At 35.3% G+C, this 72,089-nt stretch overlaps 2 protein-coding genes across 2 annotated transcripts; both read right to left on the reverse strand.

Moving 5' to 3' along the window:
• Positions 1-24,028: 24,028 nt before the first annotated feature.
• On the reverse strand, positions 24,029-24,952 carry LOC113693059 (uncharacterized). The gene is made up of 2 exons (XM_072072044.1): positions 24,716-24,952; positions 24,029-24,586 (listed from the first exon to the last, which is right to left on the reverse strand). The coding sequence occupies exons 1-2, from the start codon at positions 24,950-24,952 to the stop codon at positions 24,029-24,031; spliced, it is 795 nt and encodes a 264-aa protein (XP_071928145.1).
• Positions 24,953-48,381: 23,429 nt separating this feature from the next.
• LOC140021280 (uncharacterized) lies at positions 48,382-49,017 on the reverse strand. Its single transcript, XM_072072046.1, has one exon. The coding sequence runs from the start codon at positions 49,015-49,017 to the stop codon at positions 48,382-48,384; it is 636 nt and encodes a 211-aa protein (XP_071928147.1).
• Between the last annotated feature and the right edge of the window lie 23,072 nt (positions 49,018-72,089).

Raw genomic sequence — 72,089 nt, forward strand, 5'->3', positions numbered from 1 at the left:
AAGGTAACTTGAGTATGTGAAGTGTTGAGTAACCGGTGATCTTCATTTAAAAAATGTCGATCTTCGCGTCAAAAGGCACTTTCACAACTTGAATAATATTTATCTATGTTATATGAATAAATCCTTCTTTAAGTTGAATAAGGTGATAATCATAGGTTTAGAAAGCATTTTATTGACCACATGAGTTACTTGCTTGTGAAATTGGGTAGGGATGAGAAATTGACTTGAACTAGTTACAATTGTGGTATAATTAGTTCTCCTTTACTTGATATTATGAGTACTTGAACTAAATTGAGTGATTGCATAATAATTCTTTACCTTATTTTTGAGGAAATAAAGTTGAATTGTGCACATATGTTTATTTTCAAAATTTTGGATCATGTTGGATTGTATTTCTTATTGTTTGAGGACAAACAATGGTTCAAGTGTGGGGGGTTTTGATAAGTGCATATTTTACGTGTTTTAAGTGTGTTTTATTAGTTAGTTTTGGTATATTTTAACTACTTTTATAGCTAATTAACTAGGATTTTAGTGAAAATATGCATTTTATGGTTTTAAGTGGTAAAAATTGCATTTATATGGATTTTAATTACAAACTTAATGTTTTTATAGGTTTAAAGATTCAATCATCAAATGGAGTGATTTGAGAAGATAATTGGATGATTGATGATGGTTTGAAGTGATAAAAAGAGAATATGAAGTGCAAGAGATGAAATGCAATTAAAGGAAGTTTTCCAGCTTTGATACCTTGTGATATTTCGGTAATATCTTGAGATACAAGCGTTGGATTGAGGTGATTCTTGTAATTTTGAAGCTAAAAGATAGATCTACATTTGGTATGAAGACATTAAAGTCTAGTTCAGTCATTTTCCTTGTCAAAAAGTCGAAATACAGAAGTACATTTTCATGGTCGAAAGCTGAAAAAGAGTTCTGACCAGTCGAGGGAATTTTGGTCATTTCTCAGTCCACAGAGCTCCAAATTGGATGATTCTTGATGCATTGAAAATATAACTTGAAGAGCTACAACTTTTATGTTTACACAAGAGCTAGTTCAGCCCCTAACATTGAGAAAATATTAGTTGAAGTTGGACCAAAAACAGAGTAAGGATGAATTCTGCCCAGAAAACTGCAAACCTGCAAAAGAGTGGAACGGGGGGTCAAAACGCGGGCACAGGCCACATTTTCTACCCGCGTTTTAGTGGATTTTGGCTACAACTTGTGCTCTTTTCACACAACCTTTTTGACCACTTTTTCTGCAAATATTCCCGCTGAAAATGATCAGATGAGTATGGAAACTTTGAGAAGCAATCTTTGAGAGTTTCAAGAGTAAAAAAATGACAATTAGAAACAACTCTTTGGGCTCTTGAATTCCTCTATAAATATGGAGGACATTTTAACAACTTTGGAAGGTTAGGGAAACTCACCAAAAATGTAGTGTTCACTAGTTTTTCTTAGTTCAATAGTATAGTATAGTTAGACTAGTTTTCCATCTTGTATTTGTAGTTAGATTTGGATGAAGATTTGAAGAGCAAAGATGGAGGGTTGAAGCTCATGTGACAAGTGAGACTTCTCTCTTATCACTTTCTCTTTTGTAGTTGATTTCATGTTTAACTATAATACAAGTTTGGTGTTTGTATTTCAACTTTTGACCACAAAAACTCATGAACTGGATTTCAATGTCTTCATAAGAAATGTAGACTATGCTTAGCTTCAAAATGGCTCAAGAGTCACCTTAATCGAATGCTTATAGCTCAAAATATAGCAGAAATACCAAAAGGTGTCAAAGCTGTCAAACTTCTCTTCTTTTATACTTGATTGCAATTTACACTTTGAACATTTTGCACTTCATATTCACTTTAAATCTCTTCAAATCATTAACAATCATCTAAATATCTTTTCAATTTTCTTTATTTGATGATTGAATTATTAAACTTACAAAAACATGAAGTTTCAGTACTTTAATCCATATAAATGCAATTTTTCACACTATGAACCACAAAATGTACATTTTACTAGAAACCTAGTTATTTAGCTATAACAATGACTAAAACACACAAAAACTAGATAGTAAAATACACTTAAAACACTCAAAATACAAAATTATCATTGGTTACACGTAAACTCTTTAATAGATTAGGCCATCCTTAGGAATTTGACAAGAGCCTTTCAAGTTGCTTTCCCTACATTATGTAGTCATTTCTTCCTTTTGCTTTTGGCAGTTTTAGTTGAGTTCTCTTTTCAACATTCTGGCTTGCTGTAAGTAACTAGATTGCCATTGTACAAGCATTATGCTTATCAGTTTGCCCATCGGAAGAAATAAGAATTCATTTGTACTTGTTAAGAAAGCATCTTTGAAATTTCTTCAAAATGCATGTTGGCTATTTATTTAATGCAGCAACAAGTTGTAATTGTTTAGGAATGTAAACTCCTTCAAATCTACTTCTCTGATACCCTATTTTTCCTGTGAAGCCTTCCAAAACTTGTGGTAATAGGGTAAGAAGTTTCATAGAAACTATAAAAGTCATATATAATACTTGCAATGGAATTCAACAACTTTCCTTTTTTCTAAATTTTTCTTCACAAGCACTCTTTTATGCTACATATATCTCATTAGTTGAGATCTTGTCATATTTTTTTCCCTGTCCTTCAGTAGGCTACCCAAGTCACTTGAGTTGATAGTAAGAACTTGTAAGTTGAACTCCAACTTAATCTGAATCACCTTAAAATTGTTATTCAGCTTAGAATAAAAAAACAAATGTTAAATAGAAAAAACAACAATAATAAAATAATTAACAATAAGAATATAATAATCCATAAATGCGGTGGGTTGAGGCACAAATATCTTACTCTCTTTAAGGTGATTCAAGTTTCTGTGGAAGAATCAACTCCGGTGCAGTAGGATTTTCAACTTGTCAAACCTAGGATACAACAATCCAGCTACACTTGCTGTCACTCTCATTAGTCTGTACAACTTTAAAAAAAAGCATTTTGTTTTTTATTTTTTATCTCAATTTCTGTTAACTTTAAGGGTAATCAAATTTAGTTGCCTAAATTAAAGGGATGATTATTGCACTTCTAGGATCAACCAAATCTATGAAGCGAATGTTTAATTTTTTAACTAAGTTATTTTAAATATTAAAATTTTAATTCAAAACCGCTTCTCTTTTCTGATTTCAGTTTCTTGTAGGAATTTTAAAGTTAAATTTCCATTGGGTTCAACCTAGTTTCACCATCATATTACAAAATTTCTTTGTTTTAATAGTACAAATCAGTATTATTTTTTAACGTTTCAAAAATAGGCAAACTCCAAAATGTGATCGTGTATAGTGGTGGAGGTAGGATCTATGGCTTGTGAGAGCAATATTAAACACATAAACTAAAGTTATTATTATGAAAAGAAAATTTGATTAAAAATAAGATTTTTATTATGAATTTTTGTGTTCTGAAAGGATGTAAGTCATTTTTATTTCCTTATTCAAATATTAATCAGTTTTGTATTATAATAGTTTTAAAACATTTGTACGGTAGGAGAGATTTCTAAAAGAAATTGATTATTTAGGAAGATAATGTAAGAGGAATGAGAATTTCTCAATATATAAGGAGGCAATGCAAAGAGAAAAGAGTTTTTTTTTTTTAAATTTAGGGGATGCAATTATAATAAAAACATAAAAGTTTGTAAAAGTTTCAAGGTTATTCTTTCAATATTGCTAAGTTAGGCTTTCAATGAAAAGGTAAAAATTGAATGTCTTACTTCTACTACTAGACTTTTTAAAATACTGTTGACTATTCTAAGCAAATGTTTAAACTGCTCATTTCAAATAAAAGTTTGTCTTCTTGTACAATCATTTGGTTGATAGTATTTTTTGGAAGCACATCCGAGAATTTGATGCAAAAGCACATACAGCTCAAGGATGCTAATTTATTCATAAGGAATAAGGCAATGGTGACTTCTTTTTCATTATCATTGTTATCACTCTTATTTGGTGTCCAATCGTTTCTTCCGCAATTGGGACGGAACTATCAACTAAATATTTAATTTGTGGCATTTTTGTGAGAACTTGAAAATTTGCTTATATTTTCTTATAAGTCTCTTTTATTTTGAATAGGTTAATTTATAATTTATTTAAGACTAATTACTTCCCTTAATAGTTGTAATAAATAATAGAGTCAAGAGTTTTACTTTTACTTTTAAAGTTAGTGTAAGTTAGGGTTTTGGTGAATTGTGGTAGTGTGATCAATTGATGAGGTGTGCGTACTAAATTTGGTGGATAAGAGCGGGTATTAAGTAGGAGGAAGTATGTGATTAAAAGTGCTAAGAGTACATTAGTGAATCATAAGTTAAAACAAAAGTACAAGAGAGACAAAAAAAATAAGGCTTGAACCTACTCACGCCATTTGTACCGATCAAAGACACCACTTGACCGAGACTTTCTTTCCCTAATCTTCTTTTTTTTTTCCCTTCCCTAATTTTGCCCTAGGGTTGGCCGAAATTCTTGACCAAAAAAAGAGAGGAAAAGAAAAAAAAAAGAGGAATAATGATTGAATGCCAAGTGTTGGTAATCAAGGCCAACTTTGACCAAATCTTTCTTCCATTCTTATCTTTCTTGTCACTAAAAATTCCCTTCATTTCCTACCATTATGGCCAACCCTTAGAGAGAAAAAAAAAGAGGAGAAAGCTTCACAAATAATCTTGATCTTGCCTTGATTTAGTAAGAAATCAACAAGAACCACAAATCTAATCGGAACAAATGTGCAACAAGGTGACAAGGAAGCTTGAGGTGGAGTAATTTTGCATAGGCAGCCTTGGTTTTGTATTTTTCCTTAAGGTTTGAAGGTATTAAGTTGGAAAACTTTCGTTCTCTTCCTTATCTTGCAATTTATGGGGAAGAAATTGGAAGTTATAGGGAAGATAACCTAGATTTGTGAAGATTGGTGAAATTTCCCACCTAGGGTTTTAATTTTCAGCCTTGTTTCCTATTTTTCAGCTATGGTATGATGGTATCTAGCCTAGTTATGGATTTGTATGAAGATTTGTAGCTTTATTGTGACTTTTAAGCTTCCAAATAAGAATTTCCATCTTTAGTTCTAAAATTCTAGCTTTAGTAGAGAATTTTCCACCCTTGATATATGATGTTTATATGTTAGACATGAGCTTAAATTAGTTCGTTTGGTGGCCTAGTATAAGAACCCCTTTTTCCTTATAACTTGGACTTGATTTGGGTTGTTTTGCCATGGAGCTTATGCTTGGAAATTGAAGGGAAAATTAGGAAAAAACAGGGGAGATTCTGGCTGTTTTTTTTTTCTTGTAGTTCATGTGAGTGGAAGCGAGATTGAGGTGTGAATATAGGGCATTTTTGTCTTCCTCTTGCATATGATTTTCAAACTAATAGTTTGCTGGAAAATTTTCTCAAGAAGCTCTGCGCAGTTTTGGAAAATTAACTATAACTTCGTATAGGAAAGTTGAAATTGAGTTCCGTTTGTTGCGTTTGAAACTAGACTCATAGAGATTTCAACGGTGTAAAAATCAGGGGTTGGTTCGACTCCTATAAATACCAGTAAATCTGCAAAGTTTCTTGAAAAACCATGACTGTTCTGTCTTTGAACATGAGACAGCAGTGAGTTTGAACTGAAATTTGACTAACCTATGAGTTGAATTTCATGAAGATGTCTTCTAAAGTTTATTAGTACTTTGATTCTATTTTTTGAATGGTATAAGATTTATGATTTTTTGACTTACGGAACTCAAGTTATATTTTTTCAAAGAATGTCACCAAAGCTGGAAATTTTATCAAATGGATTGAGTGGGACTTGGAAAACTTTGGAAAAACATTTTCTGGGTTTTAAACCTTATTTTGGTGAGATTTTGGATGCTTAAATTGCTCTCCTCAATTTTAGAATACATTTAGATTTTTCTTTGATTTGTACCTTCAAATTTGCCCTTGAACCCTACGTGTTTGAGAGGCCATCTTGTATAGGCTTGTGGCTCATAGTTGAGCCTATTATGCGAACCTTGTTCACTTAAGCTTTGGATGGTTGGACTATAATATCTTTATCTTGGTTGTTCTTAGGATTTGTTGGTGAGCACGAGCATAACCCGGGGACGAACTTTTGACATTTACTCTACTAATATCGGTGAGTGTTCCTTGCATGTGTGTGCTTTAAATGACTATGTGAAATGTTGTGAATGTTGTCGGGATGTTAAATGTTTTCCAATGATTGCTAAATGGATTTTCAATGAGCGAGTGTATACTTTATCGCACTCGACCCAAGCAAAAGTGAATTTTCAATGATTGAATGATACTTGTGCACGAATGTAAGCCTTTTGGCTAAATTGGGCCCTTGCCCTTCGTTGCCAGTCGACTCGAACCAGAAGCAGACTCAGTCGGGCGGCTGATGACCCTGGGACAATGTTTGGTATACTCGAGTATTACCACGAAGTCTGGTGGAGAACTGGCCAGTGAATTCAATGCAATGAAATCAATGAATGAATGACAAGAACATTGAAGGGGTTTTCACTTGCAAATATTTTCTAATGTCGGAGGGAAAAGGAAAATGGTTGGCGAATGAATGAATGAATGACTTGAATGAATGGCTCCAAGTGAGCACGTATCCTTTCAATGAATGAATGATTGATTCTTGAATGACTGCTTATTACTGTGCCAAGTATGCAAAGTGCTAAATGTAAATGTTTCCATGTTTCGCCTGCTTGAATGCTTGTTTGGGAATCTCACTGGACTTTTAACTCATTCCATTAGTTTGTTTTCCTTACAGGAGTGGAGGCTGGAGCAAGTAAGCATGAACTAGTGTGTATAAGTTTCTTGTACTTGCACTTTTATGGATTGAATGTATTTGAGATATTTGGCAATGTAAAGCTACATTTCATTTTTGGCTTGTAAATGAAGTTGAATTATGGTTGATTTGAGAACCTTGTATGTCAACCTAGAGGCGTGAAAGACTATTTTCAGAATGTAAGTGAGTGAATCTTGACGAAAGTTGGGCAGGCGATCCGCCAAACCTTTGGGTACGCCTTAGGGAAAGGTGGGGTCGTCACAATTTTGGTGACTATTAACCATCAAATCCAAATCAAGATTTATAAAGCATGAATATTCCACCACCAAGACCACGAAATTGTTCCATAAAGGGCGTAATAGTGTTACGTATCCTACCACATAATTTTGTCATCCACTTTTTAGGCAAAAGTAACGTGGCCTTTGAATTAAAGGATAGGATGCAACCTTAAATCTTAATCCAGTCATCAGAACAAGATTTGAGACTGTAATATTGAAAACAGTGGAGAAGTATGATACATTCAACAAGATACGAGATTTCCCGAGATCTTTAAGTTTAGTGCTTCGATTGAAAGTTACCAGATAGAGGTAATTATCCATGTTAACCACATTCATTTATATTTGGATAAAATACAAACAAGCCCCTTGTGATTAAGCTAACCTATGGAAAAGCATCTTATGATTTTAAATTATACATTTCGACCTCTTATGGTTTGAACAAATTAGAAACAGCAACGGAAATCATCAAAATCAACAGAGGCGGATGAAATGACATAATTACTCTAATATATATACACAATAAAAGACCTTCTTACTACGATTCTATTAAGCAAACTTACGAAAAAAATCCTCTGTGGTGAAGTCAACTTGTAGAAATGCCCTTTATGAGTACATGTTGCTTTTACTTATTTATTTTGTGCATAGGAATAAGGTAAGTTGTATTTGAAAGTTACTTTATTATAGAAATAAGGTAACTTTTATTTGAAAATTTTTATTTATTTATTTTATGTATAGAAATAAGGTGAGTTGTATTTGGGAGTTTTGGGTTGTTTTTTAAAATTTTATGAGTTTTAAAGGGTTTTGTGAGGACTCGAGAGAAAATTTGTTCATTTTACACGTTCTATACGTTCTAATTGCATTTCACTTTACCCATTTAATTCTTAATTTGATTGTCTATTTATATATTTGTCTAAAGATTTGATCGTGATTAGTAGTCTTCATGATTTTTTTTTATCGATGCATGTTGGAGTTAGTGAGTGCAGTGATAGCAAATTTTAGTGAGGTGTGTGAAAAATATAGTAGAGAAAAAAGGGGTTTAGTACAATAAGAGACAAATGAATTATTTTAAGCAAGAAACTAAGAGAATTGGACATGTGTCACAATAGGAACCAAGTTTTATCTCTTTAAGACTTCATTGACCAAGCTTTCTTGCCATTTTCCATTTCTTGTCTTCCAAAATTAAACACTAAGAGAGAAAGAGAGAGGGAGGGCTGAAATTTGGGGAGGAAAAGGGGAAGAAAAACTTCATCCAATCTAGTTTCCATCTTGCTTAGTTTTGTGGGAAAAGGAAGGAGAAATATTGGATTGGCCATCAACCTTGGCATGAGCTTGGAAGGGAAGAAGAGTTGGTGGATTGTGGTTGAGCTTCATCTTGGTTTGGACAGCAAAAGAGGTTAAAATACTAGATCATCTTTCTTTCTTTGTCTTATGTGTGAGGACTCGCAAAATTTACTTATTTAATCTCCTATTTCTAGCTTATTTAATTATTTATTTGGCCTTTTACCCCGAATATTATTTTCTAAGTTCTTGAGACCTAATTACATGGAAATATAGTTTCATTATATTTTTAAAGTGACTTGTTTCAAAAATTAATTTTCGGAAGCTCGTTTAGTGAAAATAGTGAACACGTCTTTGGAAATCTTGACCGATTGAGAGTACAATAAGTTTGGAATATTGGAGACATGTACAATGGACCTAAATTAGGTATTTTAATATTTAAATACTCAAGTGATAGTTATTAGTACTATCGTTATAAGAATTTCTCGGAAGTTTCGCGTTATCGCGCTTAAATTGGAGATACGCGTTTTCACACGCGCGATTTAAATTGAGGAACGTTAGACCCTTATTTTGGGACAATTGAGAGTGAATAATATTTATATGAATATAAGTGCATTAGAGGTTTAGTGCACTAGTGAAACAAACGCGAGAGGAATCGAGCACGAAACGAGAGCGTGCACGCGGGAAAAAGAGTTGACCTTTGAATCAATGAGAGCCACACATTTTAGTTTCACATGGGTGCATCACACTAGATCAAAACCCTTCAATTCATCATCTAAAGTGCCGTGCAACTCCTTCTTTTCTGCTCCAAGAACAGCCGGCCAAGGAAACAAAAGAAACAACTCAAAGCTCTTCAAATTCCATCTTCATTTCTTCAACAAAACACCACCAAACTCCACCAAAATTTAACTACAACTTGCAAACAACTTAGAGATTCACTTAAGCTAGGAAGAAAGCTTCATTTCCACGGTTTTCTTGGGGCTCAAAGTGAACAAAAATTTCTGATCTTGATCATCTAAGGGGGTAATGACGATCAACCCCTTGAATCTTAGTTTATGGAAGTAGTATTGCACTTATAAGCTTGTATATTTACATGGGTAGCTTTATTTATGTTGGATTTTGGTGTGTGGGCTCTATGAACTCCCACAATGACTTGAGGACTGATTTCATGAGTTTTAATGTTATTAATGTTGGTTTAGTACTTAAATTAGTGGAAATAAGTTGTATTGATGAAAGGAAACTCAAAGGAGGTGAAGAGCAAAAATATTCCAATTCTGCCCTTATGAATTTCGTGCACTTTAGTGCAAATTTTTGAGGTTCTAATGACTTTTTTATGATGTATACATGTTATATGAGTTATGTATAAAGTTTCATTGAAAAATAACATGATTTGGTTGGTCAAATGAGTTGATTTCCAAAGTTAGCAAAACTGGAAAATGAATCCCGTATTGCCCAGGCAGTCATTTTGTATCGGCCATAACTCTTTGCTCTGATGTCGAAATCAAGTGCCGTTTGTGGCAATGGAAACTAGACATTCCCAGATTTCCATTGGTATAAAATACACGACCTAGTTCCACTCGAGTGAACCACACCATTCGTTTGAAAATCACTGCCCTGTTTCGTTGCTCTCCAGGAGACAGGACAGAAATTACTTCTTGATGCTCAAAAACGAGCTGTTTGTGGATGGAATTTGAAAATGGTTTCTTCTAAGAAAATTCATATTTATGAGATATCTTTCCAACTCCATCAACCACACCCAATTCCAAGTTGAATTGAGTGAGTTGTGGCCAAAGTTTGAAACTGCTACAGTGATAGAATTTTCCACTTGGACAGATTTGTAACTAACAATGATTTGGGACTTGTTTTCCGAAGCTTCTTGGTATAAATCACCTATCAAATGCACCTTGGACATATTTTAGACATTTCTTACTGGAATGGACCATGTTTGAAATGTGCCCTGGCCAAACGTTTGAAAAACGGCAAAACGGAAATTCAAAGGCAACTTAGCCTTGGAATTTCTTGTGGTTTCATTAACCGACTTCCCGTGCATATTTTTCTATGAAATTTGGTAGAGGAATAACCCTTATATGTTCATATATACATACCAAATTTTGTACTATTCCGAGGTCGTTTTGATGTTCAATCAAACTTCCAAAGTTCATGATTTAAGTTTGAAAACCCTTGTTTAACAAGGAAATTTTGGTAACTTTGGGTCACCATATCTTGGTGCTCGAAACTCCGTTTCTCATTCCGCTTGTTTTTTTTATACTCTTGGATTGCAACACTAATTGATTTCCAAATTTCAAAGGTTTGTTCAAAACAAGTGAATTTTGCCGAATTTCCAAAGTTGGCCAAAAACCAACTTAAATCTGTCTTGGTAGTTCAAGTTACCAATTTTGAGCCAAAATTTGAGTGCCTTTCACTTACATTCGTGGAAAAGTGTCTTCTAAGAACTTTTAGTACTTTCAAAGAGGTTTCCAATGGTACCAAGTTTTCCAATTTTTGAAATGTAGAATGTGAGATACGATTTTTCAAAGTATTGTATCAGACCTGAAAATTTTCCGAATTTCCAAGGGAATGGAGTTTTCAAATACTCCTTATTCCTTCGATATTACTCGAACATTTTATACTTGATTTCCAAAATGAAAACTCGATTGCTCATGTACTTTAAGAAACTCCACTTGAACCTCGATTTACGAGTAATTGAGGTTCATTTTCATAAGATTTCCTTAGATTGCACTAGAGTACAATCTTCCTCGATAATTAGAGATTCGTAGTGATATTGAGTGGTACTTGATTATTGTTTGCTCAGGCACTCGAGGGAATCTCCAAGAGGAACCCGGAGCGGACACCTAAAACGCTTGTTTGAGAACTACTCGCTTGTTTTGACTAGGTGAATGTTCCATATAGGAATACGTAATTGAATAAGTCTAGAACATGCTCATTTCATGATTATTAAGTGTTAAGTATTATGTGTTAAGTATTTACCATACTCATGCCTATTTAAGGAATGTATACTTGCATTGCATATCTACATGAATTGGTTAAATGATTAACCATATCAAATGACCATATGAACTCGATACATGCTTAACTTGCTAGATTGCTTGCTTAGCCTACTCGGTTTTGAAAAATGGAGTCGAGTGTGTACTTTATCGCACTCGTTCTCTTTTGAGATGAATAACTCATGCTTGGAAATGCTCAAATAACATGACTTGGTATGCTATGGTTGCATACGTCGTTGGAGTGAATCTCCTCGACTCTCACATGGTAAAAATGGGATAACGGCCAATGATGGCCTATTAATATGACAAATGCCTGTCAATTAACCGTCACTACTCAACCGTTACCCGTCAACCGTGAACCGTTTACCAACCCACATGACTACCTGATTACTTGACTATTTGCTCACATGATTTCCAATCCACATGATTATTTGATATCTGTGAATTACATGCTTCCCTGAAATCAACTTGTATTGCTTACGTGCTTACGTGCTAAGTATCCACTTGATTACTTGATTATCATGAATCACATGTTATATGAAGTTGTCCATCATTGTTAGGCGAGTGTGTACTTTACCTCACTCGACCTACACAAATGATGAATTTTACCTTTTGCCGAATTACTTGATTACTTGTGCATGTTGTAAGCTTTAAGCTGAACTGGGCCCTGCTCATGGTTACTAACCTACTCGAGTCAGGACTGGGCTCGGTCGGGTAGGTTGGAACCTTGGGACACCGTTTCGGTATACTCGAGTATTACCACTGGAGGGATAAGGTGATGGCCAGCCAAACCGAGGGGATCCAGAAGTCATAAGGTGCAGATGACCGACAGAGTTCCACTGGAACACCGTATCCTACAGTATATGTTTACCTTGTATCATGATAATTGTTTCATGCTAAAATGCCAACATGAAATCCTGAGCTATGCCTGTGATATGCTCCATACCTGTTACCTGTCCAATGTACTCATATCATGATACCTGTTTCATGTTAATGCTCCATACCTGTAACATGCTTAATTACTCGCACCTGTAATAAGCTCCAATCACTCGTGAACTATACATGCCAATGTCTTGAACCATGATGACTGTCTCATGATAAATGTCTCATACCATGATAAATGTCTCAAATTACCCGTACAATGATTATCACCTCATGATAACATGCCATTGAGTAACCTTGAACCATACATGTGGTATGCTCCCTTTACTTGATTTATTTGAACTGTTAGAGTGTCTTGGAACCTCGCTGGGCTGTGTAGCTCATCCCACGCTGTGATTTTCTTTTACAGGGTTCGAGACCAAGGGTGCTCGTGAGTAGTACTAGATTATTTTCTTTTGAAGACTTTAAGTTATATTATAACGGATGCCTATTGTACCCTTTTCCGTTGGGTTGTATTTAAGCTTGAAAGTTGCATAATTATAAGTGTGAGATATTTGAAGTACTTTAATTATGTATTGAAGTTACTTAAAGTATTTCGAGCTTTTGAATGATGGATTGTAGTGAGTCCTGGCGAGAGCTGGGCAGGCGTCCCGCGGATACCCTTTGGTTCGCCTTAGGGAGAAATGGGAGCGTCACATTATGTTTAAAATAAGTGAACTCTTGTGGTACTTGAACTTGATGATACTTGAACTTGATGCTTGAGTTCTTAGGGTTTGGATGGTGTATGCACTTATGGTGATTTTCTTGTTAAGATTTTGACTATAGATACCTATTTTTTTGTTGGTGATAAAACCTTATGGATATGTTAGCTAAGTTTGCTTGAAATTGTGGGAATTTAGTTGAAGGAATGATTGGAAAAACAATTGAGAAACCATGTGCTTGCTGGCTGAAAACAGGGGCTGGATTTTTAGCGATTTCCAAAATTTCATGATGATTTTAAGTTCAATTTTGCTCAAAATGCACTATGAGACTTTATACTGCAAGTGTATATTGAATTTCAGTCAAGGGAATGAGGTTTTGTTAGTGAAAGTTGCATTTTTTCACATTATTAGCAATCTGGAAATTTTCGCAGGAAGCTCTGCACAGCTTTGGAAAATTTACTATAACTTCATATAGAAAAATTGGAATTGAGTCCGTTTATTGCATTTGAAACAAGACTCAGAGAGCTTACAACGGTATAAAATTCACGATTTTATTCAATTTCTATAAAGAACAGAAAATTTACAAATTTTCTTGAAAATCATGACTGTTCTATTTCTGCACTTGTGATATTAGTGATTTATAACCTGAAATTTGACTAATATATGAACTGAATTTCATGGGGGTGTCTTCTAAAGCCTGTTAGTGCTTTAAGTCTGTTTTCCAACTGTGCAAATTTTGTGATTTTCCGACTTACAGAACTCAAGTTATACCTTTTCAAAGAATACCACCAAAGTTGGAAATTTGTTCAAAGCTGGTTGAGAGACAGAGCAATTGTGTTTGGCTTTTCTCTTGGTTTTGTATGGTGAAATTATCTTGTTATTGCCCTAAATACTTGATTATACCATAATCTTAGCATGAGAGCGAAAATTTTAAGTGTTGAATTTCCGGCCTAACTTCCAAACTATTTTGGACAGTTTTAAGCTCAAATCGTGGATGAAAAGAAAATATTTTTGCACTATCTTTTACTTGAATCATTGACCTAACATATAATTTTCCCCTTGAATTGAACTGGAAACTATATGATTTGGGGTGAGCTTACTTATTTGACTTGGAAGTAATTTCCTTTAAATATTGTGGCTTGGAATAGTGTGGCATCTTTAAAATTGTACTTGAGTATGGCTAGGTGAGAAGGTAGTTGTTAATATGATTACTTGAACTAGCTTTGAATCTCGAGATTCTTGTCTCGTTTTCTTCACAAGTTTTGGCTATCATTGACATGTTCCTGATTCATATGATACGTGACATATTAATCTATCATGCATGAAATTTTACCCTTAGATTTGAATAAGAAAACTTTGCATTTTTGACAGCTATATAGGGGTAAACCTACAAATTGCTTTATTGGCTAAGTGAAGTTTCAAAATTCTTAGTTTACATTTATATTGGCATGAATTGGCTAGACTCTTGATGTATTATCTGACCACAGGACTTGAGAGTGACCAAAAGAAAGAACCAGGGGTTTGAAGTAAAAAGATTGTGATCAATAGGTGAGTGTTCCAACTGCGTGTTCTATGCTACTTTTGCTAAAATTGCTAGGCACTTGATTTGTCATTTCTTAGGCGAGTGTGTACTTTATCGCAATTGACCTAATTCAACTAAACTTTTGATATCTTGTTCATGCATGTACAAGCAATTTGATTTACAAGTGACCTGTATCTTGACTTGAAATACTTGATCTTACGTGCGGACTTGGATGTACATGTGCATAATTGTAGACCGGCTGTATATCTTCTTGCAGCGGTTGAACTGGGCCCTTGGACCCTTATCCGAGACGTCGGATAAGTGGGAACTTGGGTTACTTATGCATATGGTGAATGTAGGTCAGTAACAGCTGAATTGAACCCTCGTTGGACCTCTTGCGTGAGATCAGCCTTAGAGCGGTCAGGTAAGTTGGGCAACCTTAGGTAAAGGACCAAGTTCCTAACCTATTTACTCGTGACTTGAATTCATGACTTGAACTCGTGACATGCTTGAATACGGAGCGTTAGGTGACAGCTAATGTCTCCAATCTTTACTTGCGTCAACCAACACTCCACACGTGAATACTTGAATACTTGAGACTTTAACCCCAGATCATGAATACTTGAATACTTGCGGCCTAGATCATGAATACTTGAATACTTGGAGCTATAAGCCCATCCCATTATTAGTTGATCGAATCAAGCCGGCAAAGGGATTAGTCGAGGAGATTGACGAACCATGGGTACTTGATTAGCGTTCGGGCCTGGTAGGGGGATGATCGATGGATGGAGATGAACGTTTAGTGGTGATCTACGGACATTATAATTCCATGGTTGACTGAGTGTCAACGGACACTGGACAAGCAACCGTGGTACATGCTCCTGAGAGCAGACTATATCCTTTGATAGGAATGTGATTTTTACTGTACATTATTGCATGATCTATCTGGTTACCTGCTTTGCTATACATTATATCATGCCTGCTAGTTTATTTGCATGTTTTCTTGGAACCTCACTGGGTTTCTAGTTCATTCCATAAATTTGTTTTCCTTACAGTGGTAAGAATGTGAGAGTGGGAATTGGAGAAGACATAGACTTTGTCTAAGTGTTGTTAGTTGCTTGTGTAGGCACTCCTTAGGTCTCTAGCGGATTTGTTTGGTTTTATTTTGTAAGTTTAACTCCTCGGCTGTATTTAGAGATTGTATGGGCATTTGATGTCCACGATTGTATATGTTTAGGGTTGTAATTGATATTGCTCTTATTGTTGAGATTGTTACTTTGTAAATTTTGTAACGGCGTGAGTGAGTTCTGGTGAGAGTTAGGCAGACGGTCTGCCAAACCCTTGCGTACGCCCTAGGGGGAGGTGGGGTCGTCACAGGTTTAACAGATATATTAGCTAAAAATTATTTTTCCATGTCAAGCAACCTCAAACTCGTTAATTTAAATGACTTTTTGTCAATGTTTCACATTAGTTCAAACCACGAGATACTAGTTTGTATGATTTGAAAGTATAAGGAACTTTTTTTGTAGATTTGCTTAACCATAGGGGGTTTTTTTGTATTATAACTCTAAATATATAATAGGTATATCAACTAAAAATTTGTTTGTTTCCAGTACAAATACTCTCAGAAGAAGCGCGTGTATTTTAAACTCGTTAATTCAAACGATTTCTGTCACTTTTTTAAATTAGTTCAAACTATGATGTATCGGAATATATGTTTTGAAACTATAGGAGGCTTTTTGTATGTTCGCTTAACCTTAAGAGACTTTTCTACATTTTACCCTTTATAATTTTACAAAAGTTAATCCTATAAATACTTACTACCAAGGGTATAGGTATCAAGAGAATGAGGTTTGTAATCTGCCAAGAGTAAAAACCAGATTTCCCATTGTTTTCGGGGAGGCTAATAAACCTGTGGATAAACTGGCCAATATTGGGGTGTCCGAAGCTACTGACAAGGTTTATGATCATTTTTCGGACAAGGGCCCGGAACGGTTTGTCAGAAAACCGTTTGAACTGATTTTGTGCAAAATGCACAAGATATAACTTTATATGTACATGGTATAACTTACTTTCAACAACGCATAACTATAGAATAAAATTTTGTGGGTCCCATACATGTTGTGAAATACGATGTACAAGATGCAATCTAGACCTTACTTTTTTCTTTTTTTTTCCAAATCTTAACCATAAACCTTTCTGTAACCGATCTTGCCCCTCCTCCTCATTTTTCAGTTTTGCCAAACACATGGTGTGAAAAACGATATACAAGATGTAATCTAGACCTTACATTTTTTTTTGCCAAATCTTAGCCATAAATCTTCCTGCAACCGTTCCTGCCCCTCCTCCTTATTTTTCAGCTTTGCCAAGGGTCGTTTCGAATATGTCAGAATGGAAATTTTAGCATTTCCTTCTTTTAGACGAAGATGGGCATAGGTATTTTGTAATTGTTTGTAAAAGGGTAATACTCTTAATTTCACAATTTTTTTTCAAAAATTTATGTAATTATGGTAAGATTTATGTCCCCCTCTCTTTTCTTCTTTGTTGGCTTATTAATAAAATTTTTGGAGTGATGCCCTCCTTCGCATACGAGGTTAGCCAATTATTAAAAAGGAACAAGGTTTGTAGAGGTTACAAGCTACTAGGACAATCCGTACTTTATAATTTCTTACGCAACACGTCACAAATTAACGGTACGTCCTCTCCACATACGAAGCAATCATATAGAAATGCCTCAAAACATGCATGTAACTAACGGATCCGGGGGTTCACAAACTAGAACTTGTGTAGCCTCTGATTCCTAACACACCGAATTGGATAGTTTAAGAAATTGGTACATATGACATCTGTCTACTCGAAGCAACTCGCATATCTAGTCATGAACAATGTATGAGGGCTAAGAGCAGGAATGGTTGCACAAACAATTGTTCTAGATATGTTTACGTTCTTTCAAACAAATTATAAAGTGTTATGAAATAATTAAATAATTATAGATTTTATCATATTTATTTCATCCCTTAGATGACAACAAATCTACCACTATTTTTAAGGTGATAAAACTATCACGATTTTCGAGGTGATAAACTCGACTTTCGAGAAGATCTTATCACTATCTTAATATGCATTACAGTTAATTGATATATTTTGAACTCTTCCCTACTCCCTTATAAATAGGTGTGACCCTCTCTTATATCATTGATAAATAGAACTCAAGATCATTTGAGAAATAAAAGAATAGTTATTCTTTCTTGTTTACTTTCACCCTCTTCCTAAGTTCATCAATTTTCTTAATTTTCTTAGCATAGTGCCCACCATATAAACAACAAATCTTTCGTACTGATGATGTGTACACTTGCGAGTTGCGACCCTTGATGCATGAGATATGTCCAAAATATGAATTTAAATTCTAAATTTTGTACATGAAACATGCATCCAACTCATATAACACTGCCAATGTAAGAAAGCTTTATCTTTATTATCTTGACACAGAAAATAACATGTGACTTGGTTGCTTTCATTATTGATTTTATCTTGTTTAGTCACTTCAATTGACTTTGTTTTACTCATATTCAGCTTGTTTTAATTCTAAAATATTCAATAGGTTCAAATTAGGGATAGGTAAATACTCAATTTTAACACTTAGGTTGTGTTTAATACAACTAAAGTTTGAAAACTAAAATTTGAAATATGAATCTATTAAATTATTGAATTGTTAAGTACTAAATTTGACATATTTAAGTTTATATCACATTAAGTAATAAGTGAATAGTTTATCACTTATTTTTTGAAGCAAATTTTGCCTAGAAAATTCAGTGGCATATAATTAATTCAAATGTTCGATTTTTTGTTATCAAATACGTCTGAACATGTTAAAATCTGAATCCATTAAATTTAAGTGCTAAATCAAATTATCAAATACGCCTTACACTATCAATCCGTACAAGAATGGGCCTTAGACTAATGGGTAGAACTCATCCTATATTACTTGTTCAACATTGTACTCTTGCTAGAATCGTGTCAATCTAAAACAAAGATAAATAAAGAAAAAGAAAACACGTAGGACATCGCGACTGCAAAGCATCGAAATATTTGAATCTGAAGCCAACTATAGATCGGTCATAATCCCCAGGGAATGACTCTATTCATCGACAACTGTAGCATTCCTCCTCCCTGTTAAAATAGGATAGTATGTGCTTTCGATCTAAGAAAATAATAACGATATGAACAATAAATATGTATTGCTCTTGACTAGTGCACAATGTAGATCAATTACTACCAGCAGAGTCTGCAAAAGCCTGTGAATTCATTCCAGAATTAGTATCATGCGTGGCAATCCTTTGGTGTAAATGTTACACGGTAAGAAAAATGGTACAGTAGAACTTGAGCCAAATATTCCTTCAAAATTCTCCAGCCATTCAAGGAGCCCGTTTTATGTAACATGGAGAAGCGGACATAATGAACTATGAAGTCAGGTTAAATTTGACTCTACATGTCATAATATTATTAACTTCGGCCCTTTATTGAATTACCCAAACCGGCCTAATTAAATTAAATACTTTAATTTTCAAATTTCTTTGTTTGCTTGCTTTTAGAAGATCTATATCTATATGTATTGCAGAAGAGATTTTTAGCAGAGACCCTCTTAATGGTTTCCAAACTTCTCATTCTTTTTTCTAAATTTCTGCATTTATTTTAATACATAAAAAGTAGTGGGTTATAAAAACATTTCCACTATCTACTTCATAAACCGTTTATAGTTTGTTATTTATACTTTAAATCCTTTTTACTCCTTAATTAAAGACAAATGCTCATTCGTATGCTATTTTAATACAATATTACATTTTTATAATTAAGAAATATTTATCACTACACTAACCCTATAACCACCCCTACAAATAAGCTTTGCAAATTATAATCACGTTTAAAAAAAATCACAAATGTGCAACTAAATGTAAAGTTGAGGGGGTAAAGTGCAGTTAAATATAAAGTTAAGGGGCTTACTATATTTAACCCTAAAAAAATCCCAAGAACGGAACAAGTAGTGGGTTATAGATTTTTGTATTTATTTTAATACATAAAAAGTAGTGGATTATAGCTAACCCTATCACCAGTCAATTTTAAAATTTAAAACTTTCCTATAATCTACTTCATAAACCGTTTATAATTTGTTATTTATACTTTAAATCCTTTTTACTCCTTAATTAAAGACAAATGCTCATTCGTATGCTATTTTAATACAATGTTACATTTTTATAATTAAGAAATATTTATCACCACACAAACCCTATAACCACCCCTACAAATGAGCTTTGCAAATTACAATCACGTTTCAAAAAAATCACAAATGTGCAACTAAATGTAAAGTTGATGGGGTAATGTGCAGTTAAATATAAAGTTAAGGGGCTTACTATATTTAACCCTAAAAAAAATCTCAAGAACGGAACAAGTAGTGGGTTATAGATTTTTGTCTAGATTTTGGTATTTATTTTAATACATAAAAAGTAGTGGATTATAACCAACCCTATCACCAGTCAATTTTAAAATTTAAAACTTTCCCATAATCTACTTCACAAACCATTTATAGTTTGTTATTTATACTTTAAATTCTTTTTATTCTTTAATTAAAGACAAATGCTCATTTCTTATAAAACTAATAAAATAAGGTACTATAATATCAAGTGAAATATTGGAGAAAGAAGTAGAGAAATAGAGAGTGATATTCTTATATTCCAATAAGATACAAAAGTCATCTCAAAGGGTGTCAATGTACCTCTATACATAGGTACTACAAGATTAAAGGTACATCAATTCTATTAAACACCCACTACTACAATAATATGAAAAAACCTATAAAACGGTTTCTCCACTACATGAATAGATTTATGGATTGTAACTTCTATACATAATATAACCATAAATCATGAATTAATCCTCTTGAGAATACAAAGGGACATCCACATTTTAGTTGTTTCATAACACTCCCCCTTGGATGACCATTACACAAAGAATATGCCTCGTTAAAACCTTATTAGAGAAAAATCCATCGGGATAAAAACCCTAGTGAAGGAAAAAGAGTACACTATTCTTGTGCATTAATTTCTCCCCCTGATGCAAACATCATTTGAGATCTTTTAATCGTCACATTCCAATACTCTTCACCAATTTCTCAAATGTTACAGTTGGCAATGCCTTGGTAAATAAATCCGTCAAATTATTATCTGATCGGATTTGTTGCACATCAATTTCACCATTCTTTTGCAAATCATGAGTAAAAAAGAATTTTGGTGAAATATGCTTTGTCCTATCTCTTTTCATATATCCTCCTTTCAATTGGGCTATACAAGCTGCATTATCTTCATATAATATAGTTGGAGGATTTTCTTTTTCGGAGGATAACCCACAACTCTTTCGAATATAGTGGGTCATTGATCTTAACCAAACACATTCTCGACTGGCTTCATGAATTGCTATTATTTCAGCATGATTCGATGAAGTGGCGGCTAATGATTGTTTTGTAGATCGCCAAGAAATGGTTGTACCTCCATATGTAAATAGATAGCCAGTCTGAGATCTTGCTTTATGCGGTCAGATAAATACCTAGCATCAGCATAACCAACCAATTCAGATTTGGATTTATTTGAATAAAATAAACCAAGATCAATTGTTCCTTGGAGATAGCGAAAAATATGTTTAATACCATTCCAATGTCGTCTTGTGGGTGAGGAACTAAATCTTGCTAATAAATTCACTGCAAATGATATATCAGGTCTTGTACAATTAGCAAGATACATTAGTGCACCAATTGCACTGAGATATGGTACTTCAAGACCAAGTATCTCTTCATTTTCCTCTCGTGGTCTAAAAGGATCTTTATTAGGATCTAATGATCTGACGATCATTGGGGTACTTAATGTATGTGCTTTATCCATATAAAATCGCTTTAATACCTTCTGGGTATAAGCAGTTTGGTGGACAAAAATTCCACCTTTCAAATGCTCAATTTGTAAACCAAGGCAGAATTTTGTCTTTCCAAAATCTTTGATCTCAAATTCTTTCTTCAAATATTCAACACTATTTTGAATCTCTTCAGGAGTTCCAATCAAATTTAGATCATCAACATATACAGCAATTATCACAAAATTTGATCCATTTTTCTTGATAAAAACACATGGACATTTGGATCATTTGTATAACCTTCTTTAGTTAAACATTCATTGAGGCGGTTATACCACATACGTCCAGATTGTTTAAGCCCATACAGAGACCTTTGTAATTTAATAGAATAAATATTTTTAGGATTTGATTTGCATGCTTCAGGCATTTTGAACCCTTCGGAGATTCTCATATAAATATCATTTTCAAGATTCCCATATAAATATGCAGTAACGACGTCCATTAGACGCATATCTAATTTTTCATGTACTTCAAAACACACGAGATATCTAAATGTGACAGCATCCACTACAGATGAATACGTTTCATCATAATCAAATCCAGGCCTTTGTGAAAATCCTTGGACTACAAGTCTTGCTTTATACCTCACAATTTCATTTTTCTCATTTCTTTTCCTCACAAATACCCATTTATATCCTACTGGCTTTACACCTTTAGGTGTTTGGACTACAGGTCCAAAAACTTTTCTTTTAACCAGTGAGTCCAATTCAGATTGGATCATATCTTTCCATTTTGGCCAATCATTTCTACCTCAACATTCATCAACCGATCTAGGCTCATGATCCTCGTCCTCTGCCATAATATCAAGTGCTACATTATATGTGAAAATACTATCAATAATTATTTCTTTTCGGTTCCAACTTTTTCTTGAAGTGACAAAATTTATTGAATTTTCTATAATTTCATTCTCTTCAAGAATTGGCTCTTTAGGAGCAACCTCTTCAGGAGGTTGAATTTTGTCACTAATTGTTGATTCATCTACTCCTCTTTTCTTTCGAGAATTTTTATCTTTGGAACCAAGAGGTCTCCCAAGCTTCAAGCGTGCTTTAGACTCATTAGCACTTGTAATTTGTCCTTCAGGGACATCAATTTTAATCGGAGCATTTTTAGCAGGAATATGTGATTTAGTAACTCTTCTGGAGTCATTCAATGCATCCGGTAATTGATTTACAATTTTTTACAAATGTATAATCCTTTGAACTTCTAGTTCACATTCTTTAGTGCGAGAATCAAGGAAATTCAACGATTTTTTCCAAGTAATTTCCTTTTTAGGTTGATTTTTATCTCCTCCTAATGTCGGAAAATGTGATTCATCAAAATGGCAATCTGTAAATTTCACAGTAAATAAATCACCTGTTAATGGTTCCATATACTTAATGATTGAAGGCGATTCATATCCGACATATATCCCCAATCTTCTTTGGGGGCCTAATTTACGACATTGGGGCGGTGCAATTGGGACATACACCACACAACCAAATATTCGTAAATGAGAAATATTGGGCGCATAACCAAAAGTTAATTGTAGGGGAGAATAAATATGATAACTTGTCGGCATAATTCTCACAAATATTGCTGCATGTAAAATAGCATGTCCCCAAGCAAATGAAGGAAGTTTAGACCTCATCAACAATGGTCTAGCAATTAATTGTAGCCGTTTAATAAGTGATTCGGCTAGACCATTTTGTGTGTGAACATAAGCTACAGGATGTTCAACAGTTATTCCAATAGACATACAATAATCGTCAAAAGCATGTGACGAATATTCACCAGCATTATCTAGACAAATTTTCTTTATTGGGTAATCTGAAAATTGTGCTCGCAATTTAAGGCCCACATATATCACCATGAATTCGTTCTAGAAATGCAGGGGATTCAGTCCCAACTTTAACTTGTGATGGTCTAATAATTAATTTTCCTTGAGAACAAGCAACACAAGAGAATTCATTGGCTGTTAATACTTTTTGATTTTTCAATGAGTGGCCATGTGAATTCTCAATTATTCGTCTCATCATTATAGATCCGGGATGTCCGAGACGATCATGTCAAACCATAAAATCATTAAGAAGAGTAGACTTCTGGTCTACTAGGTGATGAATTTCAATTGCACTAATTTGTGTATAATATAACCCAGAAGAAAAAGAAGGTAATTTTTCTACTACGCATTTTTTTCCAGAAATGATACTTGTGATTAATAAAAATTCACCATTTGTCTCAGTCATTGTCTCGATATGATATCTATTTTCGCGGATATCTTTAAAACTCAATAAGTTTCTTCGAGACTTGGGAGAGAATAGTGCATTATTTACAATAATTTTAGTCCCTTCATAGTGGCTCTTCCGGAGCCTTCAATCAATTTTGTACTACCACTAATGGTATTAACGTTTGTTTCTCCCATTTTCAAATAAGAAAAATATTTTTTATTTTCAATATGGTGTGCGTAGTAGCACTATCAATAAGACAAATATTATCATCACCATTATTTAATCCCAAATATTTGACATCCATTTATTCTTCAAGAAGAAAATTTCAAATAAAAATAAATATTAATAAAGATGCGAAAATAAATATTCAATGGAAAGGAAATTACATGAAAGATATAAAGCATCATAAAAATATCTAAATAATCATGGGATATTTGTTGACATCTTCAGGATGCTCAAAAAAATCAGCTACATCGATGAAATTTGTCTCAACATCATCACCATCATCATAATCATTCTTTTGATCAATGAAATTTGTCTCAACACCTTTGTCTTTCGTTTTCAATGATGCTTGATAGAGGTCAACAAGATGTTCAGCCGTACGACAGGTACGGGACCAATGACCTTCCATACCACATCGGTAGCATTTTTCTTCATAAACTTTCTTTTCTCCATTTTTCTGATCGTAGTTATTTTTCCTCTTTTGAGAAACATTTTGTTGTTTGCCACGGTTAAAATTTTCAGGAGGCACAAATTTACTACGATCACGTCCACGGCCACGGCCACCTCTACGGCCACGTCCACGACCTCGACCAGAATTTTGAAATTGGGTCGTATTCGCTTCAGGAAATGGACTTGCACCAGTTGGTCGGGACTCATGATTTTTCAGCAATAATTCATTGTTTTGTTCAGCCAAGAGAAGACATGCGATAAGTTCAGAATATTTTTTAAATCCCTTCTCTCGATATTGCTGCTACAGGAGCATGTTAGAGACATGTAAAGTAGAAAATGTTTTCTCTAACATATCTTCATCAGTGACTTTTTCGCCACATAATGATAATTGAGAAGTGATTCAGAACATGGCTGAATTATATTCGTTGACAGATTTAAAATCTTGCAGCCGTAAGTGAAGCCAATCATATCGGGCTTTTGGAAGAACGACCAACTTCAGGTGGTCGAATCTTTCTTTCAAATCTAGCCAAAGGACAAGAGGATCTTTAATAGTAAGATACTCTATTTTTAATCCTTCATCTAAATGATGACGAAGGAAAATCATAGCTTTGGCGCGGTCTTGGCTTGAGGATTCATTTTTTTCCACAATAGTATTACCAAAACCCATTACCTCAAGATGAATTTCAACATCTAATACCCATGATAAATAATTTTTTCCAGAAATATCAAGAGGTACGAACTCTTGTTTTGTAAGATTAGCCATAAGAAATTGAAATAAGTTTTTGAGTTAGAAATTTACCTTAGAATTTTCTTGAAGAAATATGGGCAGAATTTTGACAAAATCTTGTGCTTCACCTTTGTTCAAGGTAGAGCCTCCGTTTTCACCTTTTGCTCAAAAGTAGAGATTTCGTGCTGATAACGTCTTATAAAACTAATAAAATAAGCTACTATAATATCAAGTGAAATATTGGAGAAAGAAGTAGAGAAATAGAGAGTGATATTCTTATATTCCAATAAGATACAAAAGTCATCTCAAAGGGTGTCAATGTACCTCTATATATAGGTACTACAAGATTAAAGGTACATCAATTCTATTGAACACCCACTACTACAATAATATGAAGAAACCTATGAAACGGTTTCTCCACTACATGAATAGATTTATGGATTGTAACTTCTATACATAATATAGCCATAAATCATGAATTAATCCTCTTGGGAATACAAAGGGACATCCACATTTTAGTTGTTTCATAACATCATTTACATGCTATTTTAATACAATTTTAATTCGGAAGCATACAACATTATCAAAAAACAGCAGAACCAATTAGGACTAGATTTTGACAAAAAAAAAAAATTAGGCCTAGATGCCACTAGCACGTTGCCGTAACTTGCAATGCCAATTAGGACTATTTAGCGCTTTTTTTTTGCAAGGAGTTAGGACACTGTAAAACTTATTTAGGCAAACGTTGCCTCATCGGTGATTTGAGTATCAAGTTATTGAATATACTACAAATCCTATAATATCAGTCTGCTACAAAAAATAATATTTTACTAGCATGTGGTATTTGTGTACGAAATTTCAGAGGTAAATCAAATACTTTTACTTATACTCTATATAATTTGAATAGTTTTTTAGCGAATATAACCATACTATGCAGGACTATCACTTTGTACAATTGAAACTAGCAAATTCAATATCAATCACAATTTAGATTTTGCTTGATACTTGCGCAGTTGGTGAGTTCCATCAGTAACACTATATCAAACTTTTAATGTTGTTTCATACTTTTATCAACATGTATTTCAAAAAATTGTAGGTTTGAAAATAATACATGTGCTCGAAAGTTAGTTACGTGGTTGAGGTCAAACAATTTTACAACATCACAAGCATTGTTGATAGCAAATTCAAAGAGAATATGGATATCCGAATATACAATCATGCATATGGTAAACTTACTTTATTTAATTTAATTACTGCATAAATTTTTTAAATTTATAATTATTACATATACCTTCGTTCATTCTTACTAGATTAAATATTTTTGAATACTTGCTTACATTCAGAGCATTAACATAGAAAACATGTTCTATGAGTTATGCAAAAATTGTGGACAACTATGTGAAGGTCATTTTTCAAAAACAGTGTGTATGTAATGTAATGACGTGGTCGACACTGTTGTTAGGTAATTAATTTCATGTACCTTTAATTTCAACAAATATTTCTGTATTGTATATAACATTTTATTTGTCAAACAGGTACAATATAAACATACAAATCAAAGATTTCAATGGTAACATGCATCTTAATCTACATGACAAACATGCACGATTTGTATTTGGTTGTGATGTTTCTTATTTTGAGAATTACAAAGGAAGGTAGAATTTCTTGATATATGTTTATTTTTTATAATGCTATTTATAAACTATGTAAAAACAATACACTAATTTTGAATTTCGCACGTACTCAATTCTCAGGACAATGGTGATAGGTTGTTCAACCAACGAATCAATTCATGCAAAGATCGTGCATTTTCATTTGTAGTACGCATTCCACAAAATTTAACAGAATTAATTAAATTACCAATTTTAACTTTCGTACTAAAAGTTGATCGGTGTGAAGAGTGTTCGCACTTTCATACAAGATTATCAAATCGAATACATAATATTTGTAAGTATTTCATTTTAACAACATTTAATTACATTCATTTTTATTCATATATCATTCATTTTCTAATATAAATTTCTATTATTTTTTCAAGATCTATCTTTCAAAAAAAGGTAATTTTTGAATAATATACACATTCTATCATATTTCAAACTATTGTTAGACAGATATTATATTTTAATTGTGTTGTTACAATTTTTTAACCTTTTTTAATTCACCCTTTTATTTTCATTTTTTCAATAATGTTAGTACTGTGCATAGCACGGGTATTCACACTAGTTGATATTGTGTTCAAACTTCTCCTATTTATTTATTGAGTCAAATTTAAATGAGATTCTGTAGAGATTAACTTGATTCAAGCTCAACTAGCTTAAAATTTTAACATGTAAATTTTAAATTTTATGATGAATGAGCCAAACTCAATCCAAACTTGAAGATTTAGTGCACACAAAATTTTGTTCATATTTAACTTGATTAGTTGGTGAACCAAACTTGAACAAACTCTTATCGAGCTAAGTTTAATTCAAATATTAAATAGTTTGGTTTATATTTTAAACTACTGGAAATTTGAAACTTTACTAGAACTACTTAAAAGGGAAGCTAATGCTATTATCATGCAAAAAAATCCTGTGAAGATGTGCTCTTTTAATTTCAGAATGTTGTCAATATGCATTAGCGTACATCTGGTTGGAAAACTAACAATTTGGATTATGTAAAATTTCATGGTTTGTTTATTAATCGAAAGGTTGAGATCTCAAGGTGCAGAAGTCCTAGGTTCAAATTGCTTTTCTCCCTCTTCGTTTCTTAAATCACACCACCTCTCCTATTAAGAATTTTTTTTTAAAAATAGAGATCATGGGTTCTAATCCTTCTGTCCCTTCGCTATTTCTTAAATCTCATCTTTCCTAATACCATAGTGGAAGCATGTAAATAGGATTTATTTCATGAATAAAAGGGTTATTATCACTTTATCCCCTTAACGTTCGGTGCCCCTGTCAATTTCCCTCTTAACATTACCTTTTAGTAAATTTATCCTCAAGACTATGATCAAATTTAACGGAATTAAAGTGAAATGACATGTTTAGCTCCTAAAATTATTATCACTTTGCCCCCATAAACTATAATCTCATTATCAATTTACCCCATAAAGTTATTTTTTAAGCAATTCATTCCACCATTAAACTAACTTAGCAAGTTAAAGAACTTTAGAAGAAAGTACCCTCCTCTTTGTATAATAAAAATAATAAAAAATTTAGAGAGGCTCTTCTCTATTTTAGTATCAAGGAAAAAAGTCAAAGTGCTAATCTCTTTCTTTTTGACAATGTTGGCATTGGTCCTTAACTTTTGATGATTACAAAACAAATGGATGTTACTAACATCTCCTCAAAGGCCTTTTCAGAAATGAAACAAATCAGGTTCAAAGATTAAGCACATTTGAAAGGGACAAAGTATGCTGAAACTGTCGGACGCACAAAAAGACTGCATCAGCCGTCCGACAACCATTGAGTATCTTCGGACGCAGAAAATCAGCCTACCGGACGTCCTAACGAATTGAAGAAGAATTCCCAGTTTTACATCATACCTTCGGACACAGAAAATCAGCCTACCGGACGTCCGAAAGAATTGAAGAAAAACTCTTTATCTCACTGCCTGCTATCGGACGCAAAAAACAGGACCACGGACGTCCGATACTCCAACAACTAGTTGACTCTTCAGCTACTTTCTATCCGTTGGAAGCATTAATAAGGCACTTTCTTGGTCCTATATAAATAGTGGTTGGTCAGATACTTCAAACAACTTTTGCACACTGAAGATACAAAAGATCTAGAGTGATTTTAGTGAGAAAATACTTTTCAAAGAAGATTTGTAGTTTTAGTGGTGTGAGGTTCATTGTAAACTTTTCATTTGTGAGTGAATACTTCATGAGTATAGCTCTGTGAGGGTTGTCTTGAGGGATAGTAAAACTTCCTGGCTTAACCGAGTGGTGTTCGGGGCAAGGAGGAGGTGAACCTTCCTTTGTACGCAAGAGTGATTGTAATTCATCAACTTGAAGAAGTTTATTTGAATTAATCTACAAGCTCAAGAGGAGTTGGGTAGTTAATTGGTTTACAATTCTTTCCTTTCTATTTACTTATTGTTACGTTTGTGATCTGTACACTGTTTATCTCTTCCACTTGGTTGTCTTCGATCCTTACAATTGGTATCAGAGCTTGGTCTCCTAGAGATTAAGCTTAATCGGCTTTGGAGTAACAATGACAACCAATAATGTCATGTTTTTTGAAGGACATTCTGTCATTAGACCACCTATGCTTAATGGGTTAAATTATGTGAGTTGGAAAGAAATAATGATTATCTTTTTGCAATCTATTGATATTGAATTGTGGTTTATTATTAGTGAAGGTCCATATGATGCCTCTGTTATAGATGAAAATACTCATAGATCTAGACCAAAAATAAGAAGTGAACTGACTGCTGCAGATAGAATTCATCTCACCTTAAATGCAAAGGCCATGAATGTATTATATTGTACTTTAGACTCAAATGAATCTATTAGAGTCAAGGGATGTAAGTCAGCTAAAGAAATTTGGGACAAACTGCGAGAAATTCATGAAGGAAGTGAGAATGTTAGAGAACAAAAGAAATCTATTCTGGTTACCAAGTATGAATCGTTCAAGATGGAACCTCATAAAAATATTGATGAGATGTATTGTAGATTCAACGATCTTATTAAGGATTTAGATGTGTTGGAAAAGGAATACTCTCTAGGTGAGAAAAATAAAAAAATTCTAAATGCTTTATCCAAGAATTGGGAGAGCAAAGTTACTGCCATTGAAGAAGCTAAAGATCTAAATTCCTTATCTATTGAATCTCTTATTAATTCTCTAACCTCTTATGAGTTGAAACTTAAGTCCAAAATGCAAGAGAAAGAGGATGCGATAGTAAGAATGAACATTGCTCTAAAGACATCTCATGATGAAGATGATTCAGGCTCCTTAGATGAAGATGACATGGAAGGTGATGACAGTGATATTGCACTCATCACGAAAAATTTCAAGAGAATTCTCAACAAGAGAAGATTCAGAAAAGGAGGACCTAGCAATTCATTCCCAAATCAGTTTAACAACTCAAGAAACAAAATGAAGCAAGAGTTCAATAAGAAGCAAACAGACAAATGTTTCGAGTGCGGCCAACCTGGACACTGTGCGAGCGAGTGTCCAATGAAGAAAAAGAAAGAAGAAAAAATTGAACGAAAACCAAAGTTTAACAACTTCCATATCACTTGGAATGACTGCAACTCAGAAGGTGAAGTTGAAGAGGAAGAAGAATCTGCTCAATTGGCTTTTATGGCCATTGGAGATGATGAGGTAACATCTTCTAACTCTCAATTTGAAAGTGATGATGAAAGTGATGATGATCTTGAATCTTTTATTATAAAATTGCATGATAGTTTGAAAGAATCTTGTGTTAGAAATAAGGAATTGAAACACAAAATTAGTTTTCTTCTTCAGGACAATACACGCATTTTTCAAGAAAACAAGAAGCTGAAAACTGAAAATGATTTCTTGAAAAAGAATGAGATTGCTTTACAAAATAAACTTGATAGAAAAATAAGGTTTTGTGAAATGTTCAAAGAGGAACAAGGTGATCTGAAAAGAAGAATGGATAATTTAAATAAGTCACTCCAATATAAGAAACAAATCTGCTTTCAAGAAAATGGAGCAAAACCTCATTTTGACACTTATGAGAAGAAGATAAATTCTGTTACAAATGATTTTGCCATTTACAAAAAAAGGCAAGTTAGATTTGTTAAATTTGTTCATATAAATAATTCTTCGGTTATGTGTAATTTTTGTTGTCAAAAGGGTCACATGAAAAGTGATTGCTATGTAAGAAAAAACATGAGAAGAGACATGAAATGTATGTGGATAGTTAGACATGATACTAGCTCTAACAAGTAGGAGATATTGGTAAGATTGGTGAGAATTTTGCTCATAATGCTTTTTTTTAATTCTCTTTTGATGTTTCTGATGCTTTGAACTGAGTTTTCCTTGATGTTTTTAGATATTACTGAATTTGTATGATGTCAAAAAGGGGGGAGAGAAAAGAACAATTCTGATTTAATGATGATTTGCTTTGTCAAAACTCTCTGTCATATGTTGATACTTCTTTTGATATCAAATTCTCTGTGATATGTTGGTGATTGCTGTCATTTTTCTGTTTTTATACTCTGTTATTGTTACTGGATTATGATAGTTGATTTTTTACTCTCATCTTATGATGACAAAAAGGGGGAGAGATGGATGCTATGTGTAAGGGGGAGTTTTTCTGAAATTATAAGTTTGGATGCAATGAGTGAGGGGGGAGCTTATGCTCTTATGCTCAATCTTTTTCTTTCTTCCATCTATTGTTTTGTCATCATCAAAAAGGGGGAGAATGTTGGCCTTGGTCCCAAACTTTTGATGATTACAAAACAAATGGATGTTACTAACATCTCCTCAAAGGCCTTTTTATAAATGAAACAAATCAGGTTCAAAGATTAAGCACATTTGAAAGGGACAAAGTATGCTGAAACTGTCGGATGCACAAAAAGACTGCATCGGCCGTCCGACAACCATTGAGTATCTTCGGACGCAGAAAATCAGCCTACCGGACGTCCTAACGAATTGAAGAAGAATTCCCAGTTTTACATCATACCTTCGTGTGACGCCCCGAAAGAATGAGTTTGAGAACCCGAAAATTTTTATATATTTTCTAGACATTATTTTGTTTCCTTGTCTATAATTTTATGCCTTTCTTCAATATATTAATTTCCTATACATTTTTATAAGGGAATATAGTTTTCAAATCATTTTCTTGATACGAGTTAGTCCACGTTAAATTTGAAGTGTATTATGGGCGTGGGACCCGCTAGTACGGTAAATGCGATATATTTTTGACAACTCGTTAGAGTTTCGTATTAAGTGATATTATTTTACAAGGTGCTAAGAGATAATTAGAGGTTACTTAGATGGTTAATCTTGGAGAGACAAAGGGATAAGAATAAACTTAAGAAGGGCCAAGTGTCGCGATCCGATTGGAAGTTGACTTGCCTAACTTTTATTTAACTTTCCTAAACTCCAATTTTGACCAACATTTTCTCATTTCTTTACCCCTCTTGACTGAGACATGTAGAGAGAAAAGAGAGGAAAACCTTCATCTTGTTACTTCAATTCTTGTCCAAATCTTGAGTTTCAACCAACCAAATCACAAATTACACCATACAAGTGATCATTAGGGAAGGTTAAAGGTATTGGTGGAGTTGTTTTGGAGGAGGAAAGATTAAGCTCCTACCTTTCTTGTGGTTTTAAGGTATTTTGCCAAGAACATCCTCTTTACTTCAATTCATTGCTTATTAGTGGTTTTTAGTTGTTTTAGATGTTGTTTTGTGGAGGATTAGCACTTGAATACATGAATTCCAGCTTGGATGATAACCTGTCCTGCTTCTGTCCGGTTCTATTTCACCTTGTTAGAGGCCGAACTAGCCTTAGCACAAAACATGAAAGTTATATAGAATGATGTTTTATAGTTACCTACAAAATTTCAGCTTAATCAAAGTAACGTAGCCTGTGAAAAGACCGAAATACCCCTGATGCCCTATTTTTGTCCGAAAATGAAAATCAGCCTCTGTAAGTGGTTAGTTTGACCAGGAATACTACTGATTTGGTTAATGATGTTTTCTTAAGAATTATAGCCTTGTATCTTATCTTTCAAATGGCCTTGGAATTACCTGAATTGGAGTTGTGTGTGCTGAGATATGAGTGAATGAATCAGGACTGCTAGTTGAATTTCACAGTGAGTTTCGAACTGGAAAATCTGGAGTTGTTTTGGTAAATTTGACCTAGTTAGGGTGAGAACTGGACTGAGTGGTTTTCATGAAAGTTGTAGGTCCTTGTCTTAGCTTCGAAATGGTATAAATTTCATTCCAATCCGATAAGGGTAGCTTCACTTATGGATATTGTACCAAAAGGTGTTAAACGGAACTTTTATACGTTAACTGCGATCGTTGCGGAAAAGTTACGCTTGAGGGAATAAATTCCGGTTTCTAGGGTTTAATTGGGGGTTTTTCTAATGGTGGCTCTTAAGCTTCTAATTAGCTTTTATTGAGGGATATTGTGGTCTAATTGGATATATTTTATTGCTTATTAACCGTATGTGTGATTGGTAATATATTGTAGGTTGGAAATGAAGCATTTATGGGGAAATACTGTCCGAACTTTGAGCATGTATGATTGATTTGAATTTGTGATTTAGGGCTTGGACTCAGGCAAGGTAATGATATATGATGGATGGTTTCTGAGTCGTGAAGGTGAGTGACCTTAAACTATTTCCAAAGTACTTGTGAAATGTTTCTTGCATTATGTGCTCGATTGCATATCATGCGTGCTTGCATGTGGGTTCATGACATGATTTGGCTTCAATGAGTTCTTGGGGAATCTTGAGCTGAACACCAACGTCTCCACGCTGTTTATTGTTCATGACATGATCTGGAGCACCAACGTTGCTCCCCCTTATTGTTTAACGTAAAGTGATCTATTTGAGCGTTGGGTGTTTAAGTGCAATGATTTCACTGGCTCACGAGAGCAAAAATACGTACATTTGATCTTGGAATCATAACATCATCGAAATGCATTATTGTGAAATATATTTGATTACTAATTTTATTGGTTACTCACTGAGCTTCTAGCTCACCCCAAAAATATTTTATTCCCCTCCACAGGGCTCGTGGCGAAGGAAGGCTTGTAGTACTTATTCACGTGACTGGATGGCATATATCTTGTACAGTTTTGGATTTGGAATCATTTTATGTATAGTTGAGAATTGTTTCCGCTTCGCTTATGACATGTAATTCTTGGGAAATTTGATGTAATATTTGAGGTTTATATTGTAATTTATTTGAGGAATGTAGTGAACGACTGAGTCCCGGCGAGAGTTGGGCAGGCGGTCCGCCGAACCCTCTGGTTCGCCTTAGGGGGAGGTGGGGCTGTCACACTTCGGACGCAGAAAATCAGCCTACCGGACGTCCGAAAGAATTGAAGAAAAACTCTTTATCTCACTGCCTACTGTCAAACGCAAAAAACAGGACTACCGGACGTCCGATACTCCAACGACTAGTTGACTCTTCAGCTACTTTCTATCCGTTTGAAGCATTAATAAGGCACCTTCTTGGTCCTATATAAATAGTGGTTGGTCAGATACTTCAAACAACTTTTGCACACTGAAGATACAAAAGATCTAGAGTGATTTTAGTGAGAAAATACTCTTCAAAGAAGATTTGTAGTCTTAGTGATGTGAGGTTTATTGTAAGCTTTTCATTTGTGAGTGAATACTTCATGAGTGTAGCTCTGTGAGGATTGTCCTGAGGGATAGTAAAACTTCCTGGTTTAACCGAGTGGTGTTCGGGGCAAGGAGGAGGTGAACCTTCCTTTGTACGCAAGAGTGATTGTAATTCATCAATTTGAAGAAGCTTATTTGAATTAATCTACAAGCTCAAGAGGAGTTGGGTAGTTAATTGGTTTGCAATTCTTTCTTTTCTATTTACTTATTGTTACGTTTGTGATCTGTACATTGTTTATCTCTTCCACTTGGTTATTTTCGATCCTTACAGACAATCTTATTAATATTGAAAAAAAAAAAAAGAAAGGTGGGGAGGGGGAGGGAGAAGGGGAGAGAAAGAGAAATAGCTCAATTCTTTTTATAAAAAAAATAAGAAAGAATTAAATACTTTTATTATTTAAAAATTATTCGACTTTTTTGTTTACCGCCAAATTTCAATCCTATTAGCAACAACCTTAAAGTAATACGATAATGTTAGACTCTTCTTTATTTTCTTTTTTTGCAAAATCTAATTTTTTGTCTCCTTCTTTCCTATCTCATTTTCTTTTCCTAGTATTAATAAGTGTGAAAAAAGAAATTTGAGAAAATCTTTTTATTTTTATATTTTTTGATCTCTTAAGGTGAAAAAAAATAATAACCATTCTAACTTTTTTATTTTTAATTATATATAAAAAGGGGTAAATATATTTAAAAAAATTTTGACGATACCAATTAGATTAACGATGAGATAAATGCCTACAAAATAATGTTAGAAATTAAAGTGATTGTATCTCTATAATTTCAAGGAATAAAGTGATAACAATAATGAATAAAGGAGTGTTTTTGTCCAAAATTTCTTAATATGTTGGGTTGAATTACTTATAGGGGTGAAATGACTAAAAGATAATATTAGGAAGTAAACTAATCGTAGTGATATAGTTTAAAGAGGTAAAGTGATAATAACCCTGAATGAAATCTATAGTAGGAACAAAGAGAAAGAATCATGTTCTAACCCAAAACACGAATCAAAGATTCGAGGACAACTAGAAAAAACTCTCAAAATTGGAATAATCAATCAAAGTTTCATTACTAATTGATAAAGAATTAATAATTAAATAGACTCTAGATATTCCTATTTATAGGCTAGAAGTACTAGTCTAGCAAGTTAGATAGCTAAGAAACTTCTACACATCTAATTAGAATACAAAACGAAATAATAAAAAAATAGGAAAAAAACTCAAAATAGAAAACTGCTATTTGACGATGTTCAGTGCCGGCCATTAGGCAGGATGTCTTCTGATGTGAAGTCCGGCGCCGGTGATGAAGCCGTTTATAGTGCCAGACTTCTGAAGTCTTGTCGCGGTGCTTTCTTCTTCTTCCCCTTTTCATACTCTCTCGTCGCCAACAATAATCTATATCTATATAAATTTGAGAAGGGATTTTTAGCAACAAACCTTCACAAACCTTCCCACTCTCAACTCTATTTTTCTCGCATTCTACATTTAATTTATTTCGTAAAAAACATCATGGGCACATTACACCCCCACGTTTCCCTCAAACAAGAAGTTAACTCCAACTAACACTCCTTACACATCTTACTCCAATTAACACTCCTCACACATCTTCCCACTACAATTAAAACTCTTCCAATCCAGAATTTCACTTACATTAAAACTCTTCAAATTCCATCATAAGATTACGCAAGTTCTCTTTCCACTCCATGTTGTTATCCTTATTAGCCCTCAAATTAAATTTCACTCCACACACACCTTCCCACTACAATTAAAACCCTTCCAATCAAGAATTTGTGAATTTGCCAATGCCATATATTGCCGTTTCTACTCTTCTAATGCCATAACCAATTCCCACTACCAATTCCATTTTTCTAGCATTTCACATTTAATTTAATTTATAAAATATATTCCTCTCAACTTTTACATCTACTATTCACATTTGAAATTTTTGATTACTTTTTAAAATCATTTCATTTCAAATTGTTGGTTAATGTGCATGTTATCCTATTTGAACTTCAACCCATCACGTTTCTGATTGCCTTGCGTTATTTATGATTCTACAACAATTAAAACTTCTATAAGACCATAAGAAGAGATAACAAATATAACATCCTTTCATGCTTTCTTATTAATTTAAATAAGTAAGATTATTTACAATCCATTTTTGTTATTCATACTTCAATAATCATTTTGATCATATAATTTTCATTAATTAGACTATATGATAAAACAAATGGTGGAATTGCAAATAATAAAAAATTGAGTGCAAATAACATTTTCTTAAGTAAGAAGTGGCCCCCATACCTTTCTAATTTAAAAAAATAGTGGCTCCGCTTATATAGGAATTTGGTTTGAAGTTTATTAGTGGGAGGGTAAATAAAAAGAAAATATTGCCAAACTTAGTAAAAGTAAAAAAGTAACTGATAATATTTTATCTTTAAGCTTAGTAATCATAAATAAAAGGGCAAAATTAAATAGAAAACAAAAAGAAAATAATGTCATGGATTTAAAAAAATCAAGAATGGTACCATTCATGAAATCCAAATTATGAAATCACTAAATAAAAAACAAAGTACTACTAGCCTTTTAACGTGGAAATTTTTTTTTGAAATATTCATTTTTGATAAGAAAAATAATGATAATAACAACACCAATTCTACTACAAATTTTTAAAAAAGTAATATTATAGTTTAAGAGAAAGATATAGAACATTTAACCCTAAAATACTACTTAATTTGTATATATCTGGCCCAAATTTGACATTAGAATTGAATAAGAGTGCAAAACCCAAACACTAAGGATAACTTTTGGTATCATTAATTATTTTCTGTATTCTTATTGCTGTCTTCATATGTAAATATGTATTTGCTATGTTAAATATATATATATATTGATTGTAGTACTTGAGGATATTATAGATATTATCAGTTTTTCATTTCCACTTTTAGATACTAATAATTGCAACCATTGTAATTAATTTTCAATTTTATATTTTTATTATGATAGATAAAGTTAAATATATTGGGTCGCAGGGATATGAATTTAGAGGTTAGGTATAAAGGGAGGCGGGAGGGAAGAAAATGGTGAGGTGTTGAAAGTAGCAGGAAAGGTTGAAGAAGAAACATGAGTTACAAGGATGGGCGGAGAAGGTAGAGAAGAAGAAAGGGGCTTACAGGGATATGACAGAAATGACAAAAAAATAATAATAATAGAGAGGGTGGTACCATGATAGAAGATATGAAAGTCGTAGGAGGCATCTGATGACTAGCTGACATATAAGAGAAGAGGAAAATGATGGTGATTTTTAATAGTTTTGAAAACTCTAACAACACATATTATGGAGAATTTTTTTAAAAATATACGTTAAAATTTATGAAAAATGCTAGTCTAAATGCAATCAACAATTTTAGGGGCACAAGATAGGAGAAAGATTTTTTTTCTAAAAATGGAAGAAAATAAATTGGTTGTAATTTATTTTTTTATATTATAAGTTTTGATATATGGGTATAATATAATATGTTTTGTCGGATATTGATAAATTGACTTTTTTTTAGAAAACTCTTTTCACCTTACTACTCAACCTAACCCTCTCCTTAAATGCGTTAACAATTCTTTTATCATGTAAATCATTATAGATTAATTTTTTTTAAATATTAAGCATACACTTCTTTAAAATTTTTAGTCCATATATATATATATATTATTTTGTACGACAATATATAAATATATAAAATATTATTTTGATTTGAAATATAACCCCGTGCATAGCACGGATCAAAATACTAGTTATAATAATTCTACTAAAACTAAATGAAAATAACAATAAAACCATAAAATCTACCCTAATTTTGACTCTAAATAATTTGTTAAGATGGGGACGCTGCATCCGGAGCAACTCATTCCACATCATTCCCCTACTAGAAAAAAAATAAATAACTTGATTAAACCAGATGGGCTGCATTTTTGTGGTCTAAGTATTCGACAGTTTTGATTGGAGGACATCCTCTTCATGGGCTGTGTCACCATGATGTTGAATGACAAGAGTGGAAGACACTATCCCTTGGTCTGATGAGGCTAATAAATCCCCGATGGGTCCTAATTCCACATGCTTTGGCTGCCGCTCAACCAGCTCCGCAAGCCCAGTTGGAGGGCAACACCTCCTTTTTCGCACCACAATTAGCTCAAAATCTCCACTCCTTCCTATTCTCAGCACCTCCTCCACAGTGTTGCTCATCGCCTTCTCTTTGTAGTCCGCCATGCCTTTCCACCGACTTCGGAACACTGCCACAGCCTCCTCGTCCAAATCCTAAGCATTTCATAAGAAAAATCATTTACTATACCCAAAAACATAAAAGAAACTATGCGACTGTGTGTAATTAAATAGATAAGATTGAAAACTCAATCTTCCATTATTTTTCTCTCTATCTTTGGTTTAAGCATTCCTATGGCTCTGAATTATCGTTAATCAAGCTAGCAATATTTTCTCACGTTGTCTAACAACTGTTTCATAAATTAAAATCATGTCATTTAACTAGATTTTAATACTATTTGTGTTTTAGTTATAGTATTTTTTAGGTTTTGTGAGATTGAATTACATAGTAATCAATCTTTCGTACTGGTGATGTGTACAGTTGTGACTCTTGATGCACGAGACATGTCCAAAATATGAATTTAAATTCTAAATTTTGTACATGAAATGTACATCCAGGCCCGTATAACACTGTCAATGTGAGAAAGTTTTATCTTTATTATCTCACACAGAAAACAATTACTGGAGCTGCAACTAATAGTGTGATATGATGAGAGATATGTCTAAGTACCTTTTGTTAGATCCTTATTCCAACGTTGGATTTATATGTGAATAATTATGTAGTGCAAACTGTCAAATAAGGTTAAATCCAATTAAAATGATCAAATATGGTTTGGACTTAATGTATCTAATAGGATATGGGTCTTTAATGTGTAGAGACTTAAGGGCTCCTATTTCTATGATGGGCTGAAATTGGGTTCCAAAGGATAACAGGAATGTTACTTATAAATAGGGTTATGGTCCCCAGGTCACACATATCATTCTATTTGTCGTATTTTCTAATACCACAAAAATAACTCTTCCCTAATATCCCATCGTCAGGAAAGATACCAGAGAGAAACTAAAGGGATCTCTCAAGGATTGATAATTACGTGTTGACCTGGAAGGTCACCCCAATATCTTTGGATATTCAAAATATCAGTTTGTCGATATGAACCCAGGTTCGCTTCCGCTATTTTACTGTTAATTTGTTTCTTAATAATCGCCATATAGATTTTGGGTTTAATAGATGATAGTTTTCATCAAAGGTTTAATTTAGGCAACCACCCTATCAAGTGGTATCAGAGCTAAATATGATTGATTATTGAGAAATAATTTGGATTCAATAATTTATATATATATATTATTATGTCTCACGAATTGGGTTTTGGTTATATGGTTGTCGGCTAAACAAGAAAGCTCTTGGTTATATGTTTCGGTTTCATGTTTCGCCGTTCATGATTTACTATTCTTTTGTTACATATGAATCTGTGGATCCCACCATGATGGACAAGTCTTTATAAAGCTTTCATATCTATGATTGTTTGCATAAGGCATGTTACGGGTACCATTCTGTTATTGCACAAGTCATTGTAGGACCCATATGATTTATATGTTAAAGGCACTACTCTTATTTACCTGATGACCAGTGGATTGTCTCGCTTACCGTGGGTTCCTTTTTTAAGCAATTTGATTATACAGCTCTCGTGACTTGTGTTCTTGTTTGAGAAACAATATGTTATATTTATGTTAAGGATATTAGAGTTTCTTTAATTTAAGTGAACTCTAATAAAGTTAATAAGACATTTAAGTCCTATAAAGTTCATATATTAGGCCCACTAAATATAAATTTTTATAAAGTAATTATGGATTTCAAGAAAATTTGGGACTTAAATAATAAAATTGGTTCAATTATGGATATGGACTTTTAGTCCAATAAGTCTTGATCCAATTGACTGGTTTGACTAGATTTAAATGGTTTGATCATGTTTGACCACGTTTTGACCAGAGTTGACTTTGATCAAAATTTTTGTTTAATTTGTGTAATTTTAAATTTGAATATTGGTATGATTATATATTTTTTAGAATAAATTAATTGAAACAATATGCCACCAAAGTGATCTATATTGTGAAAATTAATTTATTTTAAAATATAACTAGTTGGGTACTTGTGATTTTATGAATATTGATCGGCCCAAAGGAAGGTCAATATTTAATAAGATTACATGTGCACTTGTGGTAATAAACATGTGATAATTATTCGACTTTTACATGTGAATTATAAATTGGCCCAAAAGAAAATTTATTTTTGACATGTTATTATTGTCAGTGTTTATTACTGTGCCAAGATATTACTTAGAAGTTAATATTTTGTCCAAAGATAAAATATTAATGGAATATTGGTATCTTGAAATGGGGCTACTATTATTTGAATTTATTATTATTTGGTTTATGTGAGCATAGTTTTAATTATTTTATGTTTTTTCTGTTCAGTTGCAAATGATCTTACAAATATTACTATCAAAATCAATAATATTCCTATCTTGAATGGTACAAACTTCAAGTTCTTGAAAGAAAATCTCTTGATAGTACTTGGAGTAATGGATCTCGACCTTACGTTAAGGGATGATTCTCCCCCACCTCTTATAGATCAGAGTACCTCTGATGAAAAGAGGGATAAGGAAATGTGGGAGAGATCAAATCGCTTGTGTCTAATGATCATTAAAAAGGCCATTCTAGAAGCATTCAGAAGAACAATGTCAGAAACAAAAGTAACCGCTAAAGAGTTCTTTCAGGAAATTGAAAAAAGATTTGTCAAGAACGAAAAAACTGAAATTAGTACGCTCTTGACACGCTTAGTTTCAATGAAATATAGTGGTAAAGGCAATATCAGAGAGTATATTATGGAAATGTCTCATCTTGTTTCAGAATTAAATGCACTTAAATTGACACTCTCTGAAGAGTTACTAGTGCATTTGATTTTAATATCTCTTCCTATACAATTTAACCAGTTTAAGGTGAGTTACAATTGTCAAAAGGAGACTTGGTTTCTAAATGAACTCATCTCACACTGTGTAGAGGAAGAGAAAAGGTTGAAGCAAGATCAGACAGAAAGTGCTCATCTGGTGTCAACCACTAATAATAAAAGCAAGGGACTTAAGAGAAAGAAAGAAAAAGGAGCTGCAGGTACAGCACCATAAAAGAAACAATAAAAGAAATCAGATGATCAGGGATAGAATAATTGTTTCTTCTGTGGAGTTGAAGGGCATAAAAAGAAACATTGCACCAACTATCACGCTTGGCGTGCTAAAAAAGGTATGCTTCTTAATTTGATTTATTCTGAGATTAATTTAACTTCGGTACCTAGACACAAATGGTGGTTAGATTCTGGTGCAACAACTCACATCAGTATGTCTATGCAGGGTTGCTTGAATTGCCGAAAGCCTAATGATAATTAAATATATATCTACGTGGGCAATGGCAAAACAGTTCAAGTTGAGGCAATAGGGATTTTTTAGATTATTGTTAAAAATCGGATTTTATTTGGATCTTAATGAAACATTTGTTGTACCGTCTTTTCGACAGAATTTAATTTCTATTTCTGCTTTGGACAAATTTGATTATTTTTATTCATTTGAAAATGAAAATTTTGAATTGTTTCATGATTCAAAATTGGTTGGTTCTGGTTCTTTAATGCACTACGATAATCTATATTTAATTGATACAATTGTCTCATTTAATGAATTTCAACATCTGAGTACTAGGGAAGTAAAGAGAAAATTAACCAATGAGAATTCAACTGCATTATGGCAAAAGAGATTGGAACATATCTCCAAATGGAGAATGGAAAGACTCGTGCCAAATGAAATTCTTGATCCTTTAAATTTTACAGATTTTGATGATTGTGTCAACTATATAAAGGGAAAACAAATCAATAGAAGGAGATTTGAAACCAATAGGTCCTCAGACGTTTTAGAATTTATACATACAGATATTTGTGGACCATTTCCTACATCTGCTTGGAATAGTCAACAATATTTTACAACGTTCATGGACGATTTTTCAAGATATGGCTACATATATTTTATTTCAGAAAAGTCACAGTCACTGGACGTGTTCAAAAATTTTAAGGCTGAAATTGAGAATCAATTCAACAAAAGAATTAAAAGTGTCAGATCTGACCATGGTGGTGAATATTATGGTAGATATGACGGTTCAGGTGAACAACGTCCAGGACCATTTGCTAAATATTTAGAGGAATGCGGTATCATCCCACAATATACTATGCCGGGTTCACCCACTATGAATGGTGTAACTGAAAGACGAAATAGTACGCTTGAAGATATGGCAAGGAGTATGATATGGCATTCTACTTTACTAGAGTCACTCTGGGGAGAAGCACTTAAGACTGCAGCATATATTCTTAACAGAGTTCCAACTAAAGCAACTATCAAAACCCCTTATGGGATTTGGACAGGAAAAAAGCCCAGTTTAAAGCATCTGCATGTTTGGGGATGTCCAGTTGAGGCGAGACCTTATAGGCCAAATGAAAAGAAATTGAATTAAAAAATAGTTAGTTGTTATTTTATTGGATACTCTGAAAGATCCAGAAGTTACAAGTTATATGATCCCACAACTAAATCGATTTTTGAGACAGGAAATGCCTGATTCTTTGAGGATGTAGAGTTTGGGGGGAAAATACAGTAAGAGACATTGTCTTTAAAGAGAAATATATTAATATTCTCACGTGTCATTGATCTTGCTCAAGATCCTATTCCTGAAATTGATCATGACATGACAAATCAAGACAATTTCGAAGAACAAACTGTTATAGAAGAACAAACTCTTTTTCTCCAAGAACTAGTGCCATTAAGAAGATCCACTAGAGAAAGGAGAAGTGTAATTCCAGTTGATTACATTATTTTTCTTCAAGAACATTAAGATGACTCTGGATTGATGGAAGATGATCCAATCAACTTCCGTCAAGCCATGGAAAGTTTAAATTCTCAAAAGTGGATCGATGCCATGAATGAGGAGATTAAATCCATGAAAAATAATGATATTTGGGATCTTGTCCCATTGCCAGAAGAAGTGAAATTCATTGGTTGTAAATGGATATTTAAAATCAAAAGAGATTCGAAAGGCAATGTGGAAAGATACAAACCTCGTCTTGTAGCCAAGGAATTTACACAAAAAGAAGGTATCGACTATAAAGAAACCTTCTCTCCAGTCTCTTCAAAGGACTCTTTTAGAATTATCATGACATTAGTGGCGCATTTCGATTTTAAGTTACATCATATGGATGTAAAGACAGCGTTTCTCAGTGGTAACATTGATGAAACGATTTATATGGTCAATGAAAAGATTTATATGGTGCAACCAGAAAACTTTGTATCAGAAGATCCAAAAAATATGGTTTGCAAACTTAAATAATCCATCTATGGGTTCAAACAAGCGTCTCGACAATGGTATTTCAAATTTCATCAAGCGATCATTTCATTTGGTTTTGAGATAAATTTAGTAGATGATTATATATACCATAAGTTTTGTGGGAGCAAGTATATTTTTCTGGTATTGTACGTTGATGACATTTTGCTTGTCAGTAACGATATGCGTCTATTGCATGAAACCAAGACATTTCTAACTAAAAATTTTGAGATGAAAGATCTTGGTGATGCATCTATTGTGTTAGGCATACAGATACACCGGAATCGCTCTCGGGATATTTTAGAACTATCACAAAAGGGTTATATCGAAAAGATTCTTAAAAGGTATGGCATGCAAAATTGTAAATTAGGTGACACCCCGGTGATTAAAGGAGACAAATTTAGTCTTGAGCAATGTCCTAAGAATGCTTTTGAGAAAAAAGAGATGCAAAAGATTCCTTATGCATCAACAGTAGGGAGTCTAATATATGCTCAAGTATGTACGCGTCCGGATATTGCGTACATTACTGGAATGTTCGGTAAATATTTAAGTAATCCTAGATTAGATCATTGGAAAGCAACCAAACGGGTCTTACGGTATTTACAGAAAATAAAAAACTGCATGCTCACGTATCGGAAGTCAGATGAGTTAGAGATCCTTGAGTATACTAATTTCGATTATGCTGGATGTCAAAATACTATGAAGTCAACGTCAGTCTATATCTACTTGTTGGCTGGAGGTGCCATATCCTGGAAGAGTGCTAAACAGTCCCTCATAACATCTTCTACTATGGTTGTAGAGTTTATAATTTGTTATGAGGCGTCCAATCAAGAAATTTGACTGCGAAATTTCGTCACAAGATTACGTGTAGTGGATAGTATTGAAAGACCAATTAAATTATTTTGTGACAATAAGTCAGCAGTCCTATATTCCAATAATAACAGGAACTCGACAAAATTTAACCACATAAATATCAAGTTCCTGACTATTAAAAAAAAAGTACAGAGTGGACAGTTATTGATAGAGCATATTGGGACAAATTCCATGATTGCGAATCCGCTTACTAAGGGATTACCACCCAAAATATTTCATGAGCATACTGCTCGTATGGGTGTCATGTTATTAAACGATGTACAGTTTTAGTGGGAGTGTGTTATTTTAGATGCTCTTATGATACCTTTCGGTTATTAATGATTTAAGGATATTTTATGCATAAATAAAGTTTGAATTTATTTTACACTCTAATTCTGGTATGATTTGATCTCATGAAAATTTAAAATGGACCAGTTGGAAATAGGCATGTTATGATCAAATTACATGAAATTTTCATGCTACACATCCACATCATGATTCATGTCGTTTAATTATATCAATATATGTGACCATTGATGGGTCGAGTTACGAAATTGTAACAAAGGCCGCTTTGATCTTATGTTGGTATGATTGATGGACCGAATTGGTTACAGATACATTGTAGTAATGACAGTAAAGTTGAACTCATACAGTTAATTGCAAAATATAAGTATAAAGTTACACATATACTCCAAGTGGGAGATTGTTGAATCCTTAATCCAATGTTGGATTTATTTGTGAATAATTATATAGTGCAAATTGTCAAATAAGGTTAAGTCCAATTAAAGTGATCAAATATGGTTTGGATTTAATGTATCTAATAGGATATGGGTCTTTAATGTGTAGAGACTTAAGAGCTCCTATTTCTATGATGGACTGAAATTAGGTTCCAAAGGATAACAGGAATGTTACCTATAAATAGGGTTATGGTCCCCAAATCACACGTATCATTCTATTTGTCGTATTTTCTAGTACCACAAAAATAGCTCTTACCACAAAAATCACACGTATTTTCATACTGGATGCTTAAAATTAGCTTGTAGCCTGCTAATCACCTTTTGCATGTTGAGTTGGGGTTGAAATTAAAGGAAATTGTGAAGAAATTACCGTGTAGCAAACTGTTTTATTGCCGAATGTGGAAGTTAGCTGATGATAGAATTAGTTGTGGCTTTTGGTTGAGTTATTCGTTGAAACTAGATGTTAATTGCTTTGGTGTACGCTGGACTGAATGTACCTTCAGTACTTAGAGCTTTAAGCAAGTGAAAGAATAGAATTTTTACTTAAAGCTTGAAGTAATATTGCTGGAAATTGTATATGGTTGCTGGCCGAATTAGTTGAGGCTTTTGGTGAGATTATTTTTCTGGAATTGTGTGTTATTTGTTTTGGTTTAGGTTGGACAGATTATGAGCTATGTGTTTAGTATTTCAAGCAAGTGAAAGATGGGGATTTGATGGACGTCTTGAATTGTCATTGCTGGAATTTTTCTTGGTTGACGAAACAAGGGAAAAATCTGAATTTCTAGAGTGTTTATGAGTTAAGCTAACCGTGACTTTCTTTTATGTTTTGAATTAAATTTCTGGTTGTTTGATGTAAGGAATGATTGTTGGATGCTAAGAGCTAATGATTGATGAAGCTCTTGGCCATTTGAGTAATTTGTACAAGAGTTAAATTCTTGGTGAAATTGTTTAAGTGGTTCGACCGAAATGTACTTGGAAGGTCCATGAATTGTGATTTGGAATTGTTTTGATATCTTGGAATTCCTTTGTTTAATTCTGATTAGAATTGAATCTGTTGAGACCTAGGGCTAATGATTGATGAAACCCTAGTGAAATTGATGTTTGAATTGTGTTTTTGCTATATTGGTGCCTTGGAATATAATGTGCAAATGAATTGGAATCGTGAAGTCCGTTTTGGTCCTGTGAATTCGAGTGCTTTTGACCAAGCCTTATTGAAATATTTTGTCCTAATCTCGAGCTATAGAAATTGAGTATAATACGATAATGTTAAAATTCAAGTGTCGGGATTCTTTTAAAACCTTGCTAACTTGTTGATTCTTTTCTTTGCTTAAACTAGCTTTATTACTTTTAAGAAATAATTGCACTAACTTCCAAACTTTAAATTTTTCATAAAATTATTCCTGGCTAGTTGTTTTAGAGGAAAATTGTTAAAAACACTAGATTTTAATAATTTTAAATGAAAGGTATAGAAAACTTGTTCGGCCAGAAAACTTGTTTGAATTAAATTGATTTTAGTTACCCTCTAGAAAGAAAAGTATCTTTAAAGAAACCATACGGAATATTCTATCACTTTTATTAGTTTAATTTTAGGAGAATTATTGATTTTTCTGAGAAAATAAACTAGTTATATACCAGATAATATTTTATATATAAACCAAGCGTTTGTATAGTAAAACTTATAATTTTTAAACCAAGCGAGGACGTGGACTTCGATTCCCAGCTTGACTTTTGAGCTTCACTTTTGGTGAGTGTCCGTGCTTGTTCTATGATTAACTTGTTAAAGTGCTTTCTTGACTTGTTAGGTGATAATTGAAAAGTGGTTTTTCTGATCCATCGAAGTGGGCAGTGTGTACTTTATCGCGCTAGCCCTTTCGAGTGGTGAATTTCTTGAAATCTTTTCTCGAATATCTTGCTTACACTAGTTAAGTACTGAGTGGGGAAATGTACCACACCTGAGGGTGGGAGGGCCTCTTATCCTAACTCAAGTACCAAAAACCGTGAAACCCCAGCTAAGTACTGAGTGGGGGAAAGTATCACACCTGAGGGTGGGAGGGCCTCTTATCCTAACTCAAGTACCAAAACCTTGCAACTGTTGACTGGAGCGTGGACTCGTCAACTAAACCACCAGGCAGGGGAATGTACCACACCTTAGGGTGAGAGGGCCTCTTATCCTGACTTGGTAACCACTTGTTGTGACGTCACTGGGTGAATCCCTCGACTAAGCTTTAAAAAGGTATACTCGAGTAATACCAAACCCTCTCGTGAGAAGGACGGGCCCGGTGGGAGTAAGTTGGTTGGAGCGTGTTAAGGAAAAATAACGAATCTACATGGACCCTAGATAGCGAGAGTTGACGGAGGGTCAACTGCGATTAGTTGTGATCAAGCTTGTGGAAAATGGCTCCTGAGAGCCCTGTATCCTACTCTGTGCTGTTAAACGCTTTCCTACTTGTTGAATTTAAGCTTGGAGTTATTATTTACTATTTGTTTTATATGATTGCATGTTTGGGGCACCACTGAGTTTTGGCTCACCCCACGTTAATTATTTTCCTGAACAGGTTTGGGCATTCGAGAGACTTGAAGTCTGCCTTTAGCTTTTGTAAATGTTATTTCGGATAGGACTATGTATCTTTTGTCTTGGGTTGTCACTTGAAGCTAGAAAAGTGCAAACCCTAAGTTTTGGCTTGTATGAATGTATTTGAACTTTACGAATTCACTTTGTGGTTTGTGATGTATAAATGTAGTTATGTGTTAAACTGGTTGGAGGTGTACTTAAGAGTGAACATTCGGACGTCCAATGGAAATGTTATCTCTGAAGTTAATGTGTTCCTAGTATTCGGGTCATTTAAAGATTTGGTTTGTTCGGGTGACGAATGTTGTTTTGGAATAAGTTATACGTGGAAAGGGTTTAGTCGATTTCCTTGCGTGAGTCCTGGCGAGAGTTGGGCAGGCGACCCGCCAACCCTCTGGTTCGCCTTAGGGAGAAGTGGGGCCGTCACATGAATATGGCCACGGAGCAGTCATACTATGCAATTCTGTAGGAGGAGCACGTATAACATCACCATGCATTTGACACTTGACACACTTTCTAACAAAATTTACACAGTCATGCTCTTTGGTAAGCCAAAAATACCTCGTTCTCATGATTTTCTTACCCAGTAGATGCCCATTCATGTGTGGCCCACAAACCCCACTATGCACTTTATTCATCATATAATCGGTTTCCTCTTCATTGATGTATCTCAGAAGGCCCAAATCAGATATTTTCTTGTATAGTACTTCTCCATTCAAGAAGAATCTTGATGACATTCTGCGTAAGAAACTTTTTGCAACAGAATTAGCATCAAGAGAGTAGGATCCCGTTTTCATGAATTTCTTAATATCATTATACCAGGGGCAAACATCAGAGACCTTTTCCATAACCAGAAAATGCGCTGGCCTATCCTCAAGTTGAATTTGTATAGGTTCAATCACCAGCTCATCTGGATGTTGGATCATCAAAGACAGAGTGGCTAAAGCATCAGCAAAGGTGTTACGAGTGCGGCGAATATATCTGAGTTCCAAATTCCTGAATTTGCTGGCCAAACTAAGCAAGTTACAATGATACAGCATAATTTTTGAATTCCGAGTTACCCACTGCTTAAGCGTCTAGTGCACAAGTAAATCAAAATCACTGAATGCTATCAGGTCCTTGATCTCCATGTCTAATGCCATTTTCAATCCTAAAATACAAGCTTCATACTCGGCCATGTTGTTGGTACAAGAAAACCGTAATTTGGCAGTACCAAGATAGTGTTTCCCTTCAAGCGACAATAAAATTGCTCCAATTCCAGCTCCAAAAGAATTCGACATACCATCGAAAAATAACCTCCATCCAGGATACTGCTCACTCATGTCCTCAACTGTTCCAATGAACAGAATTTCTTCATCAGGAAAGTAGGTATGCAATGGCTGGTAATCATCCTCTCTTGGATTTTCTGCCAAATGATCTACTATGGCTTGTCCCTTGACTGTCTTTTGTGTTGTGAAAATAATGTCGAATTCAGAAAGGATCATTTGCCACTTAGCCATACATCCCGTGGGTATCGACTTTTTCAACAGGTATTTTAGAGGATCAGAACGAGAAATCAGGTAAGTGGTATAACCGATCAAATAATGTCTCAATTTCTGAGCTGCCCATGATAAAGCACAATAACTTCTCTGAAGGAAAGAATAGTTGGTCTCATATGCTGTAAATTTCTTGCTCAGATAGTAGATAGCTTGTTCCTTTCTCCCAGATTCGTCATGTTGTCCCAGAACGCATCCAACAGACTCATCAAGAACAGACAAATACATAATCAGAGGTCTTCCTGACGGAGGTGGCACTAAGACCGGAGGATTTAACAAGTAATTCTTGATCTTATCAAAAACTTGCTGACAGTCTTCATTCTAATCCATCGGTGCATTCTTTTTCAACAGTTTGAACAAAGCCTCACAGGTTGAGGTTAACTGTGCAATGAATCGGCCAATGAAATTGATCTTTCCAAGAAAACTCTTCACATCTTTTTGACTTTGTGGAATAGGCATATTTCAAATTGCTCTTATTTTCACAGGATCTATCTCTATACCCTTTTGCAGACAATAAAACTCAACAATTTGCTAGCTAGGGCTCCAAAAGCACATTTTGCAGGGTTTAATTTCAAATTATATCTTATCAATTTTTTAAATAGCTTTTTAAAATCAACCAAATGGTCCTCGACCTTCTTTGATTTAATTATGATATCATCCACATAAATCTCCATCTCTTTATGGATCATGTCATGGATCAGGATAGTCATGGTCCTCTGATAAGTAGCTCTAGCATTTTTCAACCCGAAAGGCGTCACTCGATAACAAAAGGTTCCCCATGGGGTGATAAAAGAAGTTTTCTCTCTGTCTTCTTCTGCCATTAAGATTTGATGATATCCAACAAAACAATCACCAAAAGATTCAATTTCGTATCCAACAGTATTGTCCAAAAGAATATGAACATTTGGCCAAGGAAAATCATCTTTCGGACTGACCTTATTCAAATCTCTGTAATTAACACATACTCGCACCTCCCTAGATTTCTTAAGCACTAGCACAGGATTCGAGAGCCAGATGGGATAATGAGACATCACGATTATCTTGGCATTGAGCTGTTTCACAATTTGTTCCTTTATCTTGAGACTCATTTCTAGTTTAAATTTTCATGGCTTCTGTTTTACAGGTAAAAAATTTGGATCAGTTAGCAACCTGTGAACCACGATATATGTAGAGATTCTTGGCATATCATCGTATGATCATGCAAAAATATCTTGAAACAATATTAAGAACTCAATCATTTCCTTCTTCTGTTTCTTATTCAAATGAATGCTGACTTTAACTTCTTTAATCTCCGTCTTAGTGCCAATATTGATGATTTTTGTTTCTTCTAAGTTGGGTTTGGGTTTCTCTTCATACTATTTTAAATCCCTTGAAATGGACTCAAATTCTTCCTCAGTATCGCTCTAATTTTGAATTTCAGATCGCATGATTTCAAGTTCATGAGAGATATCGAGGTTGCACCCATCGAATTCCAAAATGGTGACATCCAAAGGGTTAGAGGGTTTTATTTGTGGCCATCTGAAAATAGAATAGAACATACGTAATAAATAAATAGAAAATACAGGAGAGGTCTTCCATTTCATTAAATTCAAAATGTCACAAAAGATAAATATACAGACATGATTGCTATTTAAAAATATATCTAGCCCAAACCTTTATTTCCGTTTCAGCAATTTCCTTGAATAAAACAAGCTATATTAACTGAAACGAGAATAAAGGTTCAAAAAATGAAAGCAATTTCTTTTAACAAAAGATCCAGACTACCGCCCTATCTAGATATGAATCTAGACAAAAGACAATCCCCTTAAATTTATCGAAATTTCCTTCGAGAGGGAAGATAATCAGTAGTCCAATTTTGGATAGCTCCTTCGGTAATTGACAAAAATTCTGAATTCTTTGATGGCTCCCTCCCACAAATAGCCCCGACAAATAATTGAGATAAGTCCACTTCAACTTTTTCAACAGAAACCTCCTTTTCTGACAGAAGCACCTCTGACGGGCGAGAAAATGTGTGATATAGCGGTGGGACATTTAAGACAGTTTGCCTACCATTTTTTTTAGCTTGTTTTCGAGCTTGCATTTCTCTTCTATCCTTAGCAGTTGGATAAAATCCTAGTCCAAATGTATCTTTTTTGCGTCGGGATCTCTATTGGGTCCAAAATTCCTTGCAATTCCTGTCCAAGACCTTTTCTTATTTCGTATCCGTCTCGAATCATCTCCTTAGCCATCATGATGCTGGCCCCTGGTAAATCTAGTTTAGTTAGCGACTTATCTCTGGACACCCATCCCACGGAGACGATATCAGCAACATGATGAGATGAAATTGGGGTCTTCTTCCCGTCGTCACCTTTGAATTTTGCATCAACGATCATGGTACAGTCATCCTCAGCAAATATAGTAATAAGCTGATCATTCACGATAAATCTCAACATTTGATGTAGAGAAGATGGCACTAAATTGGAAGCATGTATTCAAGGTCTTCCAAGTAAAATATTATTAACACTAGAGAAATCTATGACTTGTCAAGTTACTTGGAATTGAGCAGGGCCTATCTTCAATACCAGATCTGTTTCACCCATAGATTTCCTCCTTGAACCATCGAACCCTCTAACCACAGTTGCAGACCGATGGAGTTTAATGTCAAGAAATCCAAGCTTAGTGAGAGTGCTTCATGGACAGATATTCAACGTTGGCCCATTATCCACTAAGACCCTCGGCAATAGCTTTCCATTGCAGCGGACTGATATATATAAAGCCTATTATGCCCAATCCTTTCTGCAGTCAGATCGTCATCGGAGAAGGCGATATGATTAGCAGCAAGTACATTCCCCACAATGTTAGAAAATTTATCAACAGGAATATCTTTAGACACTTGAACTTCATTCACGATTTTGAGTAATGCTTCTTTATGTAACTGGAGGTCAAGAGAAGATTCAGAAAAGAAATCTGAGCAGGCATCCTATCCAACTACTCTACTATTTTGTACTCGCTTCTCTTCAGCATTTTTAGAAAATCCATAACTTTCTTTTCAGACACAAGAAGCTTGGGCGTCAGAGAATAAATTTGGCACTAGATTGAACATCGATTTCGGAGTTTTTCACGATTCTCCCAGACCTAGTAATAGTAGATACCTTTTCCTTCAAGCATTTTTTATATCCAATCAACAGAATAGACTTCTCGTAGTTCCATGGCACCTCTTGCAAGTTATTGATAGGCATTTGTTTCAGAAATTTGAGGATAATAGGCTGTGATATGTCCCATTCAAAAGATGGTAAATTCAGAATAAAAGGAGTTTTGAAATTGTCAACCTCGGAAGGCCTCCCTTCTACTATAAATGGCTCCTCTTTTTCAAACACAAGAGATTTCAATTTTTCCTTAACATTATCATTAGCCATGGACTTTTCAGTAGACAGTAGTTTTTCATTCTCGCATGGTCAGTCTCCATTACGCCAAACACCTCAGTTTCATCTAAAATGTACTGAGTGGGATCAATAAAATTTTCATCAGCAATGATAATCCCCACAGTACTCCCATGCTCACGTAAAGGATTCTTACTGACATTCGGTCCCTGTTCTCTCTTTCTTCTAAGAAGGATGTCTTCAGAGTCAATCATATCCTGAATCTTGTGCTTTAGAGCCCAACAATTGCCAGTGGTATGACCTGGACTTCCAGAATGATAAGCACAGATTGCTTGTGGATCATAGCTGGCAAGAAGACCTTTAGGATAGAGTTTGGGAGGAACGGTGCCAATTTTTCCAGCTGCCTTTAGTTGCTCATACAATTGATCAATAGGTCGGCCCAAGTTAGTGAAAGTTCGAAATTACTTTTGAATTTGAATTTCACTGGTTTGAAAAGGATTTTGAGAAGGGTTATTATTTTGCAGGGTTGGTCTAGATTGGTAAATGGGACGAGGGTGATTTTGAAAGATAGGTTGTGGGATTGGAGGTAACGGTGAAGTATTCAAGTGACTTCGTCGGGAATAATGGAATTGGGTAGTAGTGTGGTAAACTGATTGAGGGTTAGGGTAGTATGGATAAGGAACAGAATAGGCGAGATGGTTTTGAATTCTAGGTCTGAAAGATGGGCCTTGATCCCATATAAAAGCCGTTTCTCCTTCTTTCTTCTTGAATGGGGGCTTTTTCCCATTATTGCTTTGATTCTGTGGAGCATCCAATTGCAACTTTAATGTCAATACATTAACAATCTTCCCTGCTTTGATAAACTCATCGTACTTCTCCAACTTGTTAATAATGGCAGCAAATGAACTTCCAGTCATGCGAAAGATCTCTCTTCAAAGTAGGATGGATCATGAGCCTTGATGAAAGTACAAACAATCTCCTCCTCAGTCATAGGAGGCTCCATTTTGGTAGCTAACTTTCTCCACCGCTTTGCGTAGGTCTTGTGATCTTTCGACGGCTTTCTTTTCGTACCCTCCAGTGTTGTACGTGTCGGTGCCAACTCACAATTAAATTCATATTGCTTCACAAAAGTTGTTAACAGATCCAACCAGGTTTTGACTTCTCCAGACTTCAAATTTGAATACCAATCTAAAGCATCTCCCTCCAAACTTTTCGAAAATAGACTCATAGACAAATTTTCATCATCCACGGGCTTACCTAACTTGTTGGCAAACATCTTGAGATATGTCTTAGGATTTTCAGTTCCATCATACTTGCTAAATTTAGGGGTTTTGAATCCCAACGGTAGCTGAATATCTGGAAAGAGACACAATTCATCGTAGTCCAATCCACCATGCCTGCACAATCCTTGATTCTTTTTCATAAAATCGTCGAATCGATCCAACCTTCTCAACATGTCCTTGTCAATAGGTGCGGGTTGTTCTTCTATCGCTGCTTTCTCTTGAGATACAATATCCAATACAAAAGGCTCTGTAATGTGGTGGTGGGATCCCTGAGGGTTGGGGGAGAATCTTCAAATTGATTTATGAATGGATTTGAGGGATTTGACTAGTGGTTTGGTTCATCAATGTATAATTTGAATGCATATAGGAAATGTCTGAGTTTAGTCGGGTAAATGTATTTTCAAGAGGATTAGCGAAATTGTTTGGGTATTGGATGTGTGGGGCGGTTGATGGTCTTGTGCAGATGGGTGATTATCGATAGGTTCTTGGTCTTTCAGGACACCACCACCACTGTTGCTTGCGACCAACTGATCAATTATACGCCTTTGTGCGGCCGTTTTAGCACTTAACTCATTGAGCTTGCCAAGTACTTCACTTAACTGAGGTCCCAATGCTATGAAATCCGGTGACGTAACTATAGCAAATCTTTCCGAAGTTTTCAGCACTGAACTCATGTTTATAGGCTGTCTCAAGGCTCTACTTCGGGACCTGGTGATGATGGGGCTTCTTCGGATAGCTATTGTGAAAAATACCTGATAGTGGAAAAAAGAAATTGATTCAGGAACGAATTTTTTGTCAAATTGCTGTAATTTATTGAAAAAAAGAAAAAAAAAACATGAGTTAGTAGATGTTTAAATAATTCGAATGCATGTCCTATGGGGGAGCTCTTTTTATGCCAGGATCGGCGTAACAGGATGCAATACTTTCGGGGTAAAATCCTAATTTCAAATCTGTAACTGAATGTAGAAATCAAAGTAGAAATCCCCATTAAATACTGACAAGTTTAATCATTTTTTACAGATTCATTGATGGTTCGGTTGACCATTTTTACAAAATTCTCATGCCTTGCTAAACTAGTACGTTGAGACTTCCTCAAACTTCCTATACTAAGCTTCCGAATTCCTTCTTGAATTTTGTTAAAATGCATCCAGTGCTCTTTCCAACTTTTCAGTTTTTCTTGTCTCCCTCTTTAATTGTGCTCGGGCGTCTTCCAAGGTATGGTCGGCCACTATAAGCTGTAATTGGTAATCTTCGAGCTCTTTCTTCAGCTTGTCTATCTGCTCTTCAGGGCTAGCGGGAGCAGACTGTGACTTCTTTCTTGCTTGTTCGACTGTCAGTTTGATCCACTCATTATACTCTAAAATGACCTTAGGTTCCAATTTGTTGACTTGATCCAAGTGCAGGTTCTCTAAACTACAAAGATTTCTCCAAGCTTTCAATACCGCACTTTGACCTCAGCAACTGTGTTGAATCTAATATTTCCAATTTCTTGTATGTGACGACCCCACCTCCCCCTAGGGCGTACCCTAGGGTTTAGCGAGTCACCTGCCCAACTCCCGCCAGAACTCACTCACTCGTATCTCAAGCATACATCCATAGACGATACATAACATCGCAATTCAAACTTATAATTTACAATGATGCACAAACCAATGTACAAAACTTCTATACACCCAAATACTTCAAAGCGTTTACAATTCAAGTACAACCAACCCTAGTCGGGTGCTAGCGCGAGTACAATTCAAAATTCAAAAACAACTAGACTACGCTAGTCTGTACACGTCTCACGCCTCGCTCGTACCCCCTGTAAGGAAAATAAATGGCGTGGAATGAGCTAAAAATCCAGTGAGGTTCCAAATAGCAAGGTGACCATTATTGAAAAGTACAAATATCACGTAGCAAAATAAGGACCATAACAAGTTTATGAAAGTGAACAATAACACTTCAAATAACAAATGTCAAAATGAGCGAGTGAAAACTCTTTTTATTTTCCAAAAGAACAATAACACTTCGAATAACAATCAATGTATAAGGACACAGATAACTCTCATGAGCCAAATTCCCATTTCTTCACCAGAGCTTGATCAAGTATTAGTTGACACTCCGTCAACATTCAAGTAAAGTAACTAGTCCAGTAGTACATCACTTAACTCCAATCTCCGTCCACCAACCAAATCCCTTACCGGGCCCGAACTCCACAATAAACACTGGTGGTAATACTCGAGTATACCGATTTAGTCGAGGAGATAACACTCCACTCGACAACACTAACTACCCATGGTTCGTTATCTAATCGACCAAGCCCTTGCTGGCCCGACTCGATTAACTAGCCAGTGGGGTTTGGGTTCCCAAGAAATCGATGAGATAACATCTCCAATCGACTGAATCAAGATAAAAGTACGGAGACGGGAATTGTGACGACCCCACTGTAGACACCAAATTTTCAGTGTTTTTAGTTTTTTAGTTTTTATTTTATTTTTAAGCTTTAGCATAGAATTTCTCGGGAAAAAGAAAAAGCATTCAAAAAAATATGCTTTAGTTGTTTTGATTTAAATTCCATGTTTTCTTGAAGGAAAAGTGAAAAAAAAAGAAAAAAGGAAAAAGATGAAAATGAAGAAAAAAGATTGAAAAATGGCAACTTGGTTTTTTGTTTGTTTATTTTGATGTGATGTTACTTAAATTGTTTATTATTATTATTATTATTATTATTATTATTACTTAATTTTATTATCAATTTTGTTAATTAGTTATTATTAAAAAAAAAAAAAAAGGTCCCGGCATGCAAGCTGCATATTTTTGCAGCTTGCAAAGGACAATCACAGATGCCCCATCGGAGGGCTGGATGTGAAGGCAAGGGCAGGCCTTTCATCCTCACCATTGGGGTGAGGGTTTAGGAACCTTGGGTTCCATATAAAAAGTGAAAAAAATAGCAGCCGCAGAGGAGGTTTTTTGGAGTTGACGGCTAAGGAAAAACTGAGAAGCAAGAGAGCGGGAGAAAACCAGAAAAGCTACAGAGAGATTGAAGGAAACTTCAAGGAGAAAGCGGAGAGAGGGCCGAGAGTAAGGAAGAGCTGGAAGGTTGGAAAAGTTACGGGGGTTTTGAGGGGAGCCGCAAATCTGAAAGAGAGGAAAAAGAGAAAAACAGCGACTGCGCAGAGAGTTTTGTGAGGGAGATAGAAGTTGACAGTTGAAAAAATGCGACAGGGAGAGGCGAGAGAGAGCAGAGAGAGTTTGGAAGGCTGAGGAAAGAAAGCAAAAGGGGACGGCTGGAGAGTTTGGGATTGGGGAGATAGAGTGAAGAAAGGAAAGCCGAGAGAGAGAGATGGTAGGAGGGCTTCGGTTGGAAACCAGAAAAAGAAAAGGAAGATTGTTGACTGCTGAAGGAAAGGTAAACCAGAAGGTTTTCAGCCGCGAGGACGAAGCGGGATTTGTGTCATCATCATCGCTCTTCCATTAAGTTTTGGCCGATTCATCCGAGCCCTTTCTCCATTTCTCGATTCAGGTATCAAATTCTTCTTTTAAATTTTGAAAGCTCTTTCCTTTAGTTATTTGTTTGCATTTCTGTGTCATTACTGGTTCTGGTCTGGCTTCAATACGGCTAATGGTTCTTGTTTGGGCATTGCTAAAATCTGGAGTTTGGGTGAGGGGTCGGTATCTTGCATATTGGTGTCTTGACCGAGAGAGAATTGCCTAAAGTTTCCAACTTTGGTTGGCGTTTTGTTTCAGACTGAGTTTTGGGATGCAAGTCTAGGTTTTCCTGTAAGCTGGTGTCATAGATTATTATTTGAGTTTGTTTTTTCTGTCCATATGAGGAACAAGAACAAAACCAGAAAAATAGCACGCTTCTTCGGCAAGTTGAATTTCTGACCTTTAGTTCGTTGATTTCCCTTTTGTTCTGTGGGTTTGTATATCTTTCTTTTATGCTGTTTTTGGGTAGTTATAGGTATAAGATGCATGTTTTGTATGTTTGGGGGCTGAAATACCTGAATTGGGATCCAATGCTTGCTGGATAATGAATGAAATCTGCTTGCTGGTTTTGCTAGAATCCTGTGTTGCACGCATGCTTTCCAGAATCTTTGTATGATATTTTTCTGAGTTTCCTGCTTGTTTGGATCATGGTGGTGGTGTAGTTAGTGGCTTGGTTTAAGGTTGTGATGTTGGGTTTAAAAACATCTAATCAAAGTTGTGATAAAAATCTGAATTTGTAAGAAAATTGCAGCAAGTTCTACTCTCGGTTTGCTGAAAAATTTTCATTCATAGGCAATGGCTTCAGTTTTCGTTTATTCATTGGAGTGTTAAATGTTTTTAATTGGAGATGATTAGAAGGTTTTGCATGAACTTTGTTTGCCAAAAGTTTGCACTCGATGGTAGAAACTTGTGGACAAATATTGCAGCAGACTCCATTTTTTTTTTTTCTCTCTTCTTGAGCTTGAAAACAAATCGCAGCAGGCTCCATTGCTTGCTGAAGTTTGAAACCATTGATGTTTTGCTAAGTTTTTCGTTTGTTTGAATGTAGTGGCTAAGCTTTCTGTTGTTTAGTATGAATGAAGTTAGTTGTTTTGGAAAAATCTAACCAAGGTTGTGATTAGGAGATTTGAGTTTGAGAAGATTGTAGCAAAGGTGTTTGGCCGAAAACGTTGCAGAAGCTTATTTTCTTTTTCTCTTCGTGGATTGCATGCTTTGCATGAAGAAATAATTTCTAAAAATTGCAAATCAACCCCTTGGTTTGTTCTTAATGCTGCTATGACCCAATCAATTGAATAATCTCCTCAATTTGGTCCTTGGTAGTTTTAATTTTACAGCTTTATTGCTTGTTTGCTTCAATTAACTACTATGCTTTGTTTCAATTGCACTTAAGTCATGACTTTAGGGGCTTCATGATCAAGTGAGCTTTGTTTTGCTTATTTTCTTTAATTTTCCCAAATAAAGTGGTATCTTGACCTTTTTATTGTTTTGAAGCCATTTTTCTTCATTTGGACAAACGGGGGAGGTATAACTTCTTTTATCCTTTTTTGGTATCTCCTATGTGATCCAACGTGCTACGTGAGAATTGCATGTCTACTTGCTTTACTAGTTTTCCTTAATTCTTTTATTTTATTTACTCTTGCTTTTCGTTAAGTTATTCTTTTATGGGGTATGTGTACACCTCTTGGCTTGTAATAGATAGGGCTTGGAGGAGCATTTGATGAAGACCTATTGAAGACGTGTGCCTAGCTAGCCAATGTAATAGGTCCATTAGCTTGGTAGCTTGCTTTTGTTGCTATGTGTTAATTTGCTTTATTAGGTTCTTGCATCTAGTCGAGCATGCTAAGTGTTATGTGCTATGTGTTTATGAGTGTTTGGCATGTCTACTCGCTTTCCATAGCCATGAATGAATGTGATGGATGAATGTACGTTTCCACTAGTCCAACGCTAGTAGGAATTCATAGAATGGGCTAGTCCAACGCTAGACCCAATAGGCCGTCCCCCTTTTGTTAGTGCATATTTGCATGTTCACTACATTTCATGCATTTTTCTTAGTTTTTATCATTTGGCATGCTCTTCCAATCCTTTTCCCCTCATTCTAGGCTTTTTGCATTCTCATGCTAGTTATAGGGTACATTTGCTTGACGAGTCCCCTTTCGATAAGGGAAACGAGCGAGTGTGGCTACAAAATAGCCTTAGCACGCTAGTTCTCCCTTCTAATCAAAGGGAAAATTAAAGTCACAAAGTTAGGACTCCCCGTTCCCATTTTGATGCATTCCTATAGGATTCATGCACTTCATTTATTCGCTATCCTATACACTTCTACTTTATATTCTATCCATTTTTTCCACATTCTCACTTCACACTACTTTTGGACGTTTCACTTAACTACTCACACTTTATACCATATCACTCGAACACATGCACTTTATGTTATTTTCACATTATCATTCTTTACTCACCTTACCTTGTAAATACATTTGCACACCTCCACTTACATCCTATTATTTTTATCATTTTTCTCACTTCACACAAACTGACATTTTCACATGGCATGCATTCTACTCATTTTACGTCATTTAGGATTATGTGTGACCTCTCCAAAGGATCATTATTGGGCTTCACAATTAATGTGATTGGCACCACTCAACCTTTGAAGAGAAATTTCCCCCATGTCCCCCTAGGTCTAGGTTTTTGCATTCATATAGTCATATCCAACACGCGATACATACCTTGGGTAGAAAAATTAGGAAAGGTGAGGCTAAATCACGCAACTAGCCTTGGCTAGGTCGAAGGGGTGCCTTGGATTTTTATCTTTGCCTTCCCCTTCGTCAAATGTGACTCCCGAACCTTTTTCGCTGGTTTACGTGGACTAGGAGTCGTTTAAAAGGGGTTTCTTTCTATCTTTCCTTTAGAAAATTTCTTTTTTGGTGACTTGGTACACCCCAACTCTATACCAAGTGGCGACTCCATTTTTCATTAAAAACCCCCTTTTGAACTTTGTTTGGCCAAATCGTCGCATTCTCAAGTCCCATGGCCTTTTACTTTTCATTTACACACGTTCACATTCCACTACACACTTTCACACCACACAACACACCAAAAAGTGGGGCGCGACAGTTGGCGACTCCACTGGGGATTTCCTAAGTGGGTCCAAGCATTTGATTTAGCTATTCTTTTCCTTTTTCTACCCTTTTTATGCATAGCATTTGGATATTAGGGTTGCATTTTTCCTTTTTAGGACTTTTTGTCTCGCGCGCATATCAAACTATTCCTTCACTTGCGTATGTATGATTGGTTGATTGGATGTATGTCGTACTAGTTTTATTCCACGCTTTGCATTGCATTTGGGTGGGGGATGTACCCCAGAGCCTCACGTTGGTTCTTGATCCCTCCCCTCCAAACGAGCACTAGCATACGTGCATAAGCTTTAATTTTCACCCCTCATTTATTTTTTCTTTTAGTGGCTTGTCACGCCACTCCACCCTATTAGGATTGTAGGCGACTCACTTGGACTTGTGATCGCGACACGATGTGTGCGTAGCTTGATCCGAGGGGTCACTCAATCTTCCATTTTAAGCTTTGGGTTCATAGCCTTTAGCTTTTAGTTGAAGATTGAGGATTTTTTATAGATTCACTCATGACATGTAGCCGTGACACGATGTGTGCGTAGCAATGTCTGGGGAATCGCTCGAGCCACCGACAAAGAACCTTGGGATTGATGACCCTTGGTTTCCAAGTCTGAAGGCTCGGGGACCTAAAACCTATCGAGTCTAGCTGCATTAGTGAGCCAATACCTCATGCATCCATGATAGTTTGCCTAGGGTAGAGTCGGCCTTATCCTGAGCTAGGGACACTATTCACGAGGGGAGGGATCCAACCCCTTTTCCTTTTTATTGCTTTATGTCTTTGATTATTATTGCTTTATCTCGTTGCTACAATGTGTTATGTGTATTTATCTGACTGAACTAACTTTTCTTGGTTTTGTGTCCCCATTGCATTCACAAACCCTAGCAAATAAGAGGTCTGGCATGACCTTCTTTTAGAACCTGCCCTCGTCGATAGGTTATTGCACGTTTAAAGATTTTGGTATATTGCATTCATAGATTAATAATTGCATAGCATTCTAAGCCTACCTTGGCGTATAAAAGGTCCTTTTAGGTCATGATTTCATTTCAAATTGCATATTTTACTGCTCCAATAAACTGGCATCATGCATAAACCCTAGAAAGGGAATGCCATTTAGGGGATCCCACGTTAGGAATAACGCCTTATGTCTCGGATACTTAATCCAAGGAGACTTGCACGTTTACATTTTGTACCATCCAAAGGGGTAGTGCACAAAGTAAGGTAGGACCCGATCATTTTCATAGAGCGATCTTTGGAATATGAGCGTCTAAATATCACTTTTTGGCCATTTTATCAAATTGGTAAAAATCCCTGGCGTGAAGGACATTAATTGGAACAAATTCACCAATATTTCCTCATTGATGAGACGATAAGTAAATTGAGGCCAAAATTTGATTTTAGAAGGCTCATAGACTAATGCATCAAGCCATTCAGTCCATTGGATCATTTGAGTGGTTAATTTCATCCAGTCCATTTCATCAATTTGTCCATTTTAGGGCAATCTAGTCGATTTCTGAATAAGATCACCGATTTCATTCAATTCATTTGATTAGTTTACCCATTCTTAGGTCAACTCAATCAATTTTGAATAAATTCAAATCATCAGATTCGTTCAATTGCATTTGACCAGTTTACCCTTTTTAGGGTGATTTGGTCAATTTTCCTATCCATTTGACCAATTTACCTATGTTTAGGGCAATTTGGTCGGTTTTGAATAAATCATCATTTCACTCGATCTGTTTGATCAATTGATTTCATTCAATTCATTCGATTAGTTGAATGCATTTCTAGGGTTATCCATTCAATTTTCAATAAATAATCAAATTTCATTTAATGAATTTGATCATTTTACCCCTTTTGACACGCCATGCGTCGATCAAAATAAGCAATTCATTCGGACTTTGTCCTCATTTTTTAGGACAAACATTTCTTCTCACTCCAATTGATCAAAATTTTTCAAATCATTTTTCACTCAATCAATTGATCGGATTCATCAGGTATGGTATAGTGCCTACCCTAGAGGATTGCATTTTCACACTAGGCCTACCCTTGGCATAAAAAGGGTTCCCCCATAGGACATGCATACCGATTTTACAATTTTATTTACTAACTCTGGGTATTTTTCTTTTATTTTTCCCCCTTCCCCCTGCATTCATAAAAATACGTCAATAAGGTGAAAATATCTTTCTATATCTGATGATAATTTTTGATCTAATAAAGTTTGAAAATTACAAGTATTACTTGATTTTTGGGCAGGCCCTACAATATGAATTTGAAAATTCATTTGAAAGCGCTTGTGCAAAACATCTAAGGGATTTCATTGCTCAAAGAAAGGGGACATTAAGAGAGAAAATGTAGAAGTTTTCTCATATGTTTTGCTTTTAAATTTTTCAAACATTGGCAATAATGAAGCTTTTGTTCAGACAATTATTTGTTTTGTATAATACTCGTGTACATTTCATTCTTTATTGAGCTCATTAAGAGGTTTCATGATGAATTTTAAGAAATAAGATCGAATTGAGAGTTTTTCCAACCTCCAGCCTGAAAATTCGCAAGTGTATGCATTCTAGAATCCTTGTGTACACTAGATTGCTGATCCGAGCTACACAATAAGAGTGTTCAAAAATTAAAAAAGGTCACTCAGAAGGCCCATGAGATACCTTTCTCCTTCACTTAATCCCAAAATAAAATCAGTCACATTGATTGATAAATTGCAAAATTGGGGCAACTTTTGCTTGAAAATGTCCGCGGTGACTAATCCAATTCAATCACATCTAAGTGAAAGCAAAAATGTGCATTATTCTTGTTTGTTTTGAAAATTTGGAATGACACTTCGAGCATTCTTTTCTCTACCTATACACATTTTATCATTTGCTCCCCCATTTGAGCCTTTGAAAGAATAATTTCGTTTCAAATAAGAGCTTTAATGATCACTACCCTACATTGGGAAGATTTTCAAAAGGAAATGGATTCTCAACGAGCAATTCGTTTACTTGGTTGTCATGAGGCGTAAGAATGATACTTTGGCCATCGTTTCTACAACCTAAACACTGATCACCCCTTGCATCCCTATTAGAGCCAAAATTGGTGGTTCTTTTCGAGTGCACATATGATCGCACCCCACATTGGGGAAGGAGATTGGGAAATTTTGAAAAAGGAAAAGAAAAAGGGGAAAGGGAACCGCGAATTGGGAAATTTGATTCTACTTGGGTTTCAATTTTGAAAAGAAAAGAAAAGAGGAAAAAGGACAAGTTCTGTCCGGTGGATCACTTATGTTCCATAGATATGAATGAGTAAGGGTCTTCCTCAGTCAGTTAATTCAGATACATGCCAGAACTTTCGCATTAATGAAAGTTTCCTTTCAGAGTTATTGTAAGGAACAGAATAAAAGTCAGGCCCTCTTCTTTTCCAATCAGACATTCTATCCCTAGTTATCCCTTTTGAGCCTTCAGAATGAATTATTTCGTTTGGCAAAACCCCTGAGAATCGCAAACTCCACACTGGGGCAAGTTTGAGTTGAAAAAGAAAATTTCGAGAAGTGAAAAGTGATAAAGCAACAAAATCAAAAGCAAAAGAAGAAAAGAGAACCTCAGTTCAAAAATGAACTGGGGCAAATTTTGTGAAAGTTTCAAAGAATGGCAAAAGGCCGAAAAGTCAAAAGAAAAAAGAAAATGAAAGAGAAAAAGCCTCAAGTGAGCATAAACTGGGGTAAATTTTGATTTAGCCCTAAAATAGGGCTGGCGCAATAATGCGGTCTCAGATTCTTCAAACCACTTTTGAAATCCGTTTTCAAGCCTTAACTTTTCTAAGCACCCCACCGGACCTCATTACAAAAAGCCGAAAGCCCTGACTTCTGTTCTTTGCAATGGCCCTGTCAAGAAAATTTCTGATGCCGGAAAATTTTAGCTGTATTTCTGAATTGCCTGGGTATGGGGTTGATGCTACCCACTATGTGAAAACCCACCAGGTCGAGGAAAAGAAGGAAAAGAAAGGCGAAAAACAAAGTAAGAAAAGTAAATGCAAAAATCGACTCTGAAATCCCTGGTGAATGATGAGAAAAATGCAAACAAAGTCTGAGATCTTGGAGTTCCAAAATAGGGGCAATTTTGGAAAAATGCAATCTTTTGGTGCAACATCCCTGAAAGTCTTATTCTTTAACTATCGTTTTCAAGCCACATTACAAGCTAATAAAGTCCATCGTTGACTTATTCCTTCATGACAATCCAAAGTGAGGATTATGCTCGTAAGAAATCCGTCGATCATTTGTGATCGTAAGGGTATCAAGCTCGTCTAACCAGCTTTCAGATGTTGGGCTATCAATTCTACCCACTTGTTGCAAGCTTAAAGCTTATATGTTGACTCAATTTTCTTAGGAAATAAGGGTGACAAACTCTTTGCTTTCACTAAGATGTGGTATTGCAGGGATTACATACTATTTGGGCACAAGAATAAGACAAATCTTGACCTCCCATTTCCAAATCAGACATAACACCCATTACCCAAAGCATCGATTCTAAAGTGAGGAAGAAATCTTTTGTAATTTGGCATTATTTTGAGAAATTCATCATGAAATTTTCTTTTAGGAAACATAGTTTCTTACAGTGTTCAAATAAATGGAAAATCATCCAAACAAGTTTTGCAATTAAATGGCCCATACTGGGGCAAATTTTTGTTATGAGAATTCGTGAGAATAAGCCCACACAGGGGCAAATATTTTTGTAGTCCAATTGAGGAGTTCGTCCAAGAATCAAAATAATGCATTTTTTAAATCAATTACATTGTTTCTTTTCACAAAAATTCAAGTGCATGTCATATTTTGGTAAGCCCATGTGCAGGTATTCATAGTTGAAATCGATGAAAAAACATCTGGTGATGTGGAAGGCCGATGCCGAAGAAAGAGAAGAAAGAAGGGAAAAGGGCCCTACACTGGGGGTAAATTATTTTTGAAAAAGATTCTCTCGAAAAATCAGAAAAATTCAAAAGTCAAAAATAAAAAATTGAGTTCAAATTCTTGTTTCTTGGAAAGTCAAATTTAATTTCTTGTTTCTTGACAAATCAAATTCAATTTCTTGACCAATTGGACGGCAGGACCGGGTTTTATCCCGCTGACAGCTTACTTCGTTGGGACCGGGTTTCATCCCGCCAACCTCGGCAGGACCGGGTTTTATCCCGCTGACCGCTTATTTCGTTGGGACCGGGTTTCATCCCGCCAACCTCGGCAGGACCGGGTTTTATCCCGCTGACCGTCCACATCCCGTCAGGCTCAGATGTTGTCCCACTGACCAATTCATCATACTGGGGCAAATTTTGAAAAGATTCTCTCAAAAGATCAGAAAAAGAGAAAAATCAAAAAAATCAAAAAATCAAATCAAGTTCATCACGGCAGGCTCGGGTTTGATCCCACTGTCCGATTGTCAAGACATTTCATTTTTCATCGCCACTGGAGCGTGGGTTTGTCCCGCCAGTAAGCATTCCATTTACATTGCCACTGGAGCGTGAGGTTAGTCCCGCCAGTGAGCATTTCATTTTCACAGCCACTGGAGCGTGAGGTTAGTCTCGCCAGTGTGCATTTCATTTTCACCGCCACTAGCCGTTGGGGTCAGTCCCACTAGTGCGCCTTTCATCTTACCCTGCCGCTAGCCATGGATCAGTCCCACTAGCGTGCATTCCATGATTTTTAAATTTTATTCGGGTCTATCCCGTTTTAAATTTCATGTTTGGGTCTATCCCATTTACATTTCTGTTCGAGTTTATCCCGTGGGTCTATCCCATTTACATTTTCTGTTCGGGTCTATCCCGTGAGTCTATCCCATTTGCATTTCTGTTTGGGTCTATCCCATTTTAATTTCTGTCCGGGTCTATCCCATTTAAATTCCTATTTGGGCCAGTCCCATGATTTTCATTTTATTCGGGCCAGTCCCATGATTTTCGTTTTATTCGGGACAGTCCCATGATTTAAAGCTTATTCGGGTCAGTCCCATGATTAAAAGCTTGTTCGGGTCAGTCCCATGATTTTCATTTTATTCGGGTCAGTCCCATGATTTTCATTTTATTCGGGCCAATCCCATGATTTAAAGCTTATTCGGGTCAGTCCCATGATTAAAAGCTTGTCCGGGTCAGTCCCATGATTTTCGTTTTATTCGGGTCAGTCCCATGATTTTAATTTTATTCGGGCCAGTCCCATGATTTTCGTTTTATTCGGGTCAGTCCCATGATTTAAAGCTTATTCGGGTCAGTCCCATGATTAAAAACTTGTTCGGGTTAGTCCCATGATTTTTATTTTATTCGGGTCAGTCCCATGATTTTCATTTTATTCGGGCCAGTCCCATGATTTTCGTTTTATTCGGGTCAGTCCCATGATTTAAAGCTTATTCGGGTCAGTCCCATAATTAAAAGCTTGTTCGGGTCAGTCCCATGATTTTCATTTTAGTCGGGCCAGCCCCATGATTTTCATTTTATTCGGGTCAGTCCCATGATTTTCATTTTATTCGGGCCAGTCCCAAGATTTTCATTTTATTCGGGCCAGTCCTATGATTTTCGTTTTATTCGGGTCAGTCCCACGATTTAAAGCTTGTTCGGGTCAGTCCCATGATTTTCATTTTATTCGGGTCAGTCCCATGATTTTCATTTTATTCGGGCCAGTCCCATGATTTAAAGTTTATTCGGGTCAGTCCCATGATTAAAAGCTTGTTCGGGTCAGTCCCATGATTTTCATTTTATTCGGGTCAGTCCCATGATTTTCATTTTATTCGGGCCAGTCCCATGATTTTCGTTTTATACGGGTCAGTCCCATGATTTAAAGCTTATTCGGGTCAGTCCCATGATTAAAAGCTTGTTCGGGTCAGTCCCATGATTTTCCTTTTATTCGGGTCAGTCCCATGATTTTCATTTTATTCGGGCCAGTCCCATGATTTTCATTTTATTCGGGTCAGTCCCATGATTTTCATTTTATTCGGGCCAGTCCTATGATTTTCGTTTTATTCGGGTCAGTCCCACGATTTAAAGCTTGTTCGGGTCAGTCCCATGATTTTCATTTTATTCGGGTCAGTCCCATGATTTTCATTTTATTCGGGCCAGTCCCATGATTTTCGTTTTATTCGGGTCAGTCCCATGATTTAAAGCTTATTCGGGTCAGTCCCATGATTAAAAGCTTGTTCGGGTCAGTCCCATGATTTTCATTTTATTCGGGTCAGTCCCATGATTTTCATTTTATTCGGGTCAGTCCCAAGATTTTCATTTTATTCGGGCCAGTCCCATGATTTTCGTTTTATTCGGGTCAGTCTCATTATTTAAAGCTTATTCAGGTCAGTCCCATGATTAAAAGGTTGTTCGGGTCAGTCCTATGATTTTCATTTTATTCGGGTCAGTCCCATGATTTTCATTTTATTCGGGCCAGTCCCATAATTTTCATTTTATTCGGGTCAGTCCCATGATTTTCGTTTTATTCGGGTCAATCCCACGATTTAAAGCTTATTCGGGTCAGTCCCATGATTAAAAGCTTGTTCGGGTCAGTCCCATGATTTTCATTTTTATTCGGGTCAGTCCCATGATTTTCGTTTTATTCGGGTCAGTCCCATGATTTTAATTTTATTCGGGCCAGTCCCATGATTTTCGTTTTATTCGGGTCAGTCCCATGATTTAAAGTTTATTCGGGTCAGTCCCATGATTAAAAGCTTGTTCGGGTTAGTCCCATGATTTTTATTTTATTCGGGTCAGTCCCATGATTTTCATTTTATTCGGGCCAGTCCCATGATTTTCGTTTTATTCGGGTCAGTCCCATGATTTAAAGCTTATTCGGGTCAGTCCCATGATTAAAAGCTTGTTCGGGTCAGTCCCATGATTTTCATTTTATTCGGGCCAGCCCCATGATTTTCATTTTATTCGGGTCAGTCCCATGATTTTCATTTTATTCGGGCCAGTCCCAAGATTTTCATTTTATTCGGGCCAGTCCTATGATTTTCGTTTTATTCGGGTCAGTCCCACGATTTAAAGCTTGTTCGGGTCAGTCCCATGATTTTCATTTTATTCGGGTCAGTTCCATGATTTTCATTTTATTCGGGCCAATCCCATGATTTAAAGCTTATTCGGGTCAGTCCCATGATTAAAAGCTTGTTCGGGTCAGTCCCATGATTTTCATTTTATTCGGGTCAGTCCCATGATTTTCATTTTATTCGGGCCAGTCCCATGATTTTCGTTTTATTCGGGTCAGTCCCATGATTTAAAGCTTATTCGGGCCAGTCCCATGATTAAAAGCTTGTTCGGGTCAGTCCCATGATTTTCATTTTATTCGGGCCAGTCCCATGATTTTCATTTTATTCGGGTCAGTCCCATGATTTTCATTTTATTCGGGCCAGTCCCAAGATTTTCATTTTATTCGGGCCAGTCCCATGATTTTCGTTTTATTCGGGTCAGTCCCATGATTAAAAGGTTGTTCGGGTCAGTCCTATGATTTTCCTTTTATTCGGGTCAGTCCCATGATTTTCATTTTATTCGGGCCAGTCCCATAATTTTCATTTTATTCGGGTCAGTCCCATGATTTTCGTTTTATTCGGGTCAGTCCCATGATTTTCGTTTTATTCGGGTCAATCCCACGATTTAAAGCTTATTCGGGTCAGTCCCATGATTAAAAGCTTGTTCGGGTCAGTCCCATGATTTTCATTTTTATTCGTGTCAGTCCCATGATTTTCGTTTTATTCGGGTCAGTCCCATGATTTAAAGTTTATTCGGGTCAGTCCCTTGATTAAAAGCTTGTTCGGGTCTATCCCGTGGGTCTATCCCATTTAAATTTCTGTTCGGGTCTATCCCATTTAAATTTTTGTCCGGATCTATTCCCTTTACATTTCCGCCCGGGTCTATCCCATTTACAATTCATGTTCGGGTCAGTCCCGTTTTAAATTCTTGTTCGTTGGAATCATTTTGTGCTCATACAACATAGGTAAGTATTTGGTGTCTACTTCTTTGTCTCAAGTTTTTTCAAAACTCAGACAAAGAGGGGCAAACTGTAGACACCAAATTTTCAGTGTTTTTAGTTTTTTAGTTTTTATTTTATTTTTAAGCTTTAGCATAGAATTTCTCGGGAAAAAGAAAAAGCATTCAAAAAAATATGCTTTAGTTGTTTTGATTTAAATTCCATGTTTTCTTGAAGGAAAAGTGAAAAAAAAAAAAAGGAAAAAGATGAAAATGAAGAAAAAAGATTGAAAAATGGCAACTTGGTTTTTTGTTTGTTTATTTTGATGTGATGTTACTTAAATTGTTTATTATTATTATTATTATTATTACTTAATTTTATTATCAATTTTGTTAATTAGTTATTATTAAAAAAAAAAAAAAAGGTCCCGGCATGCAAGCTGCATATTTTTGCAGCTTGCAAAGGACAATCACAGATGCCCCATCGGAGGGCTGGATGTGAAGGCAAGGGCAGGCCTTTCATCCTCACCATTGGGGTGAGGGTTTAGGAACCTTGGGTTCCATATAAAAAGTGAAAAAAATAGCAGCCGCAGAGGAGGTTTTTTGGAGTTGACGGCTAAGGAAAAACTGAGAAGCAAGAGAGCGGGAGAAAACCAGAAAAGCTACAGAGAGATTGAAGGAAACTTCAAGGAGAAAGCGGAGAGAGGGCCGAGAGTAAGGAAGAGCTGGAAGGTTGGAAAAGTTACGGGGGTTTTGAGGGGAGCCGCAAATCTGAAAGAGAGGAAAAAGAGAAAAACAGCGACTGCGCAGAGAGTTTTGTGAGGGAGATAGAAGTTGACAGTTGAAAAAATGCGACAGGAAGAGGCGAGAGAGAGCAGAGAGAGTTTGGAAGGCTGAGGAAAGAAAGCAAAAGGGGACGGCTGGAGAGTTTGGGATTGGGGAGATAGAGTGAAGAAAGGAAAGCCGAGAGAGAGAGATGGTAGGAGGGCTTCGGTTGGAAACCAGAAAAAGAAAAGGAAGATTGTTGACTGCTGAAGGAAAGGTAAACCAGAAGGTTTTCAGCCGCGAGGACGAAGCGGGATTTGTGTCATCATCATCGCTCTTCCATTAAGTTTTGGCCGAATCATCCGAGCCCTTTCTCCATTTCTCGATTCAGGTATCAAATTCTTCTTTTAAATTTTGAAAGCTCTTTCCTTTAGTTATTTGTTTGCATTTCTGTGTCATTACTGGTTCTGGTCTGGCTTCAATACGGCTAATGGTTCTTGTTTGGGCATTGCTAAAATCTGGAGTTTGGGTGAGGGGTCGGTATCTTGCATATTGGTGTCTTGACCGAGAGAGAATTGCCTAAAGTTTCCAACTTTGGTTGGCGTTTTGTTTCAGACTGAGTTTTGGGATGCAAGTCTAGGTTTTCCTGTAAGCTGGTGTCATAGATTATTATTTGAGTTTGTTTTTTCTGTCCATATGAGGAACAAGAACAAAACCAGAAAAATAGCACGCTTCTTCGGCAAGTTGAATTTCTGACCTTTAGTTCGTTGATTTCCCTTTTGTTCTGTGGGTTTGTATATCTTTCTTTTATGCTGTTTTTGGGTAGTTATAGGTATAAGATGCATGTTTTGTATGTTTGGGGGCTGAAATACCTGAATTGGGATCCAATGCTTGCTGGATAATGAATGAAATCTGCTTGCTGGTTTTGCTAGAATCCTGTGTTGCACGCATGCTTTCCAGAATCTTTGTATGATATTTTTCTGAGTTTCCTGCTTGTTTGGATCATGGTGGTGGTGTAGTTAGTGGCTTGGTTTAAGGTTGTGATGTTGGGTTTAAAAACATCTAATCAAAGTTGTGATAAAAATCTGAATTTGTAAGAAAATTGCAGCAAGTTCTACTCTCGGTTTGCTGAAAAATTTTCATTCATAGGCAATGGCTTCAGTTTTCGTTTATTCATTGGAGTGTTAAATGTTTTTAATTGGAGATGATTAGAAGGTTTTGCATGAACTTTGTTTGCCAAAAGTTTGCACTCGATGGTAGAAACTTGTGGACAAATATTGCAGCAGACTCCAATTTTTTTTTTTCTCTCTTCTTGAGCTTGAAAACAAATCGCAGCAGGCTCCATTGCTTGCTGAAGTTTGAAACCATTGATGTTTTGCTAAGTTTTTCGTTTGTTTGAATGTAGTGGCTAAGCTTTCTGTTGTTTAGTATGAATGAAGTTAGTTGTTTTGGAAAAATCTAACCAAGGTTGTGATTAGGAGATTTGAGTTTGAGAAGATTGTAGCAAAGGTGTTTGGCCGAAAACGTTGCAGAAGCTTATTTTCTTTTTCTCTTCGTGGATTGCATGCTTTGCATGAAGAAATAATTTCTAAAAATTGCAAATCAACCCCTTGGTTTGTTCTTAATGCTGCTATGACCCAATCAATTGAATAATCTCCTCAATTTGGTC

The sequence above is a fragment of the Coffea arabica genome, chromosome 11e, assembly GCF_036785885.1.
Source record: "Coffea arabica cultivar ET-39 chromosome 11e, Coffea Arabica ET-39 HiFi, whole genome shotgun sequence".
In the NCBI taxonomy this organism is placed as follows: Eukaryota; Viridiplantae; Streptophyta; class Magnoliopsida; order Gentianales; family Rubiaceae; genus Coffea; species Coffea arabica.

Bases quoted from the DNA above. Each gene is read 5' to 3' on its own strand.
- LOC140021280 (XM_072072046.1), bottom strand. From the start codon at position 49,017: ATGCTGTATCATTGTAACTTGCTTAGTTTGGCCAGCAAATTCAGGAAT.
- LOC113693059 (XM_072072044.1), bottom strand. From the start codon at position 24,952: ATGGGTTTTGGTAATACTATTGTGGAAAAAAATGAATCCTCAAGCCAA. The intron at 24,587-24,715 runs GTCAACGAATAT...ATGCTCCTGTAG, and splicing joins GGCTGCAAGATTTTAAATCT to CAGCAATATCGAGAGAAGGG.